Source organism: Somniosus microcephalus, chromosome 21 (genome assembly GCF_052327205.1).
Source record: "Somniosus microcephalus isolate GS21.2 chromosome 21, FLI_Smic_1.0, whole genome shotgun sequence".
In the NCBI taxonomy this organism is placed as follows: domain Eukaryota; kingdom Metazoa; phylum Chordata; class Chondrichthyes; order Squaliformes; family Somniosidae; genus Somniosus; species Somniosus microcephalus.
This window is the reverse complement of record NC_141007.1, coordinates 36,501,725-36,573,813: the sequence shown is the minus strand read 5'-3', so window position 1 is coordinate 36,573,813 and position 72,089 is coordinate 36,501,725.

The window sequence follows — 72,089 nt, the reverse complement described above, 5'->3', positions numbered from 1 at the left end:
ACAAACGCTCTGGCTAAGTTCTTCATTTTTACCCCTCCCAGATGACCCTCATGAAGCTCATTGAGCACTCTATCCTTCAATTTGGGTGGAATTACTACTCTGGATCCACACATCAAGGTTCCTCTGCACACTGACAGCTGTTCTCTTCTCGGCAAGAATGCTGGCAACAGTGGTTCGCCATGTGCTGGCCATCCCTTCACCGTTAAATCATAGACCCAGGATAGTGTCGGGTCATTTCGTGTTTCCTTTTCTATGTTTGCATTCGTCACAGGGAGACATTCGACTATGGTCGAGTGGAATATCTCCACTGGATCCATTGCAAGTTCTTCTTCCACCGTCGGCAACGGTAGGCGCGACAATCCATCAGCATTCCCATGCTGTTTAGTTCCTTTGTACTCGATGTCATATTGGTGTGCCCCTAGGAAAAGGGACCACCTCTGTAGCCGTTGTGCTGTCATTATCGGTACGCCCTTCTGAGGGTTGAAAATGGAGACAAGAGGTTGATGGTCAGTTAGTAGAGTAAATTTTTGACCGTGCAGGTAGTGATTGAACTTCTTCACCCCCCACACCAGGCTGAGGGCCTGTCAATCTGGGCGTAGTTACGTTCGGCTGAAGTTAACGAGCGTGACGCAAAAGCTATCGGCCTCTCTAACCCATCAAGGAATTTATGTGACAGTACGGCCCCAATGCCGTAGGGAGACGCATCACACGCCAGTCTTATCGGTAGTGATGGGTTGTAGTGAGCCAATACTTCTCTTGAAGTGATTAAGTCCTTACTCTTCGGAAAGGCCCACTTACATTCATTGCTCCATTTCCATGCTACTCCCGTTCGTAGTAGGGCGTTCAGTGGGTGCAGAATTGTGGACAAATTCGGTAAAAACTTATGGTAGTAATTCACCAATCCGAGGAATGACCTCAGTTGCGACACATTTTCAGGCGCTGGGGCCTTAACTACCACTTCAATTTTGTCAGGGGACTTATGTAACCCCTCTTCATCAATCACGTGGCCACAATACGATATCTGTTTCTTAAAAAACTCGCACTTGGGGCGATTGGCTCGTAGCCCATGTTCACGTAGTCTAGTGAGCACCTGTTCTAGGTTGTCAAGGTGTTCACTGTCATCTTCACCTGTCACTAGGATGTCGTCCAAGTAACACTGAGTCCCCGGAATCCCTTGCAGGACTTGTTCCATCGCTCTTTGCCATATCGCCGGAGCTGATGCTACTCCGAATACCAGTCGATGATACTGGTAAAGACCTTTGTGGGTGTTTATCGTGAGATACTTCCTGGAGGATTCTTCAACCTCCATCTGTAAATATGCTTGTGCTAGGTCAATTTTTGTAAAACGCTTCCCTCCAGATAGTGAGGCGAAGATATCTTCTATCCTTGGAAGAGGATATTGTACTGTGTGAAGGACTGGGTTCACCATCACCTTGAAGTCCCCACAGATGCGAACCTTCCTTGGCTCCTCAGACTTATTGTTTAACGTTTTCTTCATGACAGGAACGATGGGTGTCGCCCACTCGCTCCAGTCTACCTTAGATAACACGCCTGCATTCTCCAGATTCTCCAGCTCTGCCTCGACGGCTGGGCGAATTGCATATGGTACCGGTCTTGCTTTGAAAAACTTGGGAATTGCATTCTCTTCTATTTTTATCGAGGTGGTTACGCCTTTAAGAGTGTCCAGTTCTTGTTGAAATACCTCTTTGGCGTTAGCTAAGATTGTTGACATTCGTCCAGGAGTGACGTCATCATCCTTTTTACTAGCCACCGTCATTGCCTGAATGGAGTGCCAGTCTAAGCTTATCTTTCTGATCCATTCACGTCCCAATAACGGTGGTCCACCATCTTGCAGTATGTAGAGATACAATTTCCGTATTTTCTTGCCGTTGTATTCGACAGGCACCCTTATTTTTCCTCTGGGGTATACTTTTTGCCCCGTATACGTCCTCAAGACGATGGATGTCTCTCTCAAGGGTATGTGTGAGAATAGCCGCTCGTAGTCTTGTGGCATTGGGGAAACACTGTGCGTATGTAGATAAACCTGTATAATCCCCTTTTAACTGCTGTATTCCCCTCCCACCGCAAGACAGTTGCAAGCTGAGAGGAATAAGGCATGTTCAGACTTGCCTGCTGCTGAGAGAAGGAAAACCAATCAGGTTTCAGCAGGTGACCAATCCGTGAGTCATCACAGGTTCGCGGGCTTTATGAATTCAGTACTGTATTGTGAGAGTTGGAGTAAAGACGTATTTCTTGTAGCTCGCTGTGTTGCCTATTTCTTTACGCGGGAGACCGTAGTCCCCCACAGTCTCATCGATTCATGACGGTTAGAGCCGATCCTGTATCCAATTCCATTTTGACTTGGGACCCTGCTATCGTGAGGGTGACCCAAATGGTTCGGTGATCCTCTTTTGCGATTACATTGTGAAGTTTGAGACAGCTTAGTCTCTTGTTCCCGGATTCACTATCGCTCATCTGGTCTTCGGAACTACTGTCCGTCATCTTTTGTACTTTCTTGTACGGTTCCTTAGTAGCCTTTTTGTTGTCGTTGGTCTTCTTCCCAGACCTGCAAACTCGTGCAATGTGTCCCATCTTTCCGCATTGCCTGCATATTTTGTCCTTGGACCAGCAGTCCTTCTGGTCATGGGTTGTTCTGCCGCAGCGATAACATTTTGCAAATCCCCGTGTCATTTCGTGGGTGCCATATTCCTGTGGCTTTTGTTGTATTTCCGCAGCGCCCCTGGCTGCTGCTTCGTACGATGCTGCCACGCTGAAAGCCTTATCTAGCGTCAGCTCTTTCTCTGAGAGTAACTTCTTCTGGGTTCCTTCACTCAGGAGTCCACAGACAAATTTGTCCCGTAGGGTATCTGCCAGTCTTGCTCCGAACTGGCAGTGCTTTGATAGCTTGCGTAGTTCCGTAAGGTAATCAGCATTGCTCTCATCTTTATGCTGAGTTCTCCTGTGGAATTTAAATCTTTCTGCTATCAGCAGCAGTGCAGGGTTTAGGTGTTCCTGTAGGATAGCAACAATTTCGTTAAAACTCTTCGCCTTCAGTTTGGCTGGAGTAATCAGGTCCCGCAATAGGCCGTACGTTCTTGCGCCCATTAAGTTTAGCAGTACTGATGCCTTTTTCTCATCGGCTATTTTGTTTGCCTCGCAATGTACCTCGACTCTTTCCACATACGTGGTCCAGTCTTCTATTGCATTATCAAAAGCAGTGATATAGCCAATCTTCGGCATCTTGGAAATCTAAAATGGCGCCTCCCGCGCTTTGCCTTCTTCCCCGATTTAACAAAATGGCACCTCCTGCGCTTTGCCTTCTTCCCCGCTGTTGCTAGCGCTGCTTCCCACGGTTTCCGTTGTAAACTGCAGCTCCTCGCGGCTTTCTGCGTGTTTAATTAATTTTTTTTTAAAATTATTTTCCCGTCGTCGGAACAACCCTGCGGGACTCTTGCCTCCCTCTTCTCGGGTCTGTACGCTGCCCGGCTTCGCAGCACCGGCCGCGCCCTGTGGGCGCCACCCTCTCTCTCTCTCCTCTTCCCAACAACGCTGCTCGGCCCTGTTGCAAGCCACCCGCTCGAGTTCTAGACTGCCACAGCCCAGGAAGGATCAGTGTACTACCTGCCACCAGCCCGATTAGCTGAAGCACCATCGACAGGAACCAAGCCCCACTCTCGACAGCCTCTCCTGCAAATCTTCAACTCCGCTGACTCAGAGGCGGATGCCCACGGTCGACGCCCATTTCTACTGTTTCTTTCTTCTTTCTGGCCTCGACCTCTGCTCACTTCGCTTCAGGGATGGATCCCGTGAGGCGGTGCAGACTGTAGGTAAGTTCGTATTTGCTCGTCGCCAATATTATGTCCGTGTATAATTGAGACACGGACGGCAGGAGTTGATTATAACAAGTCTTTACTGAATGGAGACAACCTGGAAACTGAAACTACAGAAGGCTGCTAGTGCCTTTTATACAGGAGTGGTCACTGCCGGTACTGCAGTCTGAGACCAGTTATTCCCTTAAAGGTACATACACAATGAGATTGAACAACATAAAAGGCAGGAGCCAGCTGATGGAATCTGAATTAAAAGACCAATATTAAAGAGCCTTATTTTTATTTTAAATGTTTTTGCTTTGTAGATTATTCCAAATGTTTCCCAAAAAGAACCTTCATTAAAGTCTTTGAGTAAAGAGGTTTTTCTTGTTGTCTGTTCTACACTTACTGCTCATCATTTCCAGTTGCATCTTCTGATCCTACTTTCTTGATGTACTATGAAGTAATGTTTGAGGTTTACTTTATCCATGCCATTTAATGTTTCATATACTTCAAGGAGGTCCTCCTTTTATGTTACAGCTTTCTAGACAGAAAAGCTTTTTTCCTTCCTCCATTTTCCACCAGTATGTTCTCCCCTCCTGAAGGTGTCAACTCCTTGTTGGGACAAGATTCATTGACTTTCTGTGGGGGGCGAGGGGAATGTGTTGGATGGAATGTTAAAAAAAAGCCAGAAGTGAGCCGTCTCATTGAAAAATGGTGGCATTTTTGAGATTGAAGAGACCCATTGTGGTTGTATTTGCACAATTGCTCAGCACAGACTAAATTAAATGTCCTGTGATCAATCACGAAAATCATTCGAATCACATGCAAAGCTCATTCACTGAATTACCCCACAACATCCCAGAACTTTATTACTTCACTGTGGGTCCTTAAAATGTGACTAATTGAAGACAGAAGTGTTACTGAGTTGTGGGCATTTCAGAGCTAAAAAGATGGTTCCTCTGCAAGTGTCACAGAGCTCTAAGTGCAGAGCTACTCTGCTGTCAGCTGCTGTGCATTAATATTATTTTGGTTAATCTCAACGGAAGAATTTTCTACAGCCTTGAGCTGTATTCCTTATCCTTAGAAATTGCAGTTGAAATTTGTTTGAACTTAATGAAGGTTTTTAAAAACATTTCCCAGTGGTATTGTATGACAAAGATGTGATTATCTCTTAGTAAAGATTGGGCTCTAAAGTCTATCATTAGATATTTTCGTTCTGGCTTTTAAAGGAGCAGGATTGCCTCATTTTTTGCAACAAGAGCTTACGAATAACCTCATTTCACCTGTAGACCTATTTCTTTTATCCCCAGTTTTCTCCCCTCCTTCCCTGAAGTTGCTGACTCCTATTGGGGTGTGGTTCTGTGAGCGTTGATTCTTTGCTGGAGCCTCGATCAAGTGGCCATTCTTCCTGTTAGCACTGACACCAAAGGGGGGTCTGGCAGGGAACCTCCCCCCACCAACAGCACACAGTGGGCAGGGTCCTCACTGGAACAACAAAGTCCAAAAATGATCCCTTGGGTATCAACGGGCTATTTGACTGGGGTGTACATCTGAGTCACATCCAACTTCCACACTCTTGCACTCTTCCAGCACAGGTCATTGGTTAGAAAGCAGAAGCAGAAGCCCTGGTTCACTTTCCCGCCCCTTAGGCCAGGAACACTGGGTTGTTACCGTTACCCAACCTGAGATTAGCTAAATCACCACAGAGTAGTGATCAAACCTGGAACCTTCTAGTTTACAGGGCACAGTACGATAGTACAATACCCAGTGGTGCATTCGACCACACAGCCACTGGTAAGCATCTCTTGTTTTTGAAAAAAATGTTTTATTGATTGCTGGCTCTCATAATTTGGAAGGTCCTATAGTTTTCTGAGGCCATGTTGGATCAAGTTCAATTATAGGCATGTTTGTTATTGTATCAAAACAATATCAGGGAAACCAGGTGTTGGGTTAAGGAATGTATAACCACTGAGCCCACGTTACTGTCATGTAATCAATAGGGGCAGGATTATTCCTTCTGCTTACATATTTTACATAATAAGGTACCTTTTTTCAAGGAATTTTGTTTTTACCAAATTACTATATTCACAATTTTTGTTGCTAACAACTTGATGTGGGCAAAATGGTTCCTTCAAAAGTGTTAGAATCATTGGCAAAGTGACAGCAGTACTTTAGAGAATAATAATAACCCAACTAGAGGAGTACGAGAAGCTAGATCACTTAAAACAAGATAAACCTTGAAGCTGTGATACTGTCTAGTTTAGAGGCCAGAAAGATAAGTCACCCTGTCTCATCAAACAGATCCATTTGGTACAAAACTGCAGCACCTGGTTGGTAAGACAGAGTAATGCCGTTATTCTGCTTATCTAAAGGGTAATGGCAGCAGACGCCATTCAATCAAAGGGCGCTCTTTGCACTCAGGGAGCAAGTTTACAGCTTCTTACAGTCCACTGTCCTGAAGACGGGAGGACCGTAATCAAGGAAAATCATTCATTCATCATCTGTTTCCTGTCTTTTGAAACCCCCAAAGTCACAACTCAAACATCTTGATGGTTCATTTTTTTCTATTAGCTTTTGTACATTTTTGACTGGCTTTTTTCCTTCCATCTATTCATCAGTCCAAATTAGCTTCCTCATAGATTCTGATCTCCCCTACTCCCGTCACTGCTGCTATTGTTCGTCCACAATACCTTTGATGTATGCTGTGTGTAGTCATGTCACTAGTGGTTTGCCATTGATTCTTCAGCTACTTACACAAACCCCAAGTGCTGCCATCATCTTCACATCCTTTACTGAATGCAGAGGCCCCCATGAGCAGCCTGGGATGCCACAGTTCTTTCAATAGGTAGCCGGGACTGGTCTGCAGAATAGTCCTCAGTTGTGTAAAGCAGCATGACATCAGCAGTTGTCATGGCAACACTCTGTAGCCAGCAGTCATCGCAGAGCAGGTTTCAGCAATCTTTGTGCGAACTTCAGAATTTCATACCAGTCAGCTTTTTTTTTTTTCGAAACAACTCCCCTGATCCTTTTTCCATCCCCACAACAGCTCTATTACTCAGTGCCAAGAGAACTGGTATTCTCCCCACCAGCATTACCTCACAAAGCTTTAAAGCGAGCGGCATAGCGGAACTGGATGCACGTTATCGCCCGCGGACCTGCTGTTTTAGGGCAATTGGTGCGTTAGTCTGACAGGTGTTGCAGAGCAACGAACGCACAGATATAATTTCCCACAAAACAAATTCCCAAGGAGGAGAGACAAACCACATATAAAGAGTTAGGGGAGACATCAAGGCAATTCCAGGATTTGAGCGGTGGTGGTGGTGGTGGGAGAGAAAGAGTGTGACATACTGCGTGCCAAGAGAACCAATGGGGTCATTTTGACGACGGGCAATAGTGAATCGACAGCCCATTTTGCATCTCTCCCGGTTTTTATTTCCATTGACTTCAGTGGAAATAAAAATCAAGAGAGCTGCAAAACAAGGCTGAGGATTCGTTATCACTCGTCTTACACTATCGCACAAAGTCAAAATGACCTCACTGTGTGTAAGGGGATGGGAATCCTCCCTTCAGTAGTTGTTGGTAAGGGAAGGAGAGAGAACCACTGGGCACACCGTGCTGGACTTTTCCCCGAGTACCTTCTGGTAGCTGGTGATGCTGTAATATTGATAGACACCTGAGAACAAGTTATTTAGTAAATGGTGTAGGGAACAGAGGGGGCAGAATGACTTATATAAAAGGAAATGCGAATATAATGAATTAGTTTACGATAATCTTATTCTTTTAGAATGTAGGCTCCAATATGCCTTCTGTTTTCACATTTCTGAGTCCTATTGAGGCTGGAAGACTGAAGCCATTGTCTTCGGTCCCATCACAAACCCCGTTTACTAGCCACCGACTCCATCCCTGTCCCTCACAACTGTCTGAGGCTGAACCACACTGTTCGCAACCTTGGTATCATATTTGACCCTGGGATGAGCTTCCGACCACATATCCGCGCCATCATTAAGACCACCTATCTCCACCTCCATAACATCACTCAAGCCCGATCCTGCCTCAGCACACCTGCTGCTGAAACCCTCGTCCATATCTTTGTTACCTCTAGACTTGACTATTCCAATCCGCTCCTGGCTGGCCTCCCACGTTCTACCCTCCGTAAACTTGAGGTCATCCAAATCTCTGCTGCCCGTGTCCTAACTCGTACCAAGTCCCGTTCGCCCATCACCCCTGTGCTCGCTGACCTACATTGGCTCCCGGTTAAACAACACCTCGATTTTTAAATTCTCATCCTTGTTTCCAAATCCCTCCATGGCCTTGCCCCTCCTGATCTCTGTAATCTCCTCCAGCCCCACAACCCTTTGAGATATCTGCGCTCCTCTAATTCTGGCCTCTTCAGCATCGCCGATTTTAATTGCTCCACCATTGGTGGCCGTGACTTCAGCTGCCAAGGCCCTAAGCTCTGGAATTCCCTGCCTAAACCTCTCTGCCTCGCTACCTCTCTTTCCTCCTTTAACATGCTCCTTAAAACCAACCTCTTTGACCAAGCTTTTGGTCACCTGCCCTAATTTATCCTTATGTGGCTCGGTGTCAAATTTTATTTTATAATGTTCCTGTAAAGCACCTTGAGACATTTTGCTACGTTAAAGGTGCTATATAAATACAAATTGTTGTTGTTGTTGTTAAGCTCTGTGCTGCTGGAGGGGTTAGGAATTATTATATCTATATATAATATTAGAAATCTTGGTTCGCATGACCTGTCCACTTCCTTTGTCGCAATTTTGAGTCATGCTTCTTATGTCAACATTTAATATTGAAAATCATTATGGAACATTCAGAATAAGAAAATCCTATCTAAAGATGTAAATATTTCCGACTTAAATACTTTATCATCATCATCATGGTTTGTTGATGAACCAATCAAACCGCTCAAAATTATATTTGAAAAAAAAAATCATCTGCCCTTTTCTCAGTGACTAAAATTTCTAATGTCCAAAATAAGGTCTTAAACAGAATTTAAAAATGATTTTTAAAAATTACATATTTCACAATAACACCATTAAATTTACCTATTGTACTTACTCATTGAACCCATTATAGCTTTTACTTGTAGGCCTTCGCCTGTCTCAAATGCCTGGACTTCAAGTAGATATTTTTTATCTCACACTGTGCAAGATTGCCCAGCATGCAAACTGTGCACATTCAACATGTGCCATTTGCAGGACTTCCCAGCAAGTGGTGTGTCCCCTCACTCTGAGTATTTACGATTTCTTTGCTTTTCTAAAAGACATTGAAAGAAACTGGAGATTGAATTTTGAAAGTTTTGTTTCAGATATTTATTAAGAAATACTATTTTCTGATATGAACTGTTCAGGTAGATAATACCTGTGAGAGGCAGCACCTATGATTGGCATCATCTGTGATTATATATTTTTTATTGACAAGAGATTGTTTATTGAGTTTTTTTAGTCAATCACCTTTTTATTTTGGGTTGTAAATATTCAGATCCCAAGAGCTGCCTTGATATTCCACAGTCTTCCTTTCCAGTGTTCCCAAACCTATGCTAATGCCTCTCCTAATGCTGCCAGACGTTGGGACCCCTTGAAAATACTGTTAGACCCTGAGACCCCCATCCCAGTACTGATGGACTTGTGGCCCACTTCCTGGTGCTCCCAGGTCTCAGGCCCACTCTGGTGGTTATGTCAGTGTCCCTGGTAATACTACTTGGAATAGCACACCTTTCCTTATTAAACCTGCGACTCACTGCGAGCAATGCCACGGGAGCTCTGATAATTCTTAATATATAGTTGAGGCACATTAAGTGTGGCCAGCACAATTTTATTCAGAAATCACCACTCGACAGATTTCAGCACACTCAGACAATCTAGCAGTGTGATCGTAGTACAAGATGGGGCAAGAAATCAAGACGGCTATTTGTACAATTGTGCTTTTGATAAATTGTATAAGCAACAGTTACTACAACACGATGGGGGAGTGAAGAAAAGAGGGATAATTAGGAACTACATGGGATACTGGGAAATAGATTTCAAAATACAAATCTCAGCACAGGTTAAAAATGATCTTCTTCCCTCCCACATGGCAGCTGTCCTTCATTCTGCCAGCACATCTAGAGCCTTCCTCTGTTCCTTAATCTGTCCCATTACCACCTCCTCTCGCCTTGAATATCTCTCAATGTCTCTTAATCTCTCCTGCTTTCTATCCGATCACTGACCTTCCCTTTTGTTCTTTCATCCCCTCCCCCTTTTCCCTGCCCCCCTAAACCGGCTTTCCTTTCCTGCTTTTTTCCAGTTCTGACGAAAGGTCGTCAACCTGAAACGTTGACTCTTTCTCTCTCCACGGATGCTGCCCTGGCCTGCTGAGTTTTTCCAGCATTTTCTGTTGTTATTTAAAAATGATCAAAGTTGTACAATGTTAAAAAGGTGATCAATATCACCCTTATTGTTAGGTCTTAAATATCTATATACTGGATAATATCTAACTAGCAATGTAGCACACTAAATAATATACAACCAAATGTGTGTTATATGCAGGATAACGTATGTCGAGGAATGTGTCACATACAGGATAATGGCCCAGAACTTGGTGTCGGGGGCTTGCCGCGCGTGCAAGCCCCCGATGTGCACTTACCCTGCGCGCCGACATCTGAAACCTGGCCCGCAGTGGATTTCCTGTCAGTGGCCAGGTTCTGATCTCGGCGCGCTGTGCTAACCTGACCCAGCGGCGTAGTTAGTGCGATGTGCCGGCTGGGATCAGGTGAGCACTGTTCAGCCGATCAGGGGAGGGGAAACTTCATTCATAAGTTTGATAGTAAAGACTGTCAAACTCATGAAAAGTACTGCACCCCAAAACACTACTTAAACTTTAAATAAAATTTTTAAAAGCATCCCAATAATTAAATTAACTATGAATAACTTTAAAAAACTATTTTAAACAATTAATCAAATTTTTGAAAAAAATAAATTTTAAAAAAATAGGGTCTAAAACTAAACTTACCTTACTGTAGATTCTTTAAAAATAATAAACCTGTGGGGAAAAAAAATTCTAAATTGTACTAAAAGACCACTTACCTGTAAAACTAAGTACTTACGTGTGGTTTTTCAATGCGTAAAAACCGGAGCCCTTTACACATGCGCAAATCTGTAAAAATACAGGAAATCCAAGTCGCACGCGCTGCCCAATACCGCGCATGCGTTCAGCCTCTTAACCCCTTGGGTCAGAGGACAGGAAATGCCGGTTTTCAGCGCATGCGCTGTGCATGCTGAAAACCGGCAATTCCTCCTGGCACACGCGTGAGTGCCCCGTCCGTACTCACGCGTTGTGACAGGAATTACTGGGCCATTATATAACTCGGACTATGTGAGATCTTCATGTGTGAGCGTAAACACTTGATTGTTGACAGGATATTTGACTATGGGGACATCACAGTTGAGTGCGATTTAACCTGGCATCCTGAATATAGATTTTCACTGGGTAGCAATCAGGAATGGGAGCTCTGGCTGATTATTTCACAATATATATTAATGATCTAGACAAGGAAACTAGATGTAATATCTCCAAATTTGCAGACGACATAAAGCTGGGTTGGTGTGTGTGCTGTGAGGAGGATGCCAAGAAATTCCAGGGTGATTTGAACAGGTTGGGTGATTGGGCAGAAGCATGGCAGATGCAATATAACGTGGATAAATGTGAGGTTATCCACTTTGGTAGCAAAAACATGAAGGCAGATTATTATCTGAATGGCAATAGATTGGGAGAAGGGGAAGTGCAACGAGACCGGAGTGTCCTTGTGCACCAGTCGCTGAAGGTAAGCATGCAGGTGCAGCAGGCGGTTAAGAAGGCAAATGGTATGTTGGCCTTCGTAGCGAGAGGGTTTGAGTACAGGAACAAGGATGTCTTGCTGCAGTTGTACAGGGCCTTGGTGAGACCACATCTTGAGTATTGTGTGCAGTTTTGGTCACCTTATCTGAGGAAGGATGTTCTTGCCATGGAAGGAGTTCAGCGAAGATTCACCAGGCTGATACCTGGGATGGCAGGAATGACGTATGAGGAGAGATTGGATCGATTGGGCTTGTACTCGCTGGAGTTTAGAAGAATGAGAGGGGATCTCATTGAAACTTATAAAATTCTGACAGGACTGGACAGACTAGATGCAGGAAGAATGTTCCCAATGGTCGGGGAGTCCAGAACCAGGGGTCACAGTCTAAGGATAAGGGGTAGGCCACTTAGGACAGAAATGAGGAGGAATTTCTTCACCCAGAGAGAGTGGTGAACCTGTGGAATTCTTTACCACAGAAGGCAGTAGAGGTCAATTCATGAAATATATTCAAGAAGGAGTTGGATATATTTCTCCAGGCTAAAGGGATCAAGGGGTATGGGGAGATCAGCTATGATCGCATTGAATGGCAGAGCAGGCTCGAGGGGCCGAATAGCCTACTCCTGTTCCTATCTTCTATGTTTCTATGAATGGGAGCTCTGGCTGATTATTTCCCTTCCCAGCAAAGGAATGCTACGGCTACAGTTCTAACCATCTCCAGGGGATCTGTTAGCTTGGTGTAGACTTGGATTTGAACCTTTGATTACCTGAGCTATACAGGCCACAAAACCAATGTGTTAACCAGCTGGGCCATCGGGCAAGATCTCACACCCATGCTCTACCTTTTTTGGTAACCTGCACCTTTTTCATTCTGGAGGGCCAGGCACTGCAGGCTGAAAACTTCATTGCATCCAATTATTACTGCCGCTCCATATTGGTCCCCAGGCAGGCTGACAATACAAGAGCTGGGACAGGTCTCTGGGCTGATTTCCTCAGTCTATGGGATGGCATTCCTCAGAAGCTGGCCCACCCAGAGAATCTGCCATGGTGTGTGTAATGTATGTACCTTTAAGAGAGGAACTATCTTTTACAGCCCCTGTATACTGCAGTACCAGTAGTGACCACACCTGTATATAACACCGTGTAGTAATTTGTACAGTTAGTTCCAGCATACCCTCTGTTCAGTAAACACCTGTTATTACCGTTCTCCTGCAGTCCGTGTGTTATTGATACGTGGACACTACAGTGGCGACGAGCAGGTTCAAACTCACCTGCAGTACTGCATCACCTTACGGGGATCCATCCCTGAAAAGAAGCTTCTTGGAGGTCGAAGCCAGAGCAACGGGCGTCGACCGTGGGCAACCGCCCAGTGATCCATCGGAGTTCAGAGAATCGCAGGGGAAGCTGTGGAGCGCTGGGCTTGGTTCTCCAGTCAAGGTGTTCCAGCAAATCGGGCTGGTAGCAGGTAGTGCGCTGACCCTTCCTGGACTGCGGCGGGCTAGAGCTCGATCGAGCGGCTCTGCAAGGGGGCCAAGCAGCGTCTTCAGGAAGGAAAAGAGAGAGAGGGTGGAGCGCACAGGGCGCGGCCGGTGCTCAAGAGCCGGGCAGCGTTAAAGAAAATAAAAAAGGGGGAAGGAAAAGAGACGCGCAGTGGACAGCGTCGAAGAAGAATAAAACGAAGAAAATTAATTAACAAAAGGGAGATGCGCAGAAAGCCGCGGGGCGCCGCCATTACTATTTAGAACGCTAGTAGCAGCATTGGCAGCAGCGGGGGAAGAAGGAAAAGCGCGGGAGGCGCCATTTTAATCCATTGGGGGAAGAAGGAAAAGCGCGGGAGGCGCCATTTTAAACCACCCAAGATGCCGAAGAGTGGCAGCATCACTGCTTTCGACAAAGAAATAGAAGACTGGACCACGTATGTGGAAAGAATTGAAGTGTACTGCAAGGCAAATGAGGTGGCCGATGAAAAGGCGGCGTCGGTATTATTGAATTTGATGGGCGCGAGAACGTACAGCCTATTGCGGAATTTAATTACCCCAGCTAAACCAATGGAGAAAAGCTTTGAAGAGATTGTCAATATCTTACAGGAACATCTAAACCCTACACCGCTGCTGATAGCAGAAAGATTCAAGTTCCATAAAAGAAACCAGCACAAAGACGAGAGTAATGCTGACTATCTTACGGAACTACGCAAGTTATCGAAACACTGCCAGTTCGGAGCAGGACTGGCAGATACCTTAAGAGATAAGTTTGTCTGCGGGCTCCAGAGTGAAGGAACCCAGAAACGACTACTTTTGGAAAAGGACCTTACGCTAGAAAAGGCTTTCAGCGTTGCAGTATCCTACGAAGCAGCAGCACAGGGAGCTGCGGAAATACAACAGAAACCGCAAGAATATAGCACCATTGAAATGGCATATGGAGCAGAAAAGTGCTATCGCTGCGGCAGAACAACCCATGACCAGAAGGCTTGCTGGTTTAAGGACAAAGTATGCAGGCAATGTGGAAAAATGGGACACATAGCACGAGTCTGCAGGTCGGGAAAGAAAACCAACACTAAAAAGAACTACTAAGGAAAAGTACAAGAAAGTACAAAAGATGATGGACAGTAGTTCAGAAGATCAGAAGAGTGATAATGACTCTGGGAGCAGGAGACTAAGTTGTCTAAATTTACACAACGTGATCGCAAAGGAGGATCACCGAACCATTTGGGTCACCCGCATGATAGCAGGGTCCCAAGTAAAGATGGAATTGGACACAGGATCAGCCCCAACAGTCATGAATCAACGAGATTACAAGCGGCTATTCTCACACATACCCTTGAAGGACATGTCCATTGTCTTGAAGACATATACAGGGCAAAAAGTCTAACCCAGAGGAAAAATAAGGGTGCCCTTTAAATACAACGGCAAGGAAACACAGAAACTGTATCTATATATACTACAAGATGGAGGACCACCATTATTGGGACGTGAATGGATCCGAAAAATACAATTGGATTGGCATTCCATTCAGGCGCTAACTGTGGCTGACAAAAAGGATGACGACGTCACACCTGGACGACTGTCAAAAATTCTAACTGATGCGAAAGAGGTGTTCCAGCAAGGACTTAGGACTCAAAGGCATAACGGCAATGATAAAAATTGAAGATAACGCAAACCCAACATTTTTTAAGGCCAGACTGGTACCGTATGCGATCCGCCCAGCCGTCGAAGCAGAGCTGGAGAGTCTGGAGCATTCGGGTGTGCTGTCCAAGGTGGACTGGAGCGAGTGGGCCACACCCATCGTTCCTGTAATGAAGAAAACATTGAGCAGCATGCCTGGGGAGCCGAAGAAGGTTCGCATCTGTGGGGACTTTAAGGTAACTGTGAACCCAGTCCTTCACACAGTACAATATCCACTTCCGCGGATAGAAGATATTTTCATCTCACTATCTGGAGGGAAACGCTTTACGAAGATTGATCTGGCCCAAGCGTATCTACAAATGGAGGTAGAAGAAGCATCTAGAAAATACCTCACGATAAACAAACACTCACAAATGTCTTTACCAGTACCACCGACTGGTATTCGGGGTAGCATCAGCTCCGGCTATTTGGCAGAGGGCGATAGAACAAGTCCTGCAAGGGATCCCAGGGACCCAGTGTTATTTGGACGACATCCTGGTTATGGGCGAAAATGACAGTGAACACCTTGCCAACCTGGAGCAGTTGCTCACTAGATTACAAGAATATGGGCTACGAGCCAACCGCCCCAAATGCGAGTTTTTCAGGAAACAAATCTCGTATTGTGGCCACGTGATTGATGAAGAGGGGTTACATAAGTCCCCAGGCAAGATTGAAGCAGTAGTCAAGGCTCCAGCACCGGAAAATGTGTCGCAACTGAGGTCGTTCCTCGGGTTGGTGAACTACTACCATAAGTTCTTGCCAAATTTGTCTACAATTCTGCACCCACTGAATGCCCTGCTGCAAACTGGAGTAGCATGGAAATGGAGTGATGAGTGTAAGCGTGCCTTTCAGAAATGTAAATGCCTAATCACTTCAAAAGAAGTACAGGTAGACTACCCTTTATCCGGACTTCCGAAAACCGAAACCCTCTAAAAACCGAAGGTTTTTTCGGTCAGCGTAAGTCGTGCGCACGACCCCCTGTGGACCCCCGCCGGCCCCGACCCCCACCGACTTACGTTGAGCGTCAGCGTAAGTCGTGCGCACGCCCCCCCGCCGACCCGACCATAACTCGGCGGGGGTCGGGGTCGGCGGGGGGGGGGGTCGGGGCTCCACGGGGGGGGGGGGTCGGTGGGGGGTCGTGCACACGACCCCCCGCCGACCCCCCCGGGAACCCCTGCCGACCCACCTTCCGAAATCCGAAATTCTCCGAAAACCGAAACACGGCTGGTCCCGGGGTTTTCGGATAAAGGATAGTCTACCTGTATTGGCCCACTACAATCCAACACTACCGATTCGGTTGGCATGTGATGCGTCTCCCTACAGCATTGGAGCGGTGCTGTCGCACAAATTCCTTGATGGTTCAGAGAGGCCAATAGCCTTTGCGTCACGCTCGTTAACCTCAGCCGAGCGTAACTATGCCCAGATTGACAGGGAGGCCCTCAGCCTGGTGTGGGGGGGTGAAGAAGTTCAATCACTATCTGCACGGGCAGAAATTCACCTTACTGACTGATCACCAGCCTCTTGTCTCCATTTTTAACCCAAAGAAGGGTGTTCCGGTGATGACGGCGCAACGGCTGCAAAGATGGTCCCTTTTTCTAGGGGCACATCAATACGAAATAGAGTATAAGGGCACGAAACAGCATGGAAACGCTGATGGGCTGTCACGCCTGCCGCTGCCTATGGTGGAGGAAGCACCTGCAGTGGACCCTGTTGAGATATTCCATTCGACCATAGTTGAATGTCTACCTGTTACAAACGCAAGTATTGAGAAGGAAACCCGAAATGACCCGACACACTCTCGGGTCTATGATTTGACGGTGAAGGGATGGCCAGCACATGGCAACTCACTGTTGCCAGCATTCTCGCCAAGGAGAGAACAGCTGTCAGTGTGCTGGGGGACGTTGATGTGTGGATCCCGAGTGGTAATTCCATCCAAGTTGAGAGATAGAGTGCTCAATGAGCTTCATGAGGGTCATCTGGGAGGGGTAAAAATGAAGAGCCTAGCCAGGGCGTTTGTGTGGTGGCCGGGAATCGATAAAGAAATCGAGGAAATGACCAAGAGATGCACAGGATGCCAGAAAGTCCAAAACGCTCCACCACAGGCCCTGCTACACCCATGGGAGTGGCCCTCATCTCCATGGCAACGGGTACACATTGATTTTGCTGGTCCATTTATGGACTCAATGTTTTTAATCGCCGTGGATGCACATTTGAAATGGCCAGAGGTCATCAAAATGTCCTCCACCACCACGGAGAAAACTATTGCAGTTCTACGGACCATCTTCGCCAGGAATGGCTTGCCAGAGCAGATTTGCTCCGACAATGGACCACAGTTTGTGTCCGAGGATTTCCGGAGGTTTTTGAGGAATAATGGGGTAAAGCATTACACATCCGCCCCATATCATCCAGCCACAAATGGATTGGCTGAGAGGTTTGTTCAAACCTTTAGAAAAGCAATAAAGGCGATGTATAACGACAACATACCACTGCAACACAAGGTGGATAATTTCTTGTTTGCTTACCGGAATGCGACACATGCAGTCACCAACCAAGCTCCAGCCATGATGTTCTTTAACCGAAGGTTAAGATGTCTCCTGGATTTGCTCAAACCAAACATAAGACGAGATGTTGAGAATAAGCAATTCCAGCACATCAATGAGAAGCCAACCAGGAGCTTCAAGATAGGGCAACCAGTCTTGGCCCGCGACTACCGAACAGAAAAATGGCAGCCAGGAACGATATGCACACGGCAGGGACCACTAATGTACACATTGGATGTTGGAGAGAGCATCGTGAGACGCCATGCTGACCAGATTCTAGAGTCACAGGAACGAGTCAAACCCATGCCACGATCATACGCACCTGGTGATGAACCCGAAGTACAGATTGCGTCTACCTCAGAATCAGTGGTATTGGAAGCTGACGAACCAACCAATGACAATGAGCCAGAATCGACTCCGCCGCAAGAACAGGATACTCGAGAAAGGCGCTATCCAGACAGGATCAGAAAGCCTCCTCAAAGACTGAATTTATAAATGATTACTTTCAGCTGATGTATATAGTACAAAGAAAATTGTAATTGTAATTAGTTATTATTTAATTGTTAAATGAATGTTATGTACTGTTTATCTAAAAGGGGAGGAATTGTAATGTATGTACCTTTAAGAGAGGAACTATCTTTTACAGCCCCTGTATACTGCAGTACCAGTAGTGACCACACCTGTATATAACACCGTGTAGTAATTTGTACAGTTAGTTCCAGCATACCCTCTGTTCAGTAAACACCTGTTATTACCGTTCTCCTGCAGTCCGTGTGTTATTGATACGCGGACACTACAGCGTGTAGCGGAGTTATGAATGGTGCTTATTCTCGAGTTAGGAAGCCAGGAAATCTAAATAGGACCCCAACATTACGACTTGAATTGTCAAGCCTCATAAATTATCCTTTAAGTAGTTTTACTTGTAATAATGATTGCGATGTATGTTATTTTTAGGGTTTCAGAGTGAAACCCTATCCTGACAAGTAACACTCCCCTTGCCTCATTTATATTGACAACTTAAATAGAAAACAACTCAAGTTAGCACCGGTGTCCCTGCTCCACCCGTGTTCATGAAGTTACCCTGATATTATTAGCAGGCAGCTAGCACGAATCGCTGAGCTTCCTGGGATTCTCGGACCTGGTTGCTCAGCTGGGAGTCACATTGACATAACTACATCTTGTGCCAAAGCTGGCCGCACGTTACAAGCAGCTGGAGTTCGCACTGCGGCCCCATGGCCTGCACTGAAGGGCGATAATTAGATCAGATTATCAGGCAAACCTTTACCCAGCACATTCCTGAAGTGAACTCCAAAACAGCTGAAGAATGTTTGGATGAAAAGTTACGTGCCATTCGTTGTGGCATTCAGAGTATATGAGGCATACAGTATCTCTTTCTTTAGGGGAATGCAGGTTATATGTCAGATAAATAGAATCATTTGCATGACAGGTGATTTGATCAATTTTAGCAGATAAACCAATCAGCCTGATAACAAATTCATTTTCCTGTCCTACTAGAGCTATTCCTTCATCCTTGCCCACTGTAGAAATGCGTATTATTCCCATGTTTTACAGTAGTCACGGAGCAATCACAAATAGTTTGTACCAGTTCCCTGCTATCGTGACAAGATAACTAGCATTTAAGGTCAAGATGACCCTGGGAGCTTAAAAGCCCAATCCCCAAAATGGGTGTTTTGAAAAGTTTACTAATCACATCCAGAGAGAGGGAGAAAGGAAGCTCATCTGATGTAATAGGATATATTAACGTGTGCTTCTATACTTTTGATCATATTTGCATATGCATGCAGGTGTCTCCCTCCTGCTCTTTAATATACTCCTTTTCCATATAATTAACGTATGTAGGAGTGACTGCCAGTATTAACGTTGTACTGTATCTCTCCCATTAGCTGTCAACCACAATTCCTATCTCTCATACTGCCTCTGACCTTACCCAACACTTTTATCCAAACATGGATCCCAGCACTTCACAGCATTCTTACCCGAGGTTTCTTAGTATGTGCAAGAATCTGAAGCTATTCAGACGCACGTGGCACTTGGAGTCTCTTCAAAGGACAGTGCCTGTCGGAAGGAGGGTGAAATACAACCCTAAATTAAACTGCTCCCTTGATAATAACCCTTTACCGGTTATTGAAACAATCCAGCCACTGATTTACCATAAAGTTATCACAGTGAATGTAGCAAATCAAAATCAGATAGAATCGCACTGAGTCCAATACGTCAAGAGAAGGAAAAAGAGGTTAGAGAGCCCAACTTGTATATGACAGGACTCACTGTGACAGAGACAGATTGCAAATTTGTATAAGCATATAATTCTTTGTTTCCGCCTGAGTCTCTTTGGTAAATCCTATTCCTCCAGAGGACTTGGCCTTTTTCTGCAGGGTGAATGTGTGGATTACACCACTCTGATTACACTATTTGACAGCTAAGGAGCTTGGGGAAAATGTCTGCAACATGTTGAAAGAGGCACTGTATACATTTTTTTTTAATAGTTTGGATGTAACCGTGGCTCTAATCTGCGGAGGATTAATAAAGTTATGTTATGTGTATTAAGAGCTGTCAAAGAACAACATTCATATTTCACACTGCTTAGTTTATCAATCGGAATTGTTTACTCTTCGAGAAGGGAGACTTTACTACATTAAATTCTGAGGCCTTTCTTTCACTGACTGAGTGGTATGAGGGATTTCCCACAGCTGCTCCAGGCCAGTGGAAAGCCTGTCACACGCACGAATGCCAGGAGAAGGCAAATAGTTTTTCCTTCTGCAACCCTGTCCACATGCAGAAATTTGAGCGCCCGGTATCAGCACATGCAGCGAAACCTTTGGCGGGTGCTTCCTGCTACACACAGCAGCTATTTCTGATTTCCAAACGGGCCTGAAGGGCACCGTCTCCTTTCAACCACAGCACTGGACTTCCGTTTTACCGAGGGAAGTGAATTTAAAGGGATACTCTGCTTCTTGAAAAAAATAGGGACTTACCTTTTGTTTCTACACTTGTCCCATCGTCATCCACTTTTGCCTTGCTCCATCAGCCCCTTGCATCATTCAGTCACTCCTGCCCTCCACCCTATCGCAGACCTTCCGCTTTTCCCTGGCTCTGCAATTGCTTAAAAACTGTCCATCTCTAACATCTTCCAGTTCTGACGAAAGCTCATCGACCTGAAACGTTAACTCTGTTTCTCTCTCCGCAGATGCTGCCTGACCTGCTGAGTGTTTTTCTGAATTTTCCATTTCTGTTTTTGAAAAAAATGTTCAGTCAACCGTCCCTTGCTTGTTTGACAAATGCTGTGACGCGATACAACAGACCATGGCCAAGCAGATTGTTTTACCCACAAAAATAACATCGGACCTATGGTTCATTGCATCATTGTAACAAAAATGATGCTGTTCCAGCGATGCTCCATCTCCCCTCTGAAGACACCACGGCCTAGAATTTCAGTTGCTTGCGCCAGCAGTTAGCGCCTTGAGAAGTGATTTTCGGGCGCTATGCGTGTAGCGCCCGGGCGCAGCGCAGGTTGCGCCTCGCCCCAAATTAAGTTGGCCATTAGCGCCGGCGCAAACTTTAGCGCCCGCCCGGATGCGCGCGCAGAAAATGACGTCACATCCTCGTGCAACGCCCTTTGGCCGCCCCGATTCCAAACTTCAGTCGGTCCGCCCCATTGTGCGGCTGGCGGCCGGAGCGTTTGAAAAAAGGAACGCAACACAACCAGCGCGGGCCCCGGGGGGCGCAAATTAAAGGGGACGTACCCTCCAGTATAAAGCCCAGCCATTTTGCAGCAAACACTCTTGTGCAACGCATCTCTGGACACACAACAAGGAGGATAGCTAACTGGTTTCAAGCAGCAACAGCTCAGGTATTTTTGGACTCAGGCCAGAGCACTGCAAGTGGCCTTTTGCAAATTTGAGTGTTTGCCAGGATTTGATGGGGGTTGCATGGGGTGCCAACGCGGAGCTGCAGCGCCATGTCCGTAGGGCTCGCAGACGCATTGTGAGGGGGGCAGCCCTGGCTAGAGGCAGAGGGGGCTACAGGCGTCGGCCATGTAGGCCTTACCCAGTCAGGCTATACAGCCAGCAGCGCTCCTACCTAAACATGAGTGCCTTGCGATGTGTTAGAAGGCTCCGATTCCGAAAGGAGGTGATTGCAGAGATCTGCCACCTGCTTCGCAGAGATCTGCGGCCAAAGCTCAGGTGCAGGACGTCTCTGTCGGTGGAAGTGAAGGTGACGGTGGCATTGAACTTCTATGCCACCGGCTCCTTCCAATCCGCTGCTGGGGACATAGCAAACATCTCCCAGTACGGCGCGCATCGCTGCATCCGCCAGGTGACCGAAGCACTGTTCAGAAGGAGAAGCCAATTCATCTCCTTCCCCATGGCCCTGGAGAGCCAGCATCAGCGCGCATTGGGATTTGCCAGACTCGGGGACTTCCCCTTGGTGCAGGGCGCCATTGACTGTACGCATGTGGCTTTGCGGGCCCCTCTGGAGCATGGCAAGCAGTATCGCAACAGGAAGGGCTACCATTCTCTGAATGTGCAGCTGGTGTGTGACCACAAGCAGCGCATCATGGCTGTCAATGCCAGCTTCCCAGGCAGCAGCCACGATGCCTTTATCCTGCGGCAGAGTACTGTGCATGACATGTTCGAGGCACAGACTCCCCCAAGAGGATGGCTACTCGGGGACAAAGGCTATCCTTTGTGTACATGGCTCATGACCCCGCTCCGCGCGCCCAGGACCGCTGCTGAAGAGGCCTACAACGAGAGCCATCAAACCACCCGCAACATCATCAAGCAAACTATTGGGGTCCTCAAGCAGCGGTTCCGCTGCCTTGATCGCTCCGGAGGAGCTCTCCAGTATTCGCCGGACCGGGTCTCCCAATTTGTGGTGATTTGCTGCATGCTACACAACCTGGCTATCCGCAGGACTCAGGCACTGCCACCTGACGTTGGAGCAGCACCTCAGGAGGAGGAGCAGGAGGAGGAGGAGGAGTACGTTCCCAGGAGGGAGCGACCAGGGCCAAGGGCCGCGCAACGCCACCTTAGTACACGGTACATCTAAGCCCCCTGTCAGGGAATGCCTTGGGGCCATGAGGGAAGATGAATGCAGCCGCTCCGCAAGCCCTCAGCCGGCGAAGCCAACAAACACTAAGAAGAACAACCATGGAGACTGCATGAATAAAGATAATTTTTTATTACACAAAAATGAAAACCCCTTCCCACATGAATCCCCAAAAACAATAAACGGGCCCCACAAAAAGGCCAACAAACGACTCACTCCCACAAACTGGGGAGGAGTCACTCCACATTTGTTCAAACCGGGCCTCAACCTCACGCAAAAAAAAAAGCCCTCGAACCAAACAACCATGGGCAAAAGAAAGATGGCCACCGCCATATAAAACGAAAGCTGGCCACACCCTCTACTGAGTGGCCCGCGAGGGCGAGACCTTGCCCATCCTTTTGCCTCCCCTGCCCGGCCTGCTGCTCCTTCGCAAGCTCTGCCCAGTGGCTGCTGCGAGGCTGGGGGAAGGCGCCTGAGGCTCAGATGTCCTTCCGCCAGATGCCGCTGGGGGGCGGCCTACAGGGCCTTTGGGCCTCGAGGGGCCGTCTGCTGAGTGGCGCACCTGAGCCTGGCCAACATCAGCTCCAGCCGCTTGCCCTTGACGCCCCAGTGGGGGAATGGCGGCGACGGATGGCGCAATGTGGGCCAGCTGGCGTCTGGGATGCGCTGGCTGGTGCTGTGGCGCGCTGGCACTTGGCCGGGCCCGCACTGCAGGATCCGCAACAATCAGCCGAGGGGCGGCTCGCTGGGATGCTCCAGCGCGGCGTCTGCCCTGGCGATGCCTGCCTGAGACAGCGCGTGTGGCAGCAGTGAGTGCCCCTGTTGTCCTGGTGTGTGCCCGCATCACACCCGCCAGCGTCTTGATGGCATCAGTCAGCATGCGGCCACTTGCGGCAGTTGATGCCCCGAACTCGCGCACACTGGTTGCCAGTGACTCGATGGCCTCAGGCATGCGCCCCACCACACTCATGAGCTCCGTGTGGCGCCGGTCCAAATCCTCGGCCATCTTATCGAGCTTCCGCGCCTCCTCCGACGTGAAGGTGTGCGGACTGGAGTCGCGACTCTCCCACTGGGGAGGAGGGGACCGAACGAGGGGAACCTTGCCACGTTGGTGGCGGCGAGTGTGCCGATCAACAGCACTGCCCTCTCATCCTTCCCCCCTTTGGGGGGGGAAGGCCGCGGGCCACGCGCACGGCTCCTGGGTGGCTGGACGCCACTGGTCCCAGAAGCTGCATTCCCCTGCGACAGTTCGTCCAGGCACTCGTCCAGTGAGGACGTGTCAAGCATTTCGTCCTCTCCTGCGGGACCTGAGTGTTCCCCCGATGGTCCGGCTTGCTCTTCCTCCTCCTCCTCCTCCTCCTGCTTGGAGGGACTGTCACTGGCAGCTTCAGGGTCCTGGGCGTCACCAGCTGAAAGCAGGAATGCACAAGAGTAGCTTCAGAGTGAGGAGACGGCGTCAGCGAGGGAGTTAGGACTGGTGGCATTCAGCGCATTGGTGGGACAGTGGCAAAGGAGGTAGCTCGGATGCGCAAGTGCGACGCGAGAGGGCCAAAAGGCGAGGTCCTTACCATTGCCGGGCAGTGGAGGGTCGGCTACTCCGCACGCTGTGTGCACGATCAGCCGGGCTCCCATGAGCACACACACGCGCTCCTCCAGGCGAGTGAGCTTCTGCAGCTTGGCGCGGCCTCCCCTGGCCCTGGCACGGGCCTGGCGATTATAGGCAACTTTAGCCTGCAAGAGAAAGGGCGGGCTGTAAGTGCGCAGTGTAGCCCTGATGTAGTGTGCACTGCCTCCCATGGTGGAATAGCTTGGCCAGAGTGTAGCCCTGATGTAGTGTGCACTGCCTCCCATGGTGGAATAGCTTGGCCAGAGTGTAGCCCTGATGTAGTGTGCACTGCCTCCCATGGTTGAATAGCTTGGCCAGAGTGTAGAGTGCAGAATGGGCAATTGATGCTCATGACTGTCCCAATGCTGCTGGCTGAGGGCTGGCCATTAGGACTTTCAGCTCCCTTTGCCCATCATGTCAGGTGTACATGCAAGAATGAGGAGGAGATTGGAAAGGGTACTCACCCTGACAATCCTGGTCAGGTCGTTGTATTTTTTACGACATTGTTTGTGGGTCCTGGGGGCATCGCCGGTGAACGTCACCCTGTGGGCGATCTGCTTCCAGGCTCTGGTGTAATCGTGGTGGTTCGGATTCCTCCCACTCTCTGGGAACAAGATCCTGCGCCTCTGCTCCAGAGCTGTGACCATTATTTCCAGATCACCCTCTGAGAAGCGCAGGGCACGCTCACGGGCCTTCTCTGGCATTGCCATGACTCCCTGGGGCTGAGCAGCAGTGTTGAGGCCTATTTTCCAAGCTGCAGTGTGCAGGGCGTGGCAGCAGACCAAATCGTCCCTTCCCCCTTTAAGAGCTGGTCAGCGCCACGGGGTCTGCTGTCAATCAAAAAATGACCGCACCCACACTGCTCCCCGCCTCTGCGCTATCCCTCTGCACCGCCGGCTTAGCGCCTAAAGATAGTAGTGGAATGCCTCTTTTAGCGCTCCACCAACCTCTTAGGGCGAAGCCACTGAATTTCCGGCAACGGGGCGCAACTTTGGGGCGGGCGCTAACTCCGGGCGGCCGCTAACGTTAGCGCCCCAAAACTGGCTATACTGAAATTCTAGGCCCACCTCTAGTTCTGCAGTTTTTCAAAGAAAATAGATTTCTAGTAACATACAAAAACATGTGTCATCATAACACAATATCAGGTCCCGAATTTTCACTGGTCTTCTGGCACACTCCTGTCATAACTCTACCAGAATGCAGTGGAGCGCCCAGGAAATGGGCCAGGACCTGGATATGCTAAGTCATTGCCTTTGTTGGGAGCAGGCTTGAAGGGCCGAATAGCCTACTCCTGCTCCTATTTTTCTATGTTCCGGCAGGCAGGCAGGCAGGCAGGCACGCACGCACGCGCGCACACGCACGCGCACACACACGCGCGCACGCACGTAAGAACTGTACTGCATATGGCTTTATTATTATATAAATCAGTAGTCCACCACGTGGCTCTGTTTAACTTCTTCAGTAAGGAGGGAGAAGTGTATCATAGCAAATAATCATTGTACATGACTTGCATGGTATACACAACTCTTGGTACACATTTCTCAAATGGAACCCATTTTATGTTTCCAAATTCTACTATAGAATTCTGTAACAAACAAAAGATATGAACATATTTTCCATATTTACAGATTAAACTTAACAGCTGGTTTTGTTTTAAAGATGATACCTTCTCTCTTGAACATAACTTTTAGATCTTGTTGTAGGACTTTGGCTCATTCTAGGCTGAGCCTGCGGGGAATTTTCCTCCAAGGGCTGACCTTGATCTACATTTGGACTCGTTACACTTTCAGACTGTTTGTCTGCCTGACTCGGGCTCAGACTTAAATTCTGACTTTGTCTTGGACTTGTTTCTGGTACGTCTGATGTAGGATTTGCTACTGGTACTCTACTTGTAACAAGACTATCTGACTCATCAGAATAAATTGAATCATCCCGGCTTTCAACTCCTTCTACATCTGTAGGTAAGATATGATCAATGTGCACAAATCTAACCTTTCCATGATCAAACATCTTGACCAAATATGTACGAGGGCCACATATCTTCACTACTCTTCCTGGTAACCACTTTAACCAGTTATGGTGATGGTTCTTCACTCTAACCTTCTGGTTCAACTTCACACTTCTCTCTAACTCTCGGGGGTCTAACACAGTAGAGGCCCAGGAAGCTTGAGAGTTGACTTGAAAATATAACACAACGAAGGCCCAGGAAACTTGAAAGTTGACTTGAAAGTTAACACAATGAAAGTCCAGGAAACTTGAAAGTTCACTCGAAATTTTAACACAATGAGGGCCCAATAGACTTGAAAGTTCACTTGAAATATTAACACAATGAAGGCCCAGGAGACTTGAAAGTTTTACTTGAATGTTTAACACAACAGGAGGCCCAGAAAACTTGAAAGTTGACTCGAAAATTTAACACACAGGGGGTCTTCTTCCGAGGAGACTCAAAAATTAAACACAGACACAACGGGGAGTCTTCTTCCTAGGAGACCAAATAGTTGCCCAAGAGAGCTCAAAAATTCACTTGAGAGTTTCAAACCTTGGCTGGTTGGTTTCTGCTGGGTCCATGTTTGGCTCAGTCCTGCATTCACGGGGCCATTTTGCTAGGGTTTCGGTAGTGGACCCAAGTGCAGGAAACCTATCCAAGAACTCGAAAGATACTTCCTTGAGACTCGAGAACATAGAACCATGGTAACACTCGAAAGGAGATTCACTTGAGACGCGAAAACACAGAGACATGGTAACACTCAAAAGGAGATTCAGTTGAAGCTCAAGAACACCAGAGACACAGCAAGAGCTGTTACTTGAAGGCAGGCAAACCCAGAACTGAGCAAAGAGGACAGGAAACAGGAAGCTTAAATACAGGCCAGAGTGGTCAAGTGACATAATTTTTCAAATGAGACAGGAGACAAATACTAAAGCCATCAATTGGTCCTGGCAGCGGGCGAGCGAGGGGGTCGTCCGACCGGATTGCCTCCCCCTCTTCCGTGGCCATGTTCGCGCCCGGGTGGCCCTAGAGATGGAGCACGCGGTGTCCGCCGGCACGCTCGAGCTCTTTCGTGACTGGTGGGCGCCGCGGGGACTGGAGTGCATTGTTAATCGGGACAACCAAATTTTAATTTGATTGGTGGAGGGTTATTTAAAAGGGTAATTGGGTTTTTGTCACCTTATTTGTGAAATTGTTTCTTTTGTTTGGTCCAATGAAAAGAGAGGAGACAAATACTTTAACAACACACAGGTGAGGCCAGAAGGCAGAGAAACAAGACAAGGACAAAACTGACCTCCCTCTCTTCCGCGGCCATGTTCGCGGCCGGGTGGCCCTGGAGATGGAGCACGCGGTGTCCGCCGGCGAGCTCGAGCTCTTTCGTGACCGGTGGGCGCCGCGGGGACTGGAGTGCGTAATCGATTTAAGAGGCCAAATTTTAATTTGATTAATCAGGTCATTTAAAGGGTTTATTTGTTTAAGGGTTTATAAAAAAAAGAGGACAAAACTGACCTCCCTCTCTTCCGCGGCCATGTTCGCGGCCGGGTGGCCCTGGAGATGGAGCACGCGGTGTCCGCCGGCGAGCTCGAGCTCTTTCGTGACCGGTGGGCGCCGCAGGGACTGGAGTGCGTAATCGATTTAAGAGGCCAAATTTTAATTTGATTAATCGGGTTTATTTAAAGGGTTTATTTGTTTAAGGGTTTTTTTTTTGGGTTTAAAAAAAAAAGGACAAAACTGACCTCCCTCTCTTCCGCGGCCATGTTCGCGGCCGGGTGGCCCTGGAGATGGAGCACGCGGTGTCCGCCGGCGAGCTCGAGCTCTTTCGTGACCGGTGGGCGCCGCGGGGACTGGAGTGCGTAATCGATTTAAGAGGCCAAATTTTAATTTGATTAATCGGGTTATTTAAAGGGTTTATTTGTTTAAGGGTTTTTTTTTTTGTTTTTGTTTTTTTTTTGTTTGGGTTTAAAAAAAAGGACAAAACTGAACAACTTTATTAACTAGCCTAATTACTCGAGAAACAGGTGAGGAGAGGGGCCCAAAGGCACGGCAGCAGTGCACCGAAGCCTGACCTCATTCTGTTCCAGCTCTGAGAGGAGCAGGTTGTGCTTTTGAGCTGCTCCTGCTGCTTAGAGAGTGTGGTTGCCTTGGCCTGGGTGTGGAAGGAGGGAGTGACCCCAGGCCACCACCACTACAACCAACATCATCTACAGAGGTGCCTGGAGAGGGAGGAGGAGAGGGCAGAGGAGGAGGCCAGCTTCCAGTTTTCACAGAGGCCTTTACATCACTGCCTCCAACTTGGCCCCCAGCCTGGGAGAGGGAGAGAGGATACAACTAAACAGCTCCACTTGGAAGGAGGGGAGGAGCTGCAACTTGACTAACTGCAGGTGGGTGTCTCTGTGTACTCCTCCAAAGACTTTACATTTTAGGCGGGGGGGGGGGGGGGAGAAAGAAGACGGGCCGAAAGCCTGGCCTGGGTTGGCTGGAGCCTGCCCAGGTGAAGCTTGTTCCCCTGCATTAAGAAGACCTGGTGTGGGCTGAGCCTGGGCTTTTTCCAGCCTACCCAGGTGAAGACATCTTCTCCCCCTGCCCGAAGAACATCTTAAGACTTTGCTGTTTACCATCGGGGGAGTGCACCCTGCCGACACCCACCCACCGAACAACACCCTGAGTGGGGACCCTGCCTTTTCGGCTCCCCCCTCCTTCCCGTCCCCCTCTTTCTCTCTCCTTGTCCTCTCTGCCTCTGCCTCTCCAAAAGGCATCTCTTTTTAGACTTACTAATTGCCAATTGAGCAGAGGGAGGAAAGGGCCCTCTCCCAATTAACATCATCAGGGGGAGAGGCTGCCCAGTTAATTTACACTCCCTCTGCTCAGGACTCTTCCCTGAGGCCTTTAAACACCTTCAGGCCTGTGACTTTTGGGGTGTGTGTAGCTCTTTTAAATCCACCCCACTATGGCATCTACATCTGCGGCGGCGGCGGGGCCGGCGAGGACATACGCGGCGGTGGCGACGAATGCCGCGGCCGCTCCCGCTTCCGCCGCTGCCCCGTCGCCGTTCCGCCTAATGACCACAAAACTCGGGGTGAAGAGCTACACCCACCCCAACATGACTATTGAGGCGTGCGTGAAGGCTATGGCCGGGGTTGTCGGCCCTCCGGCCATAGTGGCCGCCTCAAAAATGTACGGGAAGGCTGTCTTCTTCCTGGAGTCCGAGCGGGCGGTGGCCCTGGCCATCGCTCAGGGGCTCACCGTGGGCGGGACTTTCCTGCCGGTGGACCCGCTGGAGGCCACCGCGCAGAGGGTGGTTTTATCAAACGTCCCGCCCTTTATCACCTGTGAGCTCCTCCTCCCCCACCTATGTCAACTCGGGGAGGTGAGGTCGGGGATTTCCCCGATCCCGCTCGGACTCCAGGAAAGCAGCCTTCGCCATGTCTTCTCCTTCCGGCGCCAGGCTTTTGTCCAGCTGGCGCGGGAGGGGGAGACGGACGGGGCTTTCACGGTCCTCCACGGGGGGACCCCGCACCGCGTCTTCTGGACGTCGGACGGCGTGCGGTGCCACGCCTGTAGGGAGGTGGGGCACGTGCGCAAAAACTGCCCCGCCTCCAAGGCCGCCAAGTCATCTGGCGTGGCCAAGGCTGGCGCCGCCGCCGCTCCTCCTTCCGGGTCTAGCCGCGCCCCCGCTCAATCCAATGCTACCGGGGCGCGGTCGTCGTCGGAGGTCGATGCCATCCTGGCCTCCGGCGGGGGGGAGGAGGGAGGTCCGGTCAGAAAGAAGGCGTGGGACAAGACCAGAAACCGTAGGGTGGGTCCCCCCGCGGAGGGCGTCCCCCTGAATTTGGAGGCCCTGACGCCCGAGCGCGTAATCGCGATAATCGCGGAGTGCGGAGGTGGGGGGGACCTCGTGCCCGAGCCTGTGGCCGCGACCGCCGAGGCGGTCACGCCAGAACCTGCGGCCGGGCTCGGGCCCGGGGGACCCAAAGAACTCGCTCCACCAGGGGGAGCAGGGGAGGCCCCTGAAGAAATGGAGGCCTCCCTTTACCCCTCCGCGCTCAAAAGAAGGCGCGACTCCCTGGACGAGGAGGAGGACCGGGAGGTGGAAGGTCCCTCCGGTCGGGGGGAGTCGTCGCCCGCCGCGGGCGCTGCGCCCCACCCCACCGCTAACACCATCGGCGAACGGCAGGGGTCGCCTGTCCCTGGGGAGGCTGAGGCAGAAGCGTCTGCCCAGCTCGTGCCTCCCGGGGATGGGGACAAGACCCTGCCCGTGGGGGGGGTCGCGGAACAACCCGCGGCGGTTATAGATCCACTGCTGGTGGCATTGCCCCTCGACGGGTCGGGCGGCCAGGGGACCGGGTCGGGCGAGTCGTCTGAGGACGAGCTCGCCCAGAACGACCCGGATTTTTCCCAGGTGCTGCTCGACCTAGTCGAGGTATGTAAAAATTTCACCCCGTCTGCTGGGTCGGAGGCCGGTGGCGTCGCAGAGGAGGGCCCTCGGTCTGTGTCTCCGGCGCCGGGCGACTTGGAGGAGGCCCGGTTTTCGTATTCTCCGGTCTCTCCGGTCGTTCCGGCGCCTGGGGCGGAGGGGGTCTCCGAACCGCCGCCGTCTTCTGGCCCGGCCCCCCTAGAGGAGCCCAGGGAGAAATCCTCCGCTACCGATCCTGGGGGTGGGATCCGGGCGGTGGCGGGGCCGGCCGTCATGGCCGAGCCGCCCGATGCACACTGCGTGGCGGACGGTATGGCCGACGGTGGCGACCCCCCGGAGGAGGACGGGGACTCGGTGGTAGGGGCGGAGGAGGATCTAGATGCCGTCGCCGAGGAGGCGATGGATGACCTCGCGCCCCTCGCCGGGACCCCCCTCGATCTCATTCCCGTCAGGGACCTCCGGGACTTTGTGGCCACGTGCCAGGGTCGCCGCACCACCCGGCGGGCCCTCGACAGATGGTCGGAGCTGGCGCTGCTCATCGGGTCGGCCCGCGTCGCCTACAGGACTATGGGCGAGGACGCGGGCGCGGACCCGCTCGAGCTGCGTCGGTTCCGGCTGTTTCTCACTGGGCTGCTGAGGAAGTGGCGGTCGACTAGCGGCCGCCCTTCCTTACCCCGTTAGTCATAAGTAGGGGTTGGTTGTGCTTCTGAAATGAAGATAACCATAGCCAGCCTCAACGTCAACGGCAGCAGGGAAGCTAGCCGCAGGTTTAATAACTTTTCGGTCCTTCGGGACGGGAAGTATGCGGTGTGCTTCCTGCAAGAAACCCACACCGTTCCGGGAGACGAGGCCACGTGGCTCCTGGAGTGGCAAGGAGGGGTCAACATGAGTCACCTCTCCAGTGTTTCCAGTGGGGTGGCTATCTTGTTGGCCCCGCATTTTCAGCCGGAGATCTTGGGGGTCAAGGAGCTCGTGCCGGGCCGCTTGCTCCAGGTCACTGTTCGCCTGGGGGGCGTGCCGTTCCATCTAGTGAACGTGTACGCCCCTCAGGCTGGTGCGCAGCAAGCGCGCTTCTTTGAAGAAGTGTCCACTCTTTTGGGCTCCATCGACGCGGGCGAGTGCGTCATCCTCGGGGGGGATTTTAATTGTACCCTCGAGGCGAGGGACCGCACGGGTGCCCAGCCGTGCCCGGCGGTGATGGGGAAGTTGAGGGACCTGGTCGGGTCCCTCGACTTGGTGGACGTCTGGCGTAATCTCCATCCCGACTCCAGCGCCTTCACTTTTGTGAGGTCTGGGGGAGGAGCGTCCAGGATCGACCGCCTCTACATTTCCCGGGCATACGTCTCCTGCGTTCCGACGGCTTCCGTGCGGCCGGTGCCGTGCACGGACCACCACCTGGTGTGGGCGGAGCTCGTGCCGCTGCGCGCCGGGGGGGGGGTCCGCGTACTGGCACTTTAACAACCTGCTGCTGGAGGACGCGCGGTTCCGGGATTCGTTCGGTCGGTTCTGGGCCGGCTGGAGAAGGAAGCAGGGGGGCTTCCCCTCCTTGAGGCTATGGTGGGATGTGGGCAAGGCTCACATCCGTCTCTTCTGTCAGGAGTACGCGAAGGGGTCGACCAAGAGGCGGGAGGCCCGGGTCGGGCAGTTGGAGAAGGAGGTGCTCGACCTGGAGTCCCGTCTCGGTCAAGTCGCCGAGGACCCGGCCCTGCGGCTGGCGTACGAAGAGAAGAAGGGCGCGCTGAAGGACCTGCAGCTCGTCGGGTCCTGAGGCGCGTACGTGAGGTCGCGGATCCAGTTCCTGCGGGACCTGGACCGCGGCTCCCCCTTCTTCTACTCGCTGGAAAAAAGACGGGGGGTCCGTAAGCAGCTTTTGGAGCTGCTGGCCGACGACGGATCTCCGGTCTCGGATCCGGAGGGAATCCGCGCGGAGACCCGCACCTATTACGGGGCTCTGTTCTCTCCGGATCCGTCCAGCGAGGACGCGCGCAGAGTTTTGTGGGAGGACCTGCCGAAGGTCGGCCTGGAGGGCGCCGAAAAATTGGACGCTCCTCTGAGTTTGGAGGAGCTGTCCGGCGCCCTCCGCCAGCTCTCTAGGGGGAAGTCCCCGGGGCTGGACGGGCTGACCGTGGAGTTCCACAGGGCGTTCTGGGGCGTCCTGGGGGGCGACTACGTGCGGGTCCTGGGGGAATGTTTGGCGACCGGGGAGATGCCCCTCTCGTGGCGCAGGGCGGTGATCGCCCTGCTGCCTAAGAGGGGTGATCTCTGCCTCCTTAAGAACTGGCGCCCGGTCTCCCTCCTCAGCACGGATTACAAAATTTTTGCCAGGGCCATGTCCGTTCGCCTTGGCACCGTGCTGGCCCACATGATCCATCCCGACCAGTCCTACACGGTCCCGGGCCGGACCATTCACGATAACATCCATCTGGTCCGGGACCTGGTCCACCATTCCCAGAGGGCTGGTCTGTCGGTCGCCTTCCTTTCCCTGGATCAGGAGAAGGCGTTCGACAGGCTGGATCACGAGTATCTTTTCGGGACTCTGCGCGCATTCGGGTTCGGGACGCATTTCGTCGCCCGGATCCGACTTCTGTACGCTGCCGCGGAGTGTCTGATTAAAGTTAACGGGTCCTTGACGGCGCCCCTTCGCTTCGGGAGGGGGGTGCGTCAGGGATGCCCCATGTCCGGCCAGTTATATGCCATTTGCGTGGAGCCTTTCCTGCGCCTCTTGCGGAAGAGGTTGGCGGGATTGGCTCTGCAAGGGCCGGGCGTGGAGGTGGTCCTCTCGGCTTACGCCGATGACGTGCTCCTCATGGTCACGGATCCCGTTGACTTGCGGAGGATGCGGGAATGCCAGCAGATTTACTCGGACGCATCCTCCGCCAGGATCAACTGGGGGAAATGTTCTGGACTCCTGGTGGGTCAGTGGCAGGTGGACTCTCTGCCGGAGGAGTTCAGGCCCTTCGCCTGGAGTACGACGCACCTCCTCTACTTGGGAGTCTACCTCAGCCCGGCCGAGGACGCCTGGCCGGCGAACTGGCACGAGCTGGAGGCCAAAGTCACCGCTCGCTTAGGACGCTGGACAGGATTGCTCCGAGTGTTGTCCTACAGGGGTCGGGCGTTGGTCATAAACCAGCTGGTGGCCGCCATGTTGTGGTACCGGTTGGTTACTCTGATCCCCCCCCCTGCGTTTGTCGCCAAGATACAGAAGAAGCTCGTCGACTTCTTCTGGAACAACAGGATACACTGGGTCGCTGCCGCGGTTCTGAGTCTCCCGCTTAGGGAGGGCGGTCAGGCGCTGGTGTGCCTTCGCACCCAGGCTGCGACTTTCCGTCTTCAGATGCTGCAGAGATACCTGTACGTCGAGAATCCTCCCAGATGGTGTGCGCTGGCGACGTATTTCATCCGCCAGCTGCACGGCCTCAATTACGACATGCAGCTCCTGTTTCTGGAAGTGGGCGGCAGGCATGCCAGCCTGCAGGAGCTGCCTGTCTTTTACCAGGAACTGCTATGGGTTTGGAACTCCGTCGCCTCCAGGCGGAGCTCTCCCCCGTCAGGAATGGCGGCTGTCCTTCGAGAGCCGCTGTTCAGGAATCCGCACCTCCGCGTCCGTGAGTTCGGGCGGCTGGCGGAGCGGAGGGCTGTGCCTGGCAGGGTGACTAGAGTCGGGGACCTACTCGATGGCGGAGGAGCGGGCTGGATGGCGCCGGAGGAGTTGGCGCGGCGTATGTCGTGGGGCAACGTCCGGCTCGCGGTCGATGCCATCGAGGCGGTGAAGGCGAGGTTGCGCCCCGGCGCCACGAGGTGTATCGAGGCGGCTCAAGCGCGTGGGGCGATCCCGCCCGGGCTTACTCCCGTTCGGACGGAATTCCTTATCGGCGCCCTGCCCCAAAGCTCCCCTAGGGGTTTGGTGCCTCACAACTTGAGCCGTCTCGGGGAGATGCCCTCCGTGCCTTTCCATTCTGCGCGGAGGGGTTTCCTGTACGGGCTGCTCTTGCACACCTTCCACTTTGCCATCTTCGCCTGCCGTCCGGACACGCCGTGGCGTGCCGTTTTACCTTCCGGCGGAGGCGGAGGTCCCCAATGGGGGGCTCTCTATGCGGGAGTCTTCCCTTGTTCTATTGGGGACTTGGCCTGGAGGGTGTTGCACAGAGCAGTCCCGTGCAATAGGTTTTTAAGTAGGTTCACGGACTCCCGGGCCGCCTGTTTGTTCTGCGGTCTGGAGGAGTCCGTGTTCCATGTTTATGTCGAGTGTGGGAGGTTGCAGCCCCTCTTTCACTATTTGAAGGGGCTGCTCCTCAAATTTTGGTTGCACTTCAGTCCCACGCTCTTGATCTACGGTCACCCGGTGCGGAGGGGAGCGGGCAGGTCGGAGGACCTCCTCGTGGGCCTGCTCCTGGGCCTGGCCAAGAAAGCCATTAATTGGTCCAGGCAGCGGGCGGCCGAGGGGGTCGTCCGGCCGGATTGCCTCCCTCTCTTCCGCGGCCATGTTCGCGGCCGGGTGGCCCTGGAGATGGAGCACGCGGTGTCCGCCGGCGAGCTCGAGCTCTTTCGTGACCGGTGGGCGCCGCGGGGACTGGAGTGCGTAATCGATTTAAGAGGCCAAATTTTAATTTGATTAATCGGGTTATTTAAAGGGTTTATTTGTTTAAGGGTTTATTTTTGGGTTTATAAAAAGAGGACAAAACTGAACAACTTTATTAACTAGCCTAATTACTCGAGAAACAGGTGAGGAGAGGGGCCCAAAGGCACGGCAGCAGTGCACCGAGGCCTCAAAAACCGCCCTCAGGCGGCGAGCAGAGGGAAGTGCCGCTGCAGCCGTTACAATACGCTGACAAAATCAAAGCCCATCTCTGCATTCGGGCTGCAGCTAAGGTTGGAACTGGGGACTTTGGATGGAGGATTGCTGTCAGGGGCTTATGGTCAGTAACTATGGTAAACTTATGACCAAACAAGTATTTATGAAACTTCTTGACCCCAAAAATCAATGACAAAGCTTCCCTTTCGATCTGCGCATAATTCCGCTCACTGGCACTGAGAGTGCGTGAAGCAAAAGCAATTGGTCTCTCCTCCCCACTATCTAGTACATGAGAGATCACTGCCCCAACTCTGTATGGAGAGGCGTCACACGCTAGTTCGATCTCCTTAGATACATCATCGTGAACTAACATGGTACTCTCTACTAACTGGCTTTTACACTCATTGAATACTCTGTCGCATTATTTTGACCAATTCCAAGAGACCTGTTTCCTCAACAGCCCATTCAGTGAATGTAACAATGTAGCCAAGTTTGCGAGGAACTTTCTGTAATAATTCAAAAGACCCAAAAATGATCGAAGTTCAGAGACATTCTTGGGAGTGGGTTCATTTCTGATTGCATCCAGCTTTCCCTTGGTTGGATGTAAACCATCTTTGTCTACTCTGTGCCCCAAGTACTCCACTGAGTTTTGAAACAACTGACACTTGTGAGCTGTCACTCATACTCTGTGCTTCTCTAGACATTTGAGCACTTCATTCAACACCTCATCATGGATTTGCCTGTTTGGTGCTGAAATGAGTATGTCATCCAAATAACACACAACCCCTTCAATCCATTGCAAAATTTGATTTATGGAATGTGTTAGGGGCAGAAGACACTCCAAATGGTAGTCTATTGAACTGATATAGGCCTCGGTGAGTATTTATAGTCAAGCATGACTTGGACTCTTCATCTAACTCAAGTTGTAGGTAGGCATTTGTTAGATCTAACTTCGAAAAGATCTGGCCACCTGTCAGTGTTGTGAACAAATCTTCCACATTTGGCAACATATTGGGTAGATTACACTCTAGAACCTGGTTTACGGTTACCTTACAACCATACCTTACCATCTGATTTAGATACAACAATGGGTGTAGCCCAATTACTCAGATCTACCTTAGAGATAATGTTCTCCGTTTCTAGTCTTTTGAGTTCTTGCTCAACTTTCTCCTCGAGTGCGTAGGGTACGGGATGTGGCTTGCAGTAAATTGGTCTTGCGTCCTTCTGATCTCTGACACTTGTCTTGGAGTCTTGGATCGGACTGCCCGTTTCACTGAACATCTTCGGATACTGCTTGATGACATCATCTTTCGATGCAAATTTCGCTTCCACACAAAAAATCTTATTCCCATCCAGCTTCAATGTTTCCAACCAATTTTTACCCATCAAGGCAGGCTTGTCTCCTGCCACTACTATGAGAGGCAAGCTCTGACACTGATCCTTGTATTTCACTGGTATGGTAACACTTCCTACTACAGGGATTTGCTCTCCCAAGTAGCCTCGCAGTTCTACCTTCGATTTCTCTAGTCGATAATCATGCAACTTGTCGCGATATAGTGATTCTGGTACTACGCTCACGGATGCACCAGTGTCGGTTTCCATGGGGATCCTGGTTCCTGCGACATCTACTTGGATGACGATTCCTCGCGAATTGCTGTTAGATACCTTCGTGCTCCTGATGATGTGAATCTCCAAAAACTCCTCGTCCTGCTGCTTCTCTGTCGTGCCTGGCGATTTCTACTTCTAGCATTGCCAGTCAGTTTACTCTTCTGTCAGCACACCTTCGCAAGATGCCCAGTTTTCTTGCAGTAGAAACACTCTGCCTTCACATATGGACAGCTTTGAGCGATGTGTTGTCCCAGGCACCGACAGCACGATTTCAATGCATTGTACCTTGGCCAGTTGCTGAGGCCTTGGGGCCCAACTGCCTTTTACATTTAGCCTGCAGCCGACTCACCTCAGTTGTCTGATGATTGGAAATGGGGCAGAACTCTTGGGAGTATCGGTTGGCCATATCCATCGAAATAGCTGTCTGACAAGCTAAGTCAAAAGTCAAGTTAGGAGTTGTCAACAATTTACTTCTGATACTTTTTCAACACCCCAAAAAAGCGGTCACGCAAAGCTCCGTCCTGAAAGTTTCTGAAATGACAGTTTAAAGCTACAATGTACTCACTGATACCCTCGTCATTTAATTGATCGCCTGTTCCAAAACGATAACTTTCAGCAATTTCTAGGGGCTCAGGACTGTAGTGCTGTTCTAACTTGGTTAGTATCTCCTTCAGTGGCATGACCTTCAGCTTGGCAGGAACAAGCAAATTTTTCAGGGTTTCATACACCTCGGGGCCTGCTTCAGTCAAAAAAAAACCGTTTCATTTCTAAAACCGCCCGGTTATGGTTTATATCATCGGGGACTTCGCCAATACTATTCGCAGTGAAAAACATTTCTAGCCGCTCCACATATGCTCCGATAGTCTCTCGATCATGATGGAACTCTCCCAAGTGCCCTATTACAGGAAACTTTGGTTTATCCGGAGGTTGTATGTCCGGAAACCTCGATCTAACGGCAGAAATCAGCAGCCGTTTTGTTAGGTTTTTTTTCTTTTTTTTTCTTCTCCTAGCAGTTTTTTAAACAGTCAGTCTCTGGAAAGCCTCTCTGAAGCTGTTGCTAAGCTACAGAGACGCTTCCAAGGTACGGGCCGACTGTTTACAAGCTGTTGCTAAGCAACAGTGTTTGTTGTCAGATACGGAGGTGAAAACCTCCGTATCCTTCAACATTAGTGCTGGTCTGTCCGGAAGTTTTCATAGATCGGCATCACGCCGGTCCCGTCGGTGCCAGATATCGCAAAGTTTCCTGTATTCCCATAGGCGCGGCCATCTGGCCTCTGGCAATGTTGACAGTTAAGCCACATGTGCTCGAAATTTACCTCGGATTTTTAAGTTTTTCTGAAAAACGAAGAACCTCTAACAGTCCTTTTGTCTGTTGGCAGGATTATCCTCCAACAAAAATTTCAGCTAAGGAATCCGCAATCGTATCCTCATCGCCAATTCTGTGATATCTTGAGACACAGCATATATATACAACAGCACAACATGGCTTCCAGTAAGAACTGTATTGCACATGGCTTTAATCTATATATATAAAGCGGCTCTTCTGTCTGTCTGTCCCGATGTCTGTCTGTCTGTCTGTCCATCCGTGTTCTATACGTTTGAAAGTTACAGAGCGTACCGACGCGCGCGTCACCTCAAAAGAAAGCTTGCGATTCCGGACCGGTCATAGGTCTATTTATCTTTCAGCCGGACAAAAATCCCGCCCGCGGTATCCGAAAAACGTTCAGCGTTCCGCTCATTAGCATCTCATTAGCGACCGTGTGACGTCGAGGTCGACCAATCGGACGGCGGGTTCCTGGCGCGTGCCATCCTACAGTTGAGTGTCGAGTGACTCGACGATTGACCAATCCTACGCTTCGGTGACCTGACCGGTCGACCAATCAGTGCGTGTGTGGGCGGGCCTTATCCTTCTGAACCGAGGTGAGTGGCCGCCATCTTGATTTTTCACGATTTTTTCCCCCACACTTTGTGTGTTAGGGAACTAAGGTAAATATTTTAATGATGTGTTAGGGAATTAAATAACAATTTATTTGTGTTTTAAATTGTGTTTAGCAAATGCGCACGCGGTGGGTGGGGCAGTTGGCTCCTCGTTCGAGACCAGGCCTGCGTCCGACCCGAGGGGCCACTTAGTTAACCGGCAGCCGAGCCCTGCCTCCTATTCACATCTACCGTCCTTCTTGCATGGGCCTACCGAGCGACACCTACTCCCTCCTCCTCTTTTGCTGCTCTCTATTTATTTAATCTCCTCTTACTCGGCGAAAGATGAGTTTAAAAAAAAAAGAAGAGGCCGCCAGTTGCGCGGCCGCCTTGACGACGGCATGCATTCGCACGGCCCCCGTTACCCCGGCAACAGGGCACGCCGGCGGTCTTGAAACCACGCATGCGCATGGCCCGCCACCCTGTGACGCCAGCACGCATGAGTTTAAAAAAAATGAAGAGGCCGCCAGTTGCGCAGCCGCCTTGACGCCGGCACGCATGCGCACAGCCCCCGTGACGCCAGCACACAGCCTCGGGAGATCGCGGGGGCGGCGAGCCTCGGGAAATCGTGGGGGGGGAGAGCCTCGGGAAATCGCGGGGGGGGAGAGCCTCGGGAAATCGCGGGGGGGGGGGGAGAGCCTCGGGAAATCGCGGGGGGGGGGAGAGCCTCGGGAAATCGCGGGGGGGAGAGCCTCGGGAAATCGCGGGGGGGGAGAGCCTCGGGAAATCGCGGGGAGGGGGGAGAGCCTCGGGAAATCGCGGGGGGGAGAGCCTCGGGAAATCGCGGGGGGGGGTGGGGAGAGCCTCGGGAAATCGCGGGGGGGGGGAGAGCCTCGGGAAATCGCGGGGGGGGAGAGCTTCTCTGTTCCCCCCCCAGTCTCTCTCTGTTCCCCCCCCGTCTCTCTCTGTTCCCCCCTCCCCCCAGTCTCTCTCTGTTCCCCCCCCCAGTCTCTCTCTGTTCCCCCCCCCAGTCTCTCTCTGTTCCCCCCCCAGTCTCTCTCTGTTCCCCTCCCCCCCAGTCTCTCTCTGTTCCCCCCCCCCAGTCTCTCTCTGCCGCCCCCCCACCCCCCCAGTCGCTCTCTCTCTCTCTTCCAACAACAACATGCCCTCGAAAAAGCCTCGGCAACGCCGGGCTCACCCCAGCTAGTATTATATATATTAGTAGTCCACCAGGTGGCTCTAATACGTCTGTAGGACCAGGCATGAGATTGGAGGCCATATCCAGAATGGCACAAGAGGGCCCACCAGGGGAGGGGGAAGGAGGATCCAGGTGAGGAAAACAGCCTCGACAACTGAAGAACTGATATATTGTTTAAAAAATCTTTTATAATCAGCCCCCTTACAAAGAGGCAGAAGAATCATTTCACCGGAGAGGGGAAATGGGCATGCCTCCCTGGTCAGCAGCACGTGCCAGAGTTTCCAGCCTGTGGCTGTTTAAGATGTGCATGCAGTCTCACAGGTGCTTGTCTGGCCCATGGTGCCTTCCCACTGACCCCACATACTCTGGTGAGGTCAGCGCTAGAGGGCAATGTCGGGCACAACCCACCATGACTGCCAGGACTGCGGCCTATGCAAATCGGCAACTAATGACTTTGCTGGCTAACATCTATAATTCACCCATTACAAACTCCTCTAACTGGAGGATTCGTCTGCAATTACTCCAATTCCAATTTCCAAAAGGCAGTGTCAGCTATCCAAAGCAAAACAGCTCTATCACAGCAGAAATTTATTTTTTAATTCATTCTCGGGGTGTGGGTATCGCTGGCAAGGCCAGTATTTATCTCCCATCCCTAGTTGGCCTTGAGAAGGTGGTGTGAGCCTTCTTCTTGAACCGCTGCAGTCCGTGTGGTGAAGGTACTCCCTCCCACAGTGCTGTTAGGGAGGGAGTTCCAGGATTTTGATTCGGCGACGATGAAGGAACAGCGATATATGTCCGTGTCGGGATGGTGTGGGACTTGGAGAGGAACCTGGAGGTGATGGTGTTCTCATGCACCTGATGCCCTAGTCCTTCTTGGTGGTGTGCTACAACATGGTTGTATACAACAACAGAAAAATACATGCTAGTAAGTCAACAAATAGAAAAAATATATAGAAATCTAATGGCAAAGATATCGAATAACCCCATTGCCGCCCTGGGATCCTCTCAGTGATTCCTTCGGGTCCAGAACAATCTCTGAGACTTTCCATTAGCTTATACCAACTGGTGGATGTATTGGCATGTAGGGCACTGATTATAGGGGAGATCACCATACTGAGAGAAGGGAGTAAGGGGTCTGTAACTTGCGTCCGAAAACAACTTATCATGTATGTGCGAGTATCAAACCTGCCAAATCGTAGGTTCCGCATTTACTGCAACACAAGGTAAAAATTCCCTGTATTTTAAAGAGATAAATGCCATAATAAATATAGCACATGCTGCAACCTAGTACAAGCTCGCTGCGTTCATAAATGAATTTTGCTAATTGGAATTTCTACCCTTAGATTTAAAATGCTATCCTATATCTGTGCTGTTCAGTGCAGTTATATTCAGGTCAAGCTTGACAACAGTGATCCTTATTATCAGATTTACATATAATAACCTGGAAATTAAAGGGGAGTACTGTTACCATGTGAAAGCTTAACACATTCATTGCAAACTCCTCTCTCTGCTATTTTAACAGAGGCATTAATCATTAGATTAACACATCGTTGAAGACAATGAAGATAGGAATTCAATAAGAGCATGTTAAGAATGATAAAATCACTTGCAGTACTTTCCAGGCTAATAGAAATAACCGAGCAAAATGGAAGTAAATAAATGAACTATTCGGTAAAATGACATTCTGATATCTATCTGATGATCCAGTTAATTCGACCGTATACTCTTAAGTGAGACCCAGGATAAATTCTCATTGAGAAACTTCACAAACTGTAAGGGCTGTGGTCTAGTTTAACACAGAAGGGCTCTGGGTTTTCGTATTATCAAAGCCAGAAGCCAAGCAAGCAGTGCAAGCGCAGCTAAATGCTATGATCTTACGAATAGATTTAATTTACAAATCATAAAAGCTTTGGGGGGTTTGGAAGTTTAGAAATGAATCGCCATCCCTAGTCGAATGACGTATTTCTAAAGGTTTTCCGTTCACTGTAGTGTAATTTACACAGGAAAAAAAAATTAATTGTGCATCAAGCACAAAGGAACTTTCAGACAAAACAATAAGGAAATAAATGATTTAATCTGCCAAGTGTATGACTAAGATGCTAAGTGCCCTTGAAAATAATATTACCATTTAACATATACCCTAGAGGGTTTTTTTTACTGTGTGAGGTTTGTACCACTGCTGAATGGGTTTCACAGATCTTTTAGTGTTCCATGAATAGGTTTCAGTTATTTTGCCATTTATTTTTGCTGTGAAATTATATTTGTTCCTCGTAATTTTGATTAAGGGGTTGAAGTTCATTGTAAAATAAGGTTAAACCTTTGGAAACTGATGCATCAAATGGTCTAGGAAACAACATCAGAAGTGATGTTGCACAAGGGAGGAATATATACAAAAGGTGAGATCGCTTCACAAGAGAGTTTTTAAAGCACACATCTGATTCTGGATCACATCGATCTGTCACTTCACGGACAAACCCCCTTTGTTGGCAGGATTTCCAGTTCCCATGTTCTTTCAGCATTTTAACTGAGCTTGACTCTGATCTAGTGCATCGGAGTTGACCGAAGTGACTTTGGCTCACTGTGCTGCAGACTTGCAATAAATCCCCGTGCAACCGTGGCTTTCTCATTCCTGTATTTCTTTTCTCAATGTTCACTGTTCAATTCGAAAACCTGTAACTGAAATAAAAGGTTCTGTCCCTTCCAGTTCTAGACATCAGGCTGTATTTCAACCCTGCATTTGAAAGTGGGCTTCAATATACAAACTACCATTTTTAAGGTTTATTTTTGTTAACTTGATCAATGTATCATTCCCTGCCAAGAAGGTGGCCAAACACCTGCTACCCGCCTTCTGCCAATACCGCAGCAGGTTGCTTAGAGTGGTGGAGCATTGCCTATGCCAACTTATCCTATTTGAATTTTCTTCTCTTCCACCTCAACCGTGGAAAGCCTTTGCCATTGTTAGTCCTCACCCAGGAGAGAGATTAAATGCTCCCTAGATGGCATGTTTGGACAAGGCTTCATTCTAAGACTCTCTGGTACAGTTCGATGGAACACAAGCATACCGTACCACTGCACCCACCATCTCCACCGTGCCAGCTTTAACATTGAAAGTCAGATACGGGGGAATATATAATGGGAAATAAGGAAATGGCAGATCAACTAAATGCATACTTTGGGTCAGTCTTTACGAAGGAAGACACAAAAAACCTCCCTGGGATATCGGGAAAAATAGGGACATTGGCAAAGGAGGAACTGACGCAAATCAATATCTCTAAGGATATGGTGTTAAGGAAGCTAAAGGGATTGAAGGTGGACAAATCCCCAGGGCCTGATAACATGCATCCTAGGGTACTGAAGGAGGTGGCCCTAGAGATAGCGGATGCACTAAGGATGATTTTTCAGAATTCATTAGACTCGGGAACAGTGCCCATGGATTGGAGGGTAGCTAACGTTACCCCACTATTCAAAAAGGGGGGTAGGGAAAAAGCAGGTAATTACAGACCTGTAAGCCTTACATCAGTTGTGGGCAAAATGCTGGAGTCCATCATTAAGGATGAAATAGCGGAGCACTTAGCAAATGGGGACAGGATAGGACAGAGTCAACATGGATTTACAAAGGGTAAATCGTGCTTGACTAATCTATTGGAATTTTTTGAGGGAGTAACTGGTAGAATAGATGGGGGAGAGCCAGTAGATGTGGTGTACCTGGACTTCCAAAAGGCCTTCGATAAGGTCCCACATAAAAGATTAGCATGGAAAATTGAGGCTCATGGGATAAAGGGGAAAGTATTGGCGTGGATAGGGAACTGGCTGTCAGATAGAAAACAGAGAGTTGGAATAAACGGCTCATTTTCTGAATGGCAGGCAGTAACAAGTGGGGTACCACAGGGATCTGTCCTGGGCCCCCAGCTGTTCACAATTTACATTAATGACCTGGATCAGGGAGTCGGATGCAGCATTTCCAAATTTGCAGACGACACTAAACTAGGAGGGGGGGTGGGCTCAGAGGAAGAGACCAGGAAGCTCCAGAGCGATTTGGACAGACTGGGCGATTGGGCGGATAAATGGCAGATGCACTATAATGTGGACAAGTGCGAAGTTATCCACCTTGGGTGCAGGAACGGGAGGGCAAATTATTATTTAAATGGCAATAGATTGGAAGAGGGGGAAGTACAGAGAGACCTGGGTGTTCTTGTACACCAGTCACTGAAGGCGAGCATGCAGGTGCAACAGGCGGTCAAGAAGGCAAACGGTATGCTGGCCTTCATAGCAAAAGGGTTAGAATACAGGAACAGGGATACCTTGCTGCAGCTGTACAGGGCACTGGTGAGACCACACCTCGAGTACTGTGTACAGTTTTGGTCGCCTCATCTGAGGAAGGATGTTCTTGCCATGGAGGGGGTGCAGCGGCGATTCACCAGGCTGATACCAGGAATGGCGGGAATGACCTATGAGGAGAGACTATGTAGTTTAGGGATGTACACACTGGAGTTTAGAAGATTGAGAGGGGACCTCATAGAAGTGTATAAAATTCTGACAGGTCTAGACAGACTGGATGCAGAAGGAATGTTTCCCTTGGCGGGTGAGAACAGAACTAGAGGACATAATTTAAGGATAAGGGCTAAACCATTTAGGACAGAGATGAGGGGGAATTTCTTCACTCAGAGAGTGGTGAACCTGTGGAACTCATTGCCACAGAGGGCAGTGTACGCCAGCTCATTAAATATATTTAAGAGGGAATTAGATATATTTCTACGGGCAAAAGGGGTTAAGGGTTACGGAGAGAAGGCGGGGACGGGATACTGAATTAAAGGATCAGCCATGATCTCATTGAATGGCGGAGCAGGCACGAAGGGCCGAATGGCCTACTCCTGCTCCTATCTTCTATGTATCTATGTATCTATGAAAGGTTTGCACCATCGTGGCTATGTTCCAAGAAGAACACGCTGTTCCCATGTCATGGCATGCCATGTGGGTTAGTCATTGTACTTTGCCAGCCTTGTACAGCAATCACACGCACCATCTCAGTCACTGAGAACTGGCTGATTCCTCCCAAAAATGCAACCTCAATATGTTATAGTGCAGTTCATTAACAGTAGGGCAATGTTTGAAATGGTATCTATTGGTCTTCAACCTTAAACTAAGTATCCTGCCCCAGATAGCTCAGGCAGCATTCCTATATAACACCCACTGGCCATGGACTTAGAATTATTTCTTCGCTAATCTGTAGTGTTAATGTCACAGTTCTTAATGCTTAATGTGAACCAATGATGCTGAAGAATACTACTAAAGGCAAAAAAAGAGACACACAGGGGGAGAAATTCAGTTGCTTAGCACCTCCCACTAGCGCCTGGCGGGTGCGCTAATGAAGTAGCACCGAGGCGAGGCGAATCCAGCGCTACACGCCAAATCCAGTCACCCCTTAGCACCGCCACTAACAGTTAGCACCTGGGGCTTTAGTGCCAGGCAGATCGTGACGTCAGTGAGTGTGCAATGCTCACTGAGCACCCGATCTGCCAAATTGATTATCGCTCGCTGCCTTAACACCTCGCCTCGACAACAACAGGAAGAGGAGGCGTGAATCAGGCGGATGGCGGCTTCAGGGGCACTATTTAAAGGAATCAGTCACAGCTGTCAGGTTAGTGGTGTTTCACTGCTTCCGTGTCAGTTTGTGACTGTGCAAGAGTTTAATTCAGTCATTTAAAGGTTCTTTAGTATCAGGAGTGTTGTGGCTACTAAAAGTTTGTTAGTTATTCTGACAAAATTTCAAATTGCTACACATCGTTACATTAATGGGGGCTGTACTGGCAGTCGACCTCGCCCTCCAGGATCTACTGCAGAGGGAGCGGAGGCAGCAAGAAAGATTGCAAAATGTGGCCAGAGGAGGAGGAGGGCCATCAAGTCTCTCAACAGGAGGACTTACCCTTCAAGGGTATTCCGAGAGCATTTCTCCTACCTCCAGTTAAGGGAGGAGCAGTGCATTAGAAGGCTGCGCTTCAGCAAGGATGTGGTCACTGAACTCTGCCAGCTCCTGCAACCAGACCTCGAGCCTCTGATCAGGGCAGCCCCACGGCTCGCAGGACGAGGACGAAGAGGAGGTGGAACAGGAGCGAGGGAGGAGGCAGCCACTCAATTGGCCTTCTGGAAGGGCGGTTTGTGACCACCTCATCAGACTGCAGTTCCAATAAATTAAACCCCAGATCCCCGTTGCTCACCACATCCCCATCATTCATAGAAACATAGAAGATAGGAGCAGGAGTAGGCCATTAGGCCCCTCGAGCCTGTTCCGCCATTTAATGAGATCATGGCTGATCATCCAAACTCAGTACCCTGTCTCTGCTTTCTCCCCATATCCCTTGATTCCTTTAGCCTTAGGAAATATATCTAACTCCTTCTTGAATATATTTAATGAATTGGCCTCCACTGCCTTCTGTGGTAGAGAATTCCACAGGTTCACCACTCTCTGGGTGAAGAAATTCCTCCTCATCTCAGTCCTAAATGGCTTACCCCTTATCCTTAGACTGTGACCACTGGTTCTGGACTCCCCCGCCATCGGGAACATCCTTCCTGCATCTAGTCTGTCTAGTCCTGTTAGAATTTTATAAGTTTCAATGAGATCCCCTCTCATTCTTCTAAACTCTAGCGAATACAAGCCCAATCGACTCAATCTCTCTTCATACGTCATTCCTGCCATCCCAGGTATCAGTCTGGTGAAGCTTCGCTGCACTCCCTCCATGCCAGGAACATCCTTCCTCAGATAAGATGACCAAAACTGCACACAATACTCAAGGTGTGGTCTCACCAAGGCCCTGTACAACTGCATCCCTGCCGCAGGCCATATCACAGCGCAAAGCTGAAATGAGAAACACCACAAAATCATCCAAAGCCAATTAATAAATATATCAATAATCAGTGAACACATATTTACAACAATAATATTAGCTATTCACCCTTGTTTAATCCCTTAGTGCCCCTCATTACAGTGCCTTTGCCTACTCTAGTGCTCCTATGAAATGTTGGCCCAGTGGCTGCAGCAGGGCGGGTGGAAGGCTGCTGAGTGTCCGTGCAGGAGACTTCAGATGGCCTTGCAGGATGCCCTCGATCAGCTCTGGACATGGAAGGCCCGGCTGTAGACTGCACCATCTCAGGCTGGGCTGCAGCAGTCTGGGCTGGCTGGATGACAGGCACGACAAGGGCAATGGTGGAGTGCCAGTGGTGGGAGCAGGAATGCTGTCCTCCTGAGGGAGGACAGCAGGTTCCTGCTCCACTGACCCGCTGGCATTCCCCCGGGGCAGCACCTCAGCATCACTACCAATCTGTTGCAGCACAGATTGCTGGCCTGCTGCGACACCGTGGGATCCCCGGTGGATGGCAGTCAACCCAGCCATGATGGCTGCAGTCAGAGCTTGAGTGGCATCAAGCTGAAACTGCATGAGAGCAGTCTGAGATTGAATGCCACCAAGCATAGACTGCATTACAGCACTAAGATGTTGCGTGGCTTCTGCCTGTGCTGTAATGGAAGCTGCGACATCGCCCATCACACGCAGCATCAGGTCTGGGTTGCCACGGTCTCTCTGGGAGTCTACCATCCTTTGCAGACTGGAAATGATGGGCTCCATGGTGTGTGCAGAACCTTGTGCAATATTGAGGGCGGACTTCTCCATGCTCTTCACCATTGCCAAGAGGCTCTCGGGCACCCTTGCAATTGCACCTATCATCTCCGTGTGCATGCCCATCACCCTTCTTCTAACGGCCTCCTCATCGAGGTCCACATCTGAGTCCTGTGCAGCAGAACTCGTGCACGAACTCGCCCTCCAGGGAGCTAACTCCCGAGCTACCCTTTCCCCCTGGCCTTGCTGCAGACCGCTCATCCCCGGTGTATCACCCTGTGCAGATCCCACTACTATACTAGCCTCTAAAGAATGTGTAGTGCCAGTATCTGAGCTGGTGCCTGAGGGTGAGACATGCAGTGACGCATTGTATTTTTTCTCCTCTTTGTATTGATTTCTATGTGGGTTCAATGACGACACATTCATGAAAGAGAATGACTTTTTATCTAAAGTTTGTTCAACTCAGTTAACAGCATTACAGGAGACACCATCTTAGAGATCCATCTAAAACGAAACTAAAACTAAACTGCTTGTCTCTCACATGCCCTCTGCTGGTCAGGCATAAATAATCAATCAGGCAAATATGCTGGTAAGGCATAAATAATCAAACAGGCAAATACCATCACTATTTGCTGATATCATTACATCTCCCTTTCTTAAAACAAAAGTATTTTACTTTTATCTAACAACATGTTTTCTTTGTATTACTCTGCATTTTAACTGTAACACTTAATGAACTTACATTATCATTATCATGATCAAGGTTTTTTAACCTTGTTTTGTGTGTTCACATGAAATATGTAAATACACTAGAACTTGAAGAAAGAATAAGATAACATTACTTCCTTCTATAACAAGAGTCCTTAAACTTGCTCAATGAGTCTCTCAGGAGGCTTCATGCGTCTTGAGGATTTTCTGATTGATTGTCCTTGAATCTGAGTTGTTGCCTCAGATGATGATTTCTCAGCTGTGTGATCAGGTTGTTCAACAGTATCAGTCTTTTGACTTGCTGTGGCTGGTCCCATGAGAAGATCCCGACGATTCCTTCGCAGAACAGCACCCTCATCTGTCTGAATGGTGTATGATCTTGGTTGAACTTCACTCAGGACAGTTCCCTTCTGAGTCCATATGTTTGTTTTGTCTTTGAACCTTACTTGGTCACCAGTGTGGAGTTCAGGTAGGTTTTGTGTTCCTCTGTCATAGTAGTACTTTTGCTTTTCTTTCTGTTGTTCTTTGAACTTCCTCACTTTCTCCCCCTCTTTTGTTTTCAGGACATTCTCCGGGATGGGTAGGTTTGACCTTAGCAGACGTCCCATAAGGAGTTGGGCTGGTGACATACCACACTCGAGCGGCGTTGTGCGGTATACAAGCATGCTCTGGTAGAAGTCAGTTCCACTGTCTTTTGCCTTGTACATCAGTCTTTTCACTGTCTGGACCGATTTTTCCACTAGTCCATTGGACTGTGGAAAGTGAGGACTTGACGTTGTGTGGACAAAGTCCCACTCTTTGGCAAAGTGTCGGAAACTTGCATTGTAAAACTGGGGTCCGTTGTCTGTGAAGACCTCGCTTGCCACACCATGCCTGGAGAATATGGCTTTCATACATGTTATCACAGCATCTGCAGTGGTGGTGTACAGTCTACAAACCTCTGGATACAGGGAGTAATAGTCTGTGACTACAAGATAGTCCTTCCCTTGACATACGAATAGGTCAGCGCCTACCTTCTGGTAAGGTCTGTCTGGCGCTGGGTGTGGCTTTAGTGGTTCTACCGGATTGCTTGCTCGATATTTCAGGCATATTGTGCAGTTTGACACCTCATTTGTCACATCTTGGTTGATTCGTGGCCAGTACATCACCTCTCGTGCTCTTTTCTTACACTTTTCGATTCCCAGATGTCCTCCATGGATCCTTTTTAGCATCTCTTTTCTCAGACTCTTTGGGATAACTATTTTACTTCCTTTGTAGATGATGTCTTCGACCACTGATAGTTCCGCCCTGCAGTTCCAGTACTCTGCCATGTCAGGTGAGCAGTCTTGCTTCATGTTGGGCCATCCATCCAAGATGCTTTTCCTCAGTCGTCTCATTGTTTCATCTTTGTTTGTCTCAGTCTTTATGAGCTCCATTTTTGCATCTGCTATGGGCAGTGCACTTGTGATCATGTCCACGTAGGCGTTCACTTTTTCATCCATTTTGGTGTTTGCGGGCTCACTTGGGTCAACAGCTCTGGACAACGTGTCTGCTGTATACATCAGCTTACCCGGTGTGTACGCAACATTCAGTGTATATCGTTGCAGCCTGATCATCATTCTTTGTATTCTAAGCGGACAGCTATTTAGTGGCTTTTGGAACAATGCAATCAAGGGCTTATGGTCAGTCTCTACACTGATTGCTTGTCCTGCCTCAAACTGGTGAAATCTTTCACAGGCGTATGTGATGCTGAGCAGCTCCTTTTCTATTTGAGCATATCGCGTCTCCGCGTCTGTCATTGAGCGCGATGCATATGCAATAGGTTGCCAGTAGTCATATTGTTGCAGAAGAACGGCACCGAGCCCACTCTGTGATGCATCTGATGATATCTTGATGGGTCTCGCTGGGTCATAAAACCTCAGAACTGGTTCCTCTGTGAGCAGTTTCTTTAGATCGCTCCATGACTTCTCATGCTCATGATTCCATTCCCATTCTATGTTCTTTTCAGTTAGTCTTCTCAGTGGCACCATCTTTTCTGAGAGGTTGGATATGAATTTACCCATGTAGTTAATCATTCCATTAAACTTCTGCACGTCCTTTTTACATTGTGGCTTTGGCATATTCTCAATGGCGGACACCTTTCTGGGATCTGGTCTGATGCCCTCACCGCTAAGGATATCTCCCACGAATGTCAGTTCTGTCACCCCGAGCTGGCATTTCTCTCTATTCAGCTTCAGGTTTGTTTTCCTTGTTGCTTCCAGCACTTTTTCAGTCTCTCGTCATGCTCAGTTCTCGTGGTTCCCCATACTATGATGTCATCCATTGATGTATCAACTCCCTCCAGGTGCTCATAGATCATATGGATAGTTTTGTGATACACTTCAGGAGCTGAGGCAATGCCAAATGGTAACCTTAGGAATCTGTATCTGCCAAATGGACTGTTGAACGTGCACAGTCTTGAACTTGCCTCGTCCAGTTTCATCTGCCAAAATCCTGATGATGCATCTAACTTGCTGAAATACTTTGCATTTGCAAACTGTGACATGATTTCCTCACGTGTAGGAAGCTTGAAGTGCTCTCTCTTTATTGCTCTGTTTAGATCTCTTGGATCCAGGCAAATTCTGAGCTTTCCATTCTTTTTGTCCACAACAACGAGGGAACTCACCCACTCAGTTGACTCATCTATCTTCTGAATCACGTTCAGGCTTTCCATCCTGTCCAACTCTGCCTTCAGTTGCTTTTGAAGAGCAAACGGAACTTTTCTGCATGGATGTATGACCGTTGGCATACTTTTATCTACTCTGATCGTGTGTTCTCCTGGAAGGCAGCCTAGACCCTGAAATAGGTCGGTGTACTCTTTCATGAGTTCATCATAGACTGTCTCTCCTTCGCTTTCCACAACGAGGACTCTCTTTACCAGGTTCAGTCTCTCACAGGCTTTTAAACCTAGTATGGCCTGCACATCCTTTGGCACCACGATTAATGCTAGCGTGTGCTCTCTGTCCTTGTGTGTCACTTTGACAATGCATTTTCCTTTCAGTATCCTGTCACTTTCACTTTTATTCCATGTATCTTTGGTCTGGGTCTAATTTTCTTAAAATCAGTCTCTGATATCACATTAACTTGTGCTCCAGTATCCAATTTAAATGGAATGTGTATGTCATTCACTTTTAGTGTCAACATCCAGTCTCTTTTTTCTTTTTTGTTTTCAGACACAACATCTACATAGAACTCCTCTATCTCGCTTTCATCTACTGTATGGACCTTGCTTTGTTGCGCTTGGTTCTTACAGCAACGGGCATAATGGTTGTTTTTGTTGCAACTATTGCATGTTTTACCATATGCTGGACACTTTTTTGGTGGATGCTGTGTACCGCATCGACTACATGACTTTCGATTGCCCCTTTCATTATTGTTCGCTGGCCACGCCTCTTTTTTCACATTGGCGCTCTTTTTGTTAAACGGTTTGTGTCCATTCTTTCTCACTGCATCCACGTTGCAGCTACTGTCACTGAACAGCTCCTTTGCCTGTAACTTCACAGTCTCTGTAGCCCTACACAGTGCTATGGCTTTTCCCAGGTCTAGATTTTGCTCTCTTAGCTGTCTTTCCCTTAGACCATTATCTGGAATACTACACACCAGTCTGTCTTTTATCAGCGAGTCTGTCAGTCCCCCAAATTCACATGTTTTGCTTCTGTTTCTCAGTTCAGTCACATACTGATCAATAGTCTCTCCCGTTTTCTGTACACATGTGAAAAATCTGTGCCTCTCAAACGTCACGTTACGTTTAGGTATGCAGTAGGCCTCAAACTGTTCCATTATTTTATCCAGCTTCATTTTGTCTCCATCAGCAGCGAATGTGAAGTTATTATACACCTCCAGCGCTTCATCACCCACGACATGTAAGAACACTGACGCTTTCATTTTATCACTTTTCTCGTCAGCTCCGATTGCTGATAAATACAACTCCAAACGTTGTTTGAATCTCCTCCAATTTTCAGCCACATTACCTGTCAACTGAAGCTTCGCCGGTGGGTGTAAACCTTCCATTTTTCACTTCGTTAGCTATTCTCCAACGGTAAGTAACGATGTTCTCTTTTGGCTTGCTAATATGTGGAGAGCTGATTTAACTTCAGATTTTTCCTCTTCATCTCTTTCAATCACTTCTGACACCATGTATTGATTTCTATGTGGGTTCAATGATGACACATTCATGAAAGAGAATGACTTTTTATCTAAAGTTTGTTCAACTCAGTTAACAGCATTACAGGAGACACCATCTTAGAGATCCATCTGAAACGAAACTAAAACTAAACTGCTTGTCTCTCACATGCCCTCTGCTGGTCAGGCATAAATAATCAATCAGGCAAATATGCTGGTAAGGCATAAATAATCAAACAGGCAAATACCATCACTATTTGCTGATATCATTACACTCTTCTCCCGCCTCGCTCTCTACGGTGCCCTCAAGGACAGGCTCCTCACATGCTTGCTCATTATCTGAAAGCATAAAGGCACAAGGTTTGGGTTAAGGTGAGGGGAGGGGGCAAGAAAGGAGAAATGCATGCATACAGCATGATTAGCTGGGAAGTGGGAAAGGCTTGTGGGATGAGGGAGAAGTGGGATGTGAGATGAAGGAGTAGGGATGAACATACTGTTGTTGTCCCCAAGGGGGTCAACATCGCTGGCGGCCATGGTGCCCACCACCTGGCGCCCAATAATCTGCAGCACTCGATTTTCTAGCTCAGACAGTGGTTGGGTGTCAGGTTGTTCCCCCGCCTGTGCGCTCCTGCTCCCTCCTGTTGTGAGCCACCTCGGCCTGCAAGAGAGAGGAAAGTGTGTGAGTGAGTGTAGAGCAATGTGTTTGGGAGCAATCTGTGTGCAAGGTGTGAGATGTGGGTGTGAGTGTTGATAGGTGGAGATTGTTGGTGTGTGAGTGCTGGGGGTGTGGTGCTTTGGGCAGTCTGTGCAGATGGTGGTTCAGATGGTGGTATGTAGCATTTGTTGAGGCATTGACTCACCCTGACCACCCGACTGAGGTTGTTAAATTTCTTCCTGCACTGTGTGTGGGTCCTGGGGACCACAGTGCTACCTGAGACCTGCTGGGCTACCCCCCTCCACATGCCACGGAAGACTTGTGGCGAAGGCCTCCCGCCACTTGCCGGGTAGAGCACCGCCCTCCGTCTCTCCACAGCGAAGACCAACACCTCCAATTATTGGTCGCAGAATCTGCGAGCTCTCTCCCTGGGCCGTTGATCTGTCATAATGACACCTCCTTCAGTGGTCCGGTTCCTCCTCCTCGGCCTTCTGCTGCTTGCTGAGACAGCTGCAGAACCAGCAATGCTGAGAATAAGGTTCTGCAGCATGAATGAACCTCCCCTTTTAGAACTGGAAAGAGCCTGTGGCAATGATGATTAGCAATTAGACTGCACCTGAAATTGCTTAGCACTTTGAGTCTAACTCCACTGAGCTAGGTCATTAGCGCTTGATTTAACTCCCATCCTTTCTTTGAGTGATGACACTGAATTTTGCGTGCAGCGAGATTCATTAGTGCCTGGCGCTAAATCTCATACTTTTCCAAAGTTAGCGCCCATTCCTTGGGCTATAATGACTTTCTCCCCCAAACTGTTTACTGTTCCACAAATTAACGCTAAATATTATATATATATATGTATATAGCTATATCTGTGTGTGCATATGTGTGGCTATAGATAGATATATGTGTGTGTGTATTATATATATATACACAAGCGTGTGTATTATATCTATGTATATAAAAGTCTTGTATCCAGTACATTCATCACACTTCAAATATCATAATTCAGATGTCACCAACGTTCGCTCTAAGTTGCACAGTCGCGCAGCCCGGCCCCGACTTTTTACACGAAACTGCCGCGCAGCCAAAAAGAATTAAGGGGAGCAGTGGATGTCGCACTTCAAGCATCACATTTTGTATAAAACACCAGCAAATCACAAGTGAACAGGCTTGAAAAAAAGAGAACGAAAGCCAGTCACTTTCTGCTGGTTTTTCTTTCAGTTATATTGAGCTCTCTCTCTCTCTCTCTGAGAGGATCCAAGCTGCTGAAAATCTAGAGAAATTTCCACTCGAAGCAGTAATTAGCCTGTGATCAACCGGTCTGATTTGCCTGTTGAGAGCTCCTCCCCACAAGTACCACCTGAGCAGTGGCTTTAAAAGGACAGGACAGGCTAGCAGCTAAACACCACAACAATGCTGCAGACCCTGGAATACCAATGAGCCACATCATGTGAGCTGAACTAGTGTTATAAAATAAAACAGATTTACAGGAGCATTGTCAATAAAGGATCTAATCTCAGGATTCGGATGACGTTATAAACAGCTCAAACTTTTCTTCTATAGTTTATGACACTGCAATAAACCCCTTGGTTTGATATTTGTCTTGTGATCATTCCCGAGCATCCGCTATGGATTAGTGTCCATCATAAACACTATACATTTTGCATTGATGCAAAGCAGTTCACACCAGTGTAACGTATGTGGTATAAATCAAGGGTGAAGTCGCTAGGAATGAATTTTGAGCAAGGACTCCAGCTCGAGGAGCTAGTCTCAAACTACTTCAGCTTTGCATCAGACGCATGTTAGAAGAGAGCCAACTAACATAGAAACATAGAAAAATAGGAGCAGGAGTAGGCCATTCTGCCCTTCGAGCCTGATCCGCCATTCAATATGATCATGGCTGATCCTCTATCTCAATACCATATTCCCGCTCTCTCCCCATACCCCTTGATGCCTTTTGTGTCTAGAAATCTATCTATCTCCTTCTTAAATATATTCAGTGACTTGGCCTCCACAGCCTTCTGTGGTAGAGAATTCCACAGGTTCACCACCCTCTGAGTGAAGAAATTTATCCTCATCTCAGTCCTAAATGTCCTACCCCGTATCCTGAGACTGTGACCCCTCGTTCTAGACTCCCCCCCCCCCCCCCCCCCAGCCAGGGGAAACATCCTCCCTGCACCCTGCATCCAGTCTGCCTAGCCCTCTCAGAACTAACTGTAACTCCTGCTATTTGTTAACATAAAAAAATTACTGGAACTTGGTAAAGATCGATCTAAGCAAATGTATTTGCATGTGTGCACAGAGCACCCACTTTGCTTGGCTATATCCGGCAGTATAACTTCATTCCGCTAGCTTCACATCACTCTGAGCAAATACGAGTCTCAAATCCATGGTGCAACAGCACTGTATAATTCCAAATTATATCCATTAATATCATCAGGCATTACAGGTTTTTATGTGATTGGACCTATATTCGAGTACTACTGTTGTTTCAAAACTACTGAAAATAGTGTGACACTGTGTCTATAATTGGCATAGTATGGCTGTGGTGGTTGCCAATGAGACTCTGAAAGCCTAGGCAACCAGCATGGATTCAAACCAAACTTAGAAATAAAGGGACAGAGAATTGTGGCTGCCCTCGGTGGCGTCTAGCAGACTTAGCTTTAATTTCCCATTTGCTCTGACCAGACACCGTCTTGTGGAATTGTAATTTGTGTAGGGTAGGGTGCTTGATTTGTCAGGGAGAAGCCTTATTTCTATGGAGATAGTTGTTCTGCTATCTACCCAAGTCACTAACTCAGATGGGTCTTTGATTGTTTCACAGCCTGCCTTCCTATTCTTCAAAAGAGCCAGATTTGCAAAGATTTGCATTTACTGCCATTTCTCATGGACAATATGTGCATCTTTTCATTCTTTTAGTCAATCACACTCTTTGTTGTTGTTGTTTTTTTTACACCACTGCCTATTCCAATTAGTTTTCTATCTTTTCTGGTCCTTTATATAGAAGCATTCTTCAGATTTGAAGTTTCTTGACAGCATTTTGTTAAAAGTGCCATTGATTCCATTGCTCGATCTCTAGCTCCGTGTACTACTATCATATCCTCATCCTTTATAAAGGTTTAATTTATTACTTATACTGGGAGTCTCAGGCTCCTGGCCTGAGAGTGGCCTCCTCGTATTGTATATTCTGACCTCTTGCAAAGCAAACCTTCAATTCATTTTCTCTTGAACCATCGAAGAAGATGACATCATGAGAAGCAGTTGCTAGGGTGACAGTCTGTGGTTGCCATGGAGTAGGTTAAATGCAGCCTTGCTGTGGGTGAGAACAAAAATCTACACGTCAGCTTTATTTGTAGTGCATCGACTTGGGGCATTCAGCTAAACACTAATCCTTTATTTCACCCTGATGGACCCTATGTTAACGCAACATCATGTGACCAGCGTCACCTTTTACTGACATACTTAAAAAAAAAGAGAAATCATGAAGGAAACAATGGCAATCAGCCTACAGAAAAGACAACTGTGTGTTGTGAAATCCTGACTGTGTTGTTGCATTAATCAATTCATAATTTAAGTGTCGCTGAAATGTTTGCCAGAAAAGTAGCTCCTATATGTTGAGGAGAATTATATAATAAGGAAGAATCAGGATTCAGATTTTATTTAAGAAGTAAGCATCTGTGTTTTTTTATATTCTCCTGATATCTTTAGAACAGTATCTCTTCTCCTCTGTAAAACCCGTTTCGTTTGAGCTGTGCCACATGAGGGCGAAAAAGCTGACCCATTTATATGGCAATATAAAGACAAACACCATAGAAAGAGAACAAAATGAGGGTTATTCAGAAGCTCACAATCAGCCAAGTACAATATTACATTCATAGGAATGTCCTACTTTAATTCTATATTTCAAAGTATGTTCACTACAAAAGCAGTTACAGAACAGTTAGATGCGTTTGTGTTTTCTTGGTGTGTTTATGTTGTATGCCATGTTTATGTTGTATTTGTGCTTATGCCATATGCTGTGTGTTGTGTTTTATGTTATGCGCCACGTGCCTTTTGATGTGTTTAAGCTGTGTGCCATCTTTATGCTGTGTACCTGTGTATTTCCTGTGAGCCATGTGCTGCGCACCAAGTATGTGCTGTAGCATAGCATATTTTTGGTGTTGTTTGACCCTGAACTAGGCTCTCCATCACAAAGACTGCCTACTGCCACCTCTGTAATATTACCCACCTCCACCTCCTCTTCAGCCCGTCTCCCAGTGAAACCTTCATCCATGCCTTTGTCACCTCCAGACTCGACTATTCCAATGCTGTCCTAGCCATCCTCCCATTCCCCTCTCTCCATAAACTTCAGCTCATCCAAAACTCTGCTGCCCATATCCTATCCTGCACCAAGTCCCTCTCACCTATCATCCTAGTTCTCACTGACCTACATTAGCTCCTAATCCCCAAATGCCTCAAATGTAAAATTCTCGTCCATCTGTTTAAATCACTCCAAGGCCTCAGCCTTCCATATTTCTGTAATCTCCTACAATCCTATAACCTCTCCTGAATCTGTTGTCTAACTCCAGCCTCTTGTGTATCCCCCTCACTTTGCCCTACCATTGACAACTGTGCCTTCAGCCACCTAAGCCCCACACTCTGGAATTCACACCTGCCTCTTCACTTCCCTTACCTCTTTTATAAACCTCCTTAAAACCCAAGTCTTTGACCAAACTTTTGGTCATCGCTCCTCTCCTTCTGTGGCCTGGCATCCATCTGTCCTCACTCCTCTAAAAAGCCCTTTGGCACATTTTTCTACATTAAAGATGTTATATGAATGCTAGTTGTTGTTGTGTTATGTGGTCCCAAATAGTATGTTTATAGTGTATTTGCAGTTGTACTGTGGTGTATTCCTCATGTGGTATCTTTGCCTTGTGTTTTGTGTTGTGTGGTATGTTTGTGGTATGTTTGTGGTGGGTCTCTGGTACAACAACTGATGGTGTATGGAGTGGGGTGGTTGTATTATGTAGTATTGTAAAGAATACTCTCCTGTGTCAGCTTGGCTCGGTCAGTATCACTCTCACATCTGGTTTCAGAAGGTTGTGAGTTCCAGCCACACACCTAGGCTCCACTCCATGATTTAGGTTGATATCCCAGTGCACTACTAAAAGTGTGTTGCATCATTGGAGGTGCTGCAGTTTGGATGGGACATAAAACTGAGGCCCTGTCTGCCCCCTGTGCACAGTACTGAATAATACTCATATTTACTAGTGGACTCTCTTTTGATAATTAGCCAGACCAGCAAAGTATAAAACTGGAGCTACATGGCAATCGAGTAGCTCTAGTGTTAGATCATTGGACTCCCATACTGAGGTGCTGGATTCAAATAGTAGCCCCAACTCCTATTTAAACTTATCATTCTCAATGGGTTAGTTGCATAAATTTGCACTGGGCTGCAAGAAAGAGGAGGAAAGGGCAGGAAGCCTACTGTGCCCCACAAAATAGTGGGATGACTACAGCTAAAGATTGAACAGGCTGGGGCTCTTTTCTCTGGAAAAGAGACGACTGAGGGGTGACCTGATAGTGGTCTTCAAGATTAGGAAAGGGTCTGATAGAGTAGAGAAGATGCGGGGAATTTTTCAGGGGGTCAGCGGGCGAGTTTGGTGGTGGGTCGGGTGGGAATTTTTTTTTGCGACAGTGGGTCAGGAACCCGCTGTCATCTTGCCACCACGCTGCTTTCCCAGATGTTGGGTCTGTCAGGGCTGAACAGACCCGACTCGCAGCGGTGGGGGAGGCAATTTATGTAATTATGACCTTGTTAACAGCCCATTACGTAGTATTTTGAGCTCACCTTTACATTTTACGAGGTCGCCCATGAGGTCAACGCTGCTCAGGGATCACGTCAGGTTGGGAGTTGAATCAACATGGGATTATCTCATTACTTGACAACTGCAAATGTGCTATAAAAGCTCCCATCTCAGAGCTGTTCACTTTCCAAGATCAGAAGCTGTTGCTTACTGCATTTGGAAGACAGATTGAGCTTTATGCAGGTTGCACGTGTTTGGAGCAAACTCTCTATCCAGGGCCACCTCATTGGAACAACTTCTCTCACCACTGACAGATTGTTTCTGTCATCTCAAGTTCACCTGCCATCTATTACATCAGCATCGGTGCCCTTGAAACTATCTCACCTTGGTCCTCAGAATCCCACCACGATCAGCCCAAACACCAGCAGCACCAGGCACACTAGCAGCACCAACAACAACACCAACCTTCTCCGCAATCACCTGATGCTGCACAAGACAGAGGGCATCAGCACCCGACCACATTGCTGCCCAGGAGGCCAGGGATGGCCTCACCATGGCCAGATTTACTTCACTTGACGCTATACACCCTGGCTGCCACTTGATGTACCAGGTTGGCACCACCCCACACCAATACCAATGCCCTACAATGCCCAAGCCATTCCTTTCACACTCATCGCCATTGCAGGGGGTACCGTTATGTCTCACCATTCATTGCAACTCACTAAGACACTTCCAAAGGTGCACCCAAATCTATCCAAGAATGCAAAGTGTTAAAAATAAAGGTTTCAATGTTTGACACCACATTAACAGAAACTTTACATGAACATTGGATAAAAGACCCAAGTGCCTACCCTTGTGTGTTGTTAGTTGTTATGATTGGACTAGGATGAGGGTGCGTGTGAGGGGCAGCTAGTGAGATGGGGAAGTAATAATGTAGATAGAGAGGGATGGGTGGAGGTGCAAGGTAAGTTGGTGTGAGTAAGGATGTGCAGGAGTAGGGTAGGGAAGGCAGAGTGATGGGGATGTGATGAGTAGCACAGCAGGATGAGGTTGAGTGTGGCTTTGCAGTAACGTTTTGTGATCATCTGAGATCATTGAAAGGTTTGCGCCACTGCACCCAGGTCCTCCTGATGACATCCCTGCTTGGGTCCTCCTGTGCAATGTGCAACCAGGCGGCATTGATCTCCTGGGGAGGTGTCTTCCGCCCATGGGAAGGGAAGAGAACCTCCCTGCGTGCTGTGACTTCCTCTATAAGCATATGGAGGGAGTTATGGGAGAGCCTGGGTGCATCCATGTACCTCTGTGCAGTGCTCATCAGTGTTTGCAGCACCTCAATGCTGTAGAACACTGACAGCACAAATGTCAAAATAAATTTGCGCATGGTCCTTTTAAGGAAACCGGCTGATTACGCGTCATCAAATGATGTCATCGGACCCACTTCCTTCAATTGGCTGGGAAACGCGCTGGGCGGGCTTAACAAGCCCAATCAGCGGAAAATCATTCTACCAAGCGGGCTGGACCCGCCACCGACATCGCCCACCCCGGACCTGCCAAGGTAGGGGAAATCGCGGCCAATGTTTCCACTTGCGGGGGAGACCCAGGACTAGGGACTATAAATATGAGATAGTCACGAATAATTCCAATAGGTAATTCAGGAGAAACCACTTTATCCAGAGAGTAGTTAGAATGTGGAACTCGTTACCGCAGGGAGTAGTTGAGGTGACTAGCATAGATGCATTTAAGGGGAAGCTAGATAAGCACCTGAGGGAGAAGGGAATAGAAGGATATGTTGATGGGGTTAAATGAAGAGGGGTGGGAGGAGGCTCATGTGGAGCATAAACACCGGCATAGACCTGTTGGGCCGAATGGCCTGTTTCTGTGCTGCAAATACTTTGTTTGCTATGAGGATCTAATTGATCTAAATTCTCCGAGCCTTCTGGCTCAAAAATGGCAGTGTGGAGGCAGCAAGTATGTCAATATATACAAAAGGAATACTTTGAGAAATAGAGACATGCTAAGTGTGCAGCCTAGTCTAGAACTGAGCACCTGGGAACAGACGCTCTCTGGTTGAATCCCTTGTGTATGCTGAGTTAGCTGATCTCAGCCTGGGACAGTGCTATTACAATCGGCCTCAGAGCCTCCGGGGAAAGGTTAGCCAGGTCTTGCGCATGAAGAATGGCTACTTGGACACGGCACAAAAGAGCAACTGATGCCAGTGGAATTGTGCCCAGCATGAATCAGTACCTTCAGAAGAGCATGGGTGAAATTTGGAGGGTAGGAGGGAGAAATAGCATGTGACCACATTATTATTATCATACTCCTGATTTAATTTAAACTTGCAGTTCATTCGGCACGGTTACAGTTCTGCACCGATGGCGATATTTAGCTGGAGTCAGTGGGACTGCAAGTCTCCTGTGGTTCCAGGCTCACTGAGCAGAGCTACTATCAACTGGGAGAGTTCAGTCAAGCTGGCATTTCATTTTTAGCACGGCACGGTAGATCTGACCAATAAATTACACAGCGCACGTAGCCTGGCAGGCAAACTGATACTTTACTTCAAACTGAATTATAGCAAGTTTTTAAAACCAAAGTGAAGAAGCAGGCCACATGCCACGTGTATGTGTGCTAGCAACAAATGACATCCATCTGCACACGAAGTTGAACTTTAACCTTTAACCTGCTGGCTTTAGTGGACGGTCGGGAGAGGGCAAAGTGTAGAGGGCAGCACCTCGGAGAGACTGAATGATATTCAATTGGCTCTCTCAGGCATGTTCAGGATCTCTTTGATCTCATGAGGGCCGTTCTCCCACTGAATTGGTTGGCCAGAATCCTGCTCCTTGTAAGAGTGCAGTACCTATTTTGCCTGCCTCAGAGGCTTCTTCCCCTCATGGCAGCAGCACAGAGGAGCACTCGGCCAGCTCCCTCAGAAGCTCTTCCTCTCCGCAGGACTAAGCTGCCAAGAAGCCCTTGACAAAGTCGGCCTGTCCTGTGTCCGTCCCAGGACTTGGCCCCCCTGAGAGAAGGACCACCTCCATCCCAAGAGACTCAACATAGTTTGCAGCAGCTCAGACCCAAAGGCCCTCTGGTAGCATGTGCAAGAAGTGTTAGGGCAGAGAAAAGCTTGTGCGGTCACAAGGGGTGCCGGCGATGACAAAACAAATGTTTTTGTAAATAGTAATAATAAATCACTGGAATATTTGATGTAAGGACTGCTTGGTGTTTGGTTCTTTCATATGACAACAGGGAGCACGTAATGCAGAGATGTTGATTGTGTGATAGCTAACTGTGAGGAGCATGGATTTTACTTAGACCATAGGGTTGGTTAGAGTGGCAGATCTTTTATGTGCTCAGACTTCCAAATAAGAGTGGTCTATTCATCTGCAAAGGTGTGCCAAATAAGTCTGTCGTTCAGCTATCTAGCAGCGGTTGTCACTGCACCTGTTTCCTATTCTTGAAGGGCCAGGTCTTCAGCATCACCAGTGTCATCATCAGGCTCTCTGCTTTGCTCCAGGACATTTACCATCAGTCCCTTCCCGATTGGAAAATTCGAAAGCACACAGCATTCTACCAGTGCTCATATACATCACTGGGCACATCCTGACAAACTGCGCCTTTAAAGACTGCCGCACATTCTCAAGGGTGGATGGGATGGTGGAAGTTCCAGAATTTAGGATGCGTGACATCATTCTGTCCTAACTCAGTTATTTTTGCACGGCCTTCTTCGACACACCCTGAAACTGAACAGAATTTAACCAGAGTGCTTCTCCAGCGGAATACCAGCATTTCTGGTCCTGCAAAGGCATAAGTGCTGACTCACGAACTCTGCCAACCCAGGAACTTTGAAGCTGAGGATCTTACTAGGTGAGGAACTGTGAGTAGAAAGTGCCATCCTGTCACTCTATGTGTACTGTATCATTGAACACTGAGCAGACCAGACTGCCCACAGAAACATTATTCCTAAAAGGCCAGGTTTTTTAAAAATTCTCTGAAAATAGACAATACCTGGTTCAAAGTTGTTAGACGTTAAACAATATATGATCCAGGTGATAAAAATCCGATAAAGATTGCAAAAGAAGTTAGTGAATAAATCAGTCACAACCATAAATTTACTTAAGCGAAGACTAACAAATCAATTAATCTCCTTGGATATATACTGCAAGTGAGGGTAGAGCCAATTAGACATGGTCCAGTTACTGTACATGCACAGAATCTGATGTGGATATTCAAATCCGGTTCCACAGAGTGCACGAGACACATTTTTTAGTTGTTCACTTTCAAAAGGCGTTTGATAAAGAACCACATAATAGACTTGTTAGCAAAAATTGAAGCCCATGGGATTAAAAGGGCAGTGGCTGCGTGGATACAAAACCGGCTAAGGGACAGAAAGCCGAGAATAGTGGTGAACGGTTGTTTTCATACTGAAGGGAAATGTGCAGTGGTGTCCTCCAGGAGTCGGTATTAGGACCCCTGCTCTTTTTGATTAACGACCTGGACTTGGGAATACAGGGGCATCATTTCAAAGTTTGCAGATGACACAAAACTCAGAAATGTTTTGGTGGGAAGAATGAGGAGAGGCAATATAAATTAAATGGTACAATTTTAAAGAGTGTGCAGGAACAGAGAGACCTGGGGGAGGTGTATGTACACAAATCTCTGAAGGTGGCAGGACAAGTTGAGAAGGCTGTTAAAAAGGCATATGTGATTCTTGACTTTATAAATAGAGGCATAGAGTACAAAAGCAAGGAAATTATGCTAAACCTTTATAAAACACTGGTTAGGCCCCAGCTGGAGTATCGAGTCCAATTCTGGGCACCACACTTTAGGAAGGATGTCAAGGCATTTACTAGAATGGTACCAGGAATGAAAGACTTCAGTTACGTGGAGAGACTAGAGAAACTGGGGAAGGTTAAGGGGAGAAGGTTAAGCGCAGCCTGGGACCAACTTCCGTAATGTTAAAGAAACTGTGAAGGGGCTGCACACCCAAAAATAAATTACGAGGTACATTGGATAGAGGTGTTCAATAAAGAGAAACTGTTTCCAGTGGCAGAAGTGTCAGTAGCCAGAGGACACAGATTTAAGGTAATCGGCAAAGAACCAGAGGCGACATGAGGGAAACATTTTTCACTCAGCGAGTTGTTGTGATCTGGAATGCACTGCCTAAAGGGTGGTGGAGGCGGATTCAATAATAACTTTCAAAAGGAATTTGGATATATACTTGAAAAGGAAAAATTTGCTGGCCTTTGGAGAAAGTGCTGGGGAAGTGGAACTAATTGGATAGCACTTTCAAAGAGCCGGCTCGATGGGCTGAATGTCTTCCTTCCATGTCGTATCTTTCTATTGAACTATAATTCTATATGCTGGGCAGGTGCCGTAAATATCAGCTGAAAAATCTAATCTGACACACCTAGGGTTCTTTGGGTAGTACATTAACCCTTAGGGACAAAAATTGGCTCGCGCCCCCTTTGATGCGCTTACTTCGCTGGGGCCTAAAAAAGTTAGCGCCCCCATGCCCGAAATTGAATGGTAGCACCCCAAGCAGGAGGCAGGGCGCTAATGGAAGCGCTCCCCCTCCCTCCTGGGGCGCTCCCATTGAATATCGTGGCACTACATGCAACAGCATCGACACGTAGCGCCGCGGTACTGTAGGCCTCCCTCCTCTGATTAAAGGGGAGTGGCCTAGCGCATCACGTACCGGGGCCCTGCTGGACCACCGGGGAGCGGGGTGCCGGGAAAACAGCCCGGCACTCAAGAGGAGTGCCAGGCTGACGGATCACGGCCGGCACCCCGCAGGTGGAGGAGAGAGGGGGCGGGTGCTGGCAGGCGGCCCAAAAAAAAGGCCACTCGGCACCTACCCTTTAATTTGTGCCGTCTTGGCCGCAAAAACGCCCCCCTGACCCTGTCAGATATAGAATCTGGTGGTAGGTCAGGGGGCGCGAGCCAAGTTTGCAGCCGGGGCGTGAGCGGGGCACGGCGCACGGCGATGACGTCATCACAGGAGGCACACCACTGCAGGGCGCTACCGGCTACCGCCGCCGCTAACTACCCGCTTAATTTCACGGGAGGCGTTAGCAGCGCTGTGCCTTGGCGCTAGGTGCTTTGTGCCCCGTTAGCGCCCCCGAACTTTTCCCCCTTAATGTTCTCATTGGGTAGCACGCTAAACTTTAAAGTACAAGAAGAAACTTTCCAGCCTTTCAAAACCCACATGTTTTTTTCGACAATGAAACGGCTGCAAAAGGGACAGCCTTTACATTTCTATTGATCGATATTAAATCAGTGGCTTGCACAGGAATAAAGATCATTCATATATATTATAGAACTCTTGAAATATGTATTTATTTTTAAAAAGTGTAGAAATAACCATTAAAAAATAGTTACTTCCTTATAAATTCCCACATTACAACAGTGAGTCTACTTCAAAAGTACTTCATTGGCTGTAAAGCGCTTTGAGACATCCGGTGGTCGTGAAAGGCGCTATATAAATGTAAGTCTTTCGTTCTTTAATCACAAGTTGTATGTTTTCCAGACACCATCAAGAACTTGATAAAATGTAATACATTAAGGGCTAAAAATTCGGGGGCTTAATGCCACCCGTTACCAACAAAAAATGGTAGGGGGTCCCGTGGCGTCCTCCATTTTGCTCCTCTCCGTAAGGCTGTCAGTAAGTATTAGCGCCCTGTAAAAAATAATGGCGGATTGATGACGTCAGTTAACGTCACCACGGCCAACTTCAACCCTAGCGCAGAGTTCAGCACTGGGTCATAACCACACATGGGAAACCCAACGTGTAAAGAGACTAACAGAGGTGCTGTCAGCACCTCTTACACGGACACACACATTTTTCAGGTAAGTTTCCATTTAAGCTTTAGGACTGGATTTTTAAAAATTTTATTGAAGTCGTGACTTGCTGCAATAGATGTTAAAAGTTTTTTAAGTGCGTAGGGAGTGCTGCTGGATGCTTTCAAGGCCTCGGATGGTAAAGGAATGCCTCTGCAAAAACAGAAAATGCTGCAAATACTCAACAGGTCAGGCAACATCCATGGAGAGAGAAACAGAGTTCAGGTCGAGAGGGAAGAGGAAGACACAAAAGCGGAAGAAGCAGAAGAGGAAGAAGCCGAAGAGGAGGAAGCTGAAGAGGAGGAAGGAGACAGAAGGATGCATCCCAGACAGCCCCTTTGTGGCTGGGATATCCGGGATAGTATCTTCCGCCTGCGGTCCCAGTGACCACAACCCCAATTCCCCTTTCAACATTAGTCCCACACCTTACCTTCCCTCTGTTACTGACCATCACAGCATTCTCTTGGCTACGATGCTGAAATAAAAGCCATCACAAAGCAAACATTCCAATCCAACTTTATACATCTATCTATTCAATATGACATCAAGAAATCAAATCATCACCCTTATGCATTCCCTTTGTGACTGTCTTGTGTGTGCCTTTGCCTATCCTATTGATGTCACACAGTGCTACCCCAGTGGCTGCAGCATGGCTGATGGAAGGCTGTTGACTTTCTGTGGGGGACACTGCAAATGGCCTTGCTGGTTGAGTTGAGGAGCTGCTGGCTGGGAGTGTCAAATCAATCTTCTTCTTCACTCTCCTCTCCCTCTTCTTGGTCACCTACTGGCTGGGCAGGCTACATTTCCTGGGTGCGTGAAATGAGGAAGGCACAAGGGTGGAATTGTGGTGAGGAGAGAGTGTGAAAGCAAGAGGTACATGCAAGGAGGAGGATAACGTATGAGGATACCAGTATCTTTTATCCTTTCAGCCCCACCACTGGCCAAGGGCTCAGCTTTGCCCCTGCCAAGAATGGCCAGCACTGTCTCCTCCAAGGGGGTGAGGTGAGGCTAGTCTTAGGTCATGAAGCTTCTTTGGGCACTGGAGCCAGGTCCTGGGGGGGGGGACACACTGCTGGCAGTGACGGCCTCGGTAATGTACTCCCACATCCTTCTTTCTGGATGGCCTCCTGGCCCCTGTGGGTAGAGGGCCTCTCTTGCAGTGTTGACCCCCTGCACAAAGCTGGAGTGCTGCATGTGAGACCCTGGGTGCCCCTTCCCTGGCCTGCTGAGCCATTTCTGTTAGTGCTGAAGCAGTTTTCCCATTTTTTGTGGTTCGGAAGGGAATTCAGCTTTAAGAACTGAATAATCACATTTGGGCAAAAACAAAATACTGCGGATGCTGGAAATCTGAAATAAAAACAGAAATTGCTGTAAATACTCAGCAGATCAGGCAGCATCTGTGGAGAGAGAAACAGAGTTAACGTTTCAGGTCGATGACCTTTCGTCAGTGCAGCTCTGACCAAAGGTCATCGACCTGAAATGTTAACTCTGTTTCTCTCTCCACAGATGCTGCCTGATCTGCTGAGTATTTACAGCATTTTCTTTTTTTAATCACATTTGGGGCTTGTTTTTAACGTAAATTTTTTTTTTGAAAGGCAAGAAGGGCTGAAAACTGCATTTTTCACTGCATTTTAATTTGTATTAGTTCTGAATGCATTGCCCCTTTAATTCATAGCCCTTTTAATTGCCCACAATTCCTTGCAAACTCCACAGCTTCGCTCCCAGAGGCTGTGTGAAGCTCGAACGCCACTTCAGGACAGGAACTTCGCCTCGAAGGTCTCCACTAATGCCACCAGGAGAACGTTGCACAGCAGGTTTGCGCTGCACCACCAACCTCCAGCCCCACAGACAAATTTATTCTCCTTAGCGTTGTGGCCATTTTCAGCAGGCGTTATCTCCAGTTGCCGGCGACACCGACAACTTTCGTGGTGATCACGAATTTCTAGGTCTAAAACTCCAAACTAAAGTTTCTGTTTAACCTTATGAAATTTTTCAGGGGAAATTTTCGGGGGGTCAGCGGGCACGTTCGGTGGCGGGTCAGGTGGGAAAAAAATGTTTTTGACAGCGGGTCGGGACCCCGCTGACAACCCGCTGCCACGCGCCTTTCCCAGATGTCGGGTCTGTCAGCGCTGAACAGACCCAACACACAGCGGCGGGGGAGGCAAATCAGCTCATTATGACCTTGTTAACAGCCCATTAAGAAGTCTTTTGAGCTCACCTTTACACTTTAGGAAGTCATCTTTAGGGGTCTACGCTGCTCGGGGATCACGTCAGGTAAGCAGGTCGGGAGTTGTATGACCATGGAATCATCTCATTACTTGATAGCTGCAAATGTGCTATAAAAGCTCCCATCTCACAGCTGTTCACTTTCCAAGCTCAGAAGCTGTTGCTTACTGCATGTGGAAGACAGAGTCAGCTTTATGCAGGTTGCAAATGTTTGGAGTAAACTCTCTATTCAGTGTCACCTCATTGGAACAACCTCTCTCACCATTGACAGATCACTTCTGTCATCTCAAGTTCACCTGCCATCTATTACATCAGCATCAGTGCCCTTGAAACTATCTCACCTTGGTTCTCAGAATCCCACCACAATCAGCCCAAACACCAACAGCACCAGGTACACCAGCAGCACCAACAACAACACCAACCTTCTCCGCAATCAACTGATGCTGCACAGGACAGAGGGCATCAGCACCCGACCACATTGCTGCCCAGGAGGCCAGTGATGGCCTCACCATGGCCACATTTACTTTACTTGATGCTGTACACCCTGGCTGCCACATGATGTGCCAGGTTGGCACCACCCCACACCAACACCATAAAGCATCCCTACAATGCCCAAGCCATTCCTTTCACACTCATCACCATTGCAGGGGCTATCGTTACGTGTCACCATTCACTGCAACTCACTAAGCCACTTCCAAAGGTGCACACAAATCTGTCCAAAAATGCAAAGTGTTGAAAATAAAGATTTCAATATTTGACACCACATTAACAGAAACTTCACATGAACATTGGTTAAAACACACATGTGCCTACCCTTCTGTATTGTTAGTTGGTATGATTGGACTAGGATGAGGGTGAGTGTGAGGGGTGGCTAGTGAGATGTGGAAGTGATAATGTAGATAGAGCGGGATGGGTGGAGGTGCAAGGTAAGTTGGTGTGAGTAAGGATGTGCAGGAGTAGGGTAGGGAAGGCAGAATGATGGGGATGTGATGAGTGGCACTGCAGGATCAGGTTGAGTGTGACTTTGCAGTAACGTTTTGTGATCTACTGAGATCATTGAAAGGTTTGCGCCACTGCAGTCTGGTCCTCCTGACGACATCCCTGCTTGTGCCCTCCTGTGCAATGTGCAACCAGGCTGCGTTGTTCTCCTGTTTCTGCCCATTGGAAGGGAAGAGAACCTCCCTGTGTGCTGTGACTGTGAGCATATGGAGGAAGTCATGGGAGAGCCTGGGTGCAGCCCTGCACCTTTGTGCCATGCTTGTCAGTGTTTGTACCACCTCAAATGCTGTAGAACACTGACATAACAAATGTTAAAATAAATTTGCGCATGGTTCCTTTAAGGGATCACGTCATCATACCCGCTTCCTTCAATTGGCCGGCAAATGCGCTGGGCGGGCTTAACAAGCCCAATCAGGGGGCAATCATTTTGGACAGCGGGCTGGAGCCGGCAGAGAGGCCGGGACACGCCACCGACGTCGCCCGCCACGGGCCCGCTGAGGGTGGTAAAATCCAGCCCTTGATTTTGGCAGAAACACACCACTGCACTGCTCAAAGGCCCAAGAATAAAACTAAGTCAGAATAGTGTGAGCAGCAAGACACTGAGCCCCCAGCTAATATCTAATCCAGTATACTGCCATAGGGCAATGCAGTTCCTATGTACTTTGGCACAGAGCAATATTATTGGTTTCAAAATTTACAGCACAGGCCATTCAGCCCATCATATTTGTGTTTTCCATCCCTAGCATCATCCTAGTGATTCTATGCTTTTTTATGGCTTTAATGTACTTTCTATAATGGGTTCCCAAAACTGCACACAGTGCTCTACCTGCAGCCTATCCCATGTTTTACACAGTACTTCTTCACGCTTGTACCTGAGCCCCACATGATCAAACTGAAAATGCTGCTGGTCCTTTTTATGGCTTTATCTACCTAAACTCACACTGTCAGGGAAATATGGGATCGAAATTCAACATCGTTGCGCCTATTTTATGACTTAAAATGGGCGTAACAATAACCAATTTTGCAGAGCCGAGGACTGCGCCGAATCTGCACAGGAATTCGGGCTAAATTGGTTGGGGCCGTTTTTCGGCATCCCTGGAGTCTACTCCGGAAATGATCACCGGCCTCATTTCAATATGGAAATGAAGTTTCCTGCGCCTATTTCAGACCTGGATTGTTTAATTGGTCGGAGTTTGGGAGGCACAAGCTCTGACTGGTATTTCAGCAACTTGAACAGCCGAACCAGTGGGGTCCTTAAAGGGACCGTAGGAGGTCTCACAAAGAAAGGCCACAAAGTTTACAGGAATGTATTAGTGCCAACACAAGGGCCAAAAGTGCTCCGCCTGGCTCCGCAAGGCAACTACAGGCCACTGCCAGCCCGCCCTAGCCATCAACCCCCCCCGCTAACCACAACTCACCTGTGGGCTCCGGCGCTGGCCGAAATTAGTTAGTCCCCAGCAGGCAATCTGCGTCAGGGTGCCTTATTGGTATTCACCTCTTGGCTGAATTACTAAGATGAGGCCCGAGGGTGAATTTAGGTCAGTCCTCAGGCCTCCCCTTTCTGGCACGCCGGCATTGTGTACCACCGGAATCACACCAATTGCGAATTTAGGCCCTTCCCCCCCCCCCCCCATGTCTTTGAACTTTTGGGCCCCTCTGTTCATCCATACCCTTCAGTGTGGTATATTTTCAACTTGCCACCCAGGCATAAAACCAAATGTTGCAGATTGGCCGCCTATTATGGAAATTAAGATCAGGTGGTTTCTATAATGGGCGGCAACAACAACACCTTAAGTGGACGTGGCGCCTGCCCTACTTATGTAAATCAACCTTACCGCAGGAAATGGGCCGGGTTTAGTGAATGTCAAAAGTCGCACCTCATCGAAGATCATAACCATTGTGCTCAACAGAAAAATCCTGTCTTATATATTTTTATGTTTCCTTATGAGATTTTGGTAGTTGGTCAAAACTGTGGCCACTTTAATTTGGTTAGGACAACTGCCTGCTGTGATAGATTCTCTTGGCTGTCTTTGTTTCTCTTTGCTGGCGGACTCTACATTTATGATTCATGTAAAGGCAAATGAGTAACCTCTGTATAGTTGGAAGGATTAACAAGCCATAGAATCAAAGTTTGCCCAAATGTTAAGAATCAGTAACATTGTTTACTGGGCCATCAATTGCTTATATCTGTTCATGACCTTTGTAATTGTCCCTTCAAAGATTCTTGACTGTGTTCTGAACAGATGGGTGCGTTGCTATCTAGCCTTTGAGCTAGCAGTATTTACTCCTAGATATCTGATGGTCCCTCTTTTTATCTACAACTTTTGACTATGGTGATGTTATCTTTTTTGACATTTTATGGTCTCAATTCGGTCTTCAAACCAAACAGGGTATGTCATCCTGTATCTCCGGTGAATCCCTGTTTTACCAGGGATTTACTGCCCATCCCTAATTGCCCTTGAGAAGGTGGTGGTGAGCCACATTCTTGAACCGCTGCAGTCCGTGCAGTGAAGGTGCTCCCAAAGTGCTGTTAGGGAGGGAGTTCCAGGATTTTGACCCAGCGACAATGAAGGAACGGCGATATATTTCCAAGTCAGGATGGTGTGTGACTTGTAGGGGAACTTGGCGATGGTGGTGTTCCCATGAGCCTGCTGCCCTTGTCCTTCTAGGTGGTAGAGGTCGCGGGCTTGGGAGGTGCTGCCAAAGAAGCCTTGACGAGTTGCTGCAGTGCATCTTGTAGATGGTACACACTGCAGCCACGGTGCACCGGTGGTGGAGGGAGTGAATGTTTAAGGTGGTGGATGGGGTGCTATGGGTGCTATGGAGCTGAGGCTAGTGGAATTGTCTGTGAATCTACAATTTCACGTATAAACTTTACATCACAGACATTGATCCAAAGTAAAGGTTAATCTCTTCTTTGCCAAGCAGCTAATGAGCTGGAGCTAATGGAGCACTTCATAAATATCCAATTTCACATATAAACTTCACATCATGGACATTGGTCCAAAGTAACAGTGTAACATTATAGATAAAGGCCAGAACTTTGAGATGTTTTATTGTACAGTTATGGATTAGTGAAACACTGATTTATCTGTCTGCTGTTGTTTTTCTTTTAGCTTCTGTTAACTTTACTTCTTAATAAGCCTGACTCGTAGTTTGCAGCCTGAGACATATATCATGTCAGAATATTATTTGTCC